At 49.6% G+C, this 67,612-nt stretch overlaps 1 protein-coding gene across 1 annotated transcript; it reads left to right on the top strand.

Annotated features, from left to right (window-relative positions):
- Positions 1-24,056: 24,056 nt before the first annotated feature.
- On the top strand, positions 24,057-61,921 carry LOC135006849 (shootin-1-like; the record flags this gene model as incomplete). The annotated part of the gene is made up of 4 exons (XM_063952061.1): positions 24,057-24,108; positions 35,612-35,706; positions 43,060-43,206; positions 61,768-61,921. Coding segments are annotated over exons 1-4 (448 nt in total), but the record flags the coding sequence as incomplete, so codon positions are not given.
- Between the last annotated feature and the right edge of the window lie 5,691 nt (positions 61,922-67,612).

The raw sequence follows: 67,612 nt of genomic DNA, 5'->3' as shown, positions 1-67,612 counted from the left end.
TGTACGCAGGACGTCTCCTGGATCAGGGGTACAGTCACTATCACCCATCAGTGCCAGTATTATAGCAGTGCTGTGTGACTCCTGTGCCCGTGTGACTGTACGCAGGACGTCTCCTGGATCAGGGGTACAGTCACTATCACCCATCAGTGCCAGTATTATAGCAGTGCTGTGTGACTCCTGTGCCCGTGTGACTGTACGCAGGACGTCTCCTGGATCAGGGGTACAGTCACTATCACCCATCAGTGCCAGTATTATAGCAGTGCTGTGTGACTCCTGTGCCCGTGTGACTGTACGCAGGACGTCTCCTGGATCAGGGGTACAGTCACTATCACCCATCAGTGCCAGTATTATAGCAGTGCTGTGTGACTCCTGTGCCCGTGTGACTGTACGCAGGACGTCTCCTGGATCAGGGGTACAGTCACTATCACCCATCAGTGCCAGTATTATAGCAGTGCTGTGTGACTCCTGTGCCCGTGTGACTGTACGCAGGACGTCTCCTGGATCAGGGGTACAGTCACTATCACCCATCAGTGCCAGTATTATAGCAGCGCTGTGTGACTCCTGTGCCCGTGTGACTGTACGCAGGACGTCCTCCTGGATCAGGGGTACAGTCACTATCACCCATCAGTGCCAGTATTATAGCAGTGCTGTGTGACTCCTGTGCCCGTGTGACTGTACGCAGGACGTCCTCCTGGATCAGGGGTACAGTCACTATCACCCATCAGTGCCAGTATTATAGCAGCGCTGTGTGACTCCTGTGCCCGTGTGACTGTACGCAGGACGTCTCCTGGATCAGGGGTACAGTCACTATCACCCATCAGTGCCAGTATTATAGCAGCGCTGTGTGACTCCTGTGCCCGTGTGACTGTACGCAGGACGTCCTCCTGGATCAGGGGTACAGTCACTATCACCCATCAGTGCCAGTATTATAGCAGCGCTGTGTGACTCCTGTGCCCGTGTGACTGTACGCAGGACGTCTCCTGGATCAGGGGTACAGTCACTATCACCCATCAGTGCCAGTATTATAGCAGCGCTGTGTGACTCCTGTGCCCGTGTGACTGTACGCAGGACGTCTCCTGGATCAGGGGTACAGTCACTATCACCCATCAGTGCCAGTATTATAGCAGCGCTGTGTGACTCCTGTGCCCGTGTGACTGTACGCAGGACGTCTCCTGGATCAGGGGTACAGTCACTATCACCCATCAGTGCCAGTATTATAGCAGTGCTGTGTGACTCCTGTGCCCGTGTGACTGTACGCAGGACGTCTCCTGGATCAGGGGTACAGTCACTATCACCCATCAGTGCCAGTATTATAGCAGCGCTGTGTGACTCCTGTGCCCGTGTGACTGTACGCAGGACTCCTCCTGGATCAGGGGTACAGTCACTATCACCCATCAGTGCCAGTATTATAGCAGTGCTGTGTGACTCCTGTGCCCGTGTGACTGTACGCAGGACGTCTCCTGGATCAGGGGTACAGTCACTATCACCCATCAGTGCCAGTATTATAGCAGTGCTGTGTGACTCCTGTGCCCGTGTGACTGTACGCAGGACGTCTCCTGGATCAGGGGTACAGTCACTATCACCCATCAGTGCCAGTATTATAGCAGCGCTGTGTGACTCCTGTGCCCGTGTGACTGTACGCAGGACTCCTCCTGGATCAGGGGTACAGTCACTATCACCCATCAGTGCCAGTATTATAGCAGTGCTGTGTGACTCCTGTGCCCGTGTGACTGTACGCAGGACGTCTCCTGGATCAGGGGTACAGTCACTATCACCCATCAGTGCCAGTATTATAGCAGCGCTGTGTGACTCCTGTGCCCGTGTGACTGTACGCAGGACGCCTCCTGGATCAGGGGTACAGTCACTATCACCCATCAGTGCCAGTATTATAGCAGTGCTGTGTGACTCCTGTGCCCGTGTGACTGTACGCAGGACGTCTCCTGGATCAGGGGTACAGTCACTATCACCCATCAGTGCCAGTATTATAGCAGCGCTGTGTGACTCCTGTGCCCGTGTGACTGTACGCAGGACGTCTCCTGGATCAGGGGTACAGTCACTATCACCCATCAGTGCCAGTATTATAGCAGCGCTGTGTGACTCCTGTGCCCGTGTGACTGTACGCAGGACGCCTCCTGGATCAGGGGTACAGTCACTATCACCCATCAGTGCCAGTATTATAGCAGTGCTGTGTGACTCCTGTGCCCGTGTGACTGTACGCAGGACGTCTCCTGGATCAGGGGTACAGTCACTATCACCCATCAGTGCCAGTATTATAGCAGCGCTGTGTGACTCCTGTGCCCGTGTGACTGTACGCAGGACTCCTCCTGGATCAGGGGTACAGTCACTATCACCCATCAGTGCCAGTATTATAGCAGTGCTGTGTGACTCCTGTGCCCGTGTGACTGTACGCAGGACGTCTCCTGGATCAGGGGTACAGTCACTATCACCCATCAGTGCCAGTATTATAGCAGCGCTGTGTGACTCCTGTGCCCGTGTGACTGTACGCAGGACGTCCTCCTGGATCAGGGGTACAGTCACTATCACCCATCAGTGCCAGTATTATAGCAGTGCTGTGTGACTCCTGTGCCCGTGTGACTGTACGCAGGACTCCTCCTGGATCAGGGGTACAGTCACTATCACCCATCAGTGCCAGTATTATAGCAGCGCTGTGTGACTCCTGTGCCCGTGTGACTGTACGCAGGACTCCTCCTGGATCAGGGGTACAGTCACTATCACCCATCAGTGCCAGTATTATAGCAGTGCTGTGTGACTCCTGTGCCCGTGTGACTGTACGCAGGACGTCTCCTGGATCAGGGGTACAGTCACTATCACCCATCAGTGCCAGTATTATAGCAGTGCTGTGTGACTCCTGTGCCCGTGTGACTGTACGCAGGACGTCCTCCTGGATCAGGGGTACAGTCACTATCACCCATCAGTGCCAGTATTATAGCAGCGCTGTGTGACTCCTGTGCCCGTGTGACTGTACGCAGGACGTCCTCCTGGATCAGGGGTACAGTCACTATCACCCATCAGTGCCAGTATTATAGCAGTGCTGTGTGACTCCTGTGCCCGTGTGACTGTACGCAGGACGTCTCCTGGATCAGGGGTACAGTCACTATCACCCATCAGTGCCAGTATTATAGCAGTGCTGTGTGACTCCTGTGCCCGTGTGACTGTACGCAGGACGTCCTCCTGGATCAGGGGTACAGTCACTATCACCCATCAGTGCCAGTATTATAGCAGCGCTGTGTGACTCCTGTGCCCGTGTGACTGTACGCAGGACGTCTCCTGGATCAGGGGTACAGTCACTATCACCCATCAGTGCCAGTATTATAGCAGTGCTGTGTGACTCCTGTGCCCGTGTGACTGTACGCAGGACGTCCTCCTGGATCAGGGGTACAGTCACTATCACCCATCAGTGCCAGTATTATAGCAGCGCTGTGTGACTCCTGTGCCCGTGTGACTGTACGCAGGACGTCTCCTGGATCAGGGGTACAGTCACTATCACCCATCAGTGCCAGTATTATAGCAGCGCTGTGTGACTCCTGTGCCCGTGTGACTGTACGCAGGACGTCTCCTGGATCAGGGGTACAGTCACTATCACCCATCAGTGCCAGTATTATAGCAGTGCTGTGTGACTCCTGTGCCCGTGTGACTGTACGCAGGACGTCTCCTGGATCAGGGGTACAGTCACTATCACCCATCAGTGCCAGTATTATAGCAGCGCTGTGTGACTCCTGTGCCCGTGTGACTGTACGCAGGACGTCTCCTGGATCAGGGGTACAGTCACTATCACCCATCAGTGCCAGTATTATAGCAGCGCTGTGTGACTCCTGTGCCCGTGTGACTGTACGCAGGACGTCTCCTGGATCAGGGGTACAGTCACTATCACCCATCAGTGCCAGTATTATAGCAGTGCTGTGTGACTCCTGTGCCCGTGTGACTGTACGCAGGACGTCTCCTGGATCAGGGGTACAGTCACTATCACCCATCAGTGCCAGTATTATAGCAGCGCTGTGTGACTCCTGTGCCCGTGTGACTGTACGCAGGACTCCTCCTGGATCAGGGGTACAGTCACTATCACCCATCAGTGCCAGTATTATAGCAGCGCTGTGTGACTCCTGTGCCCGTGTGACTGTACGCAGGACGTCTCCTGGATCAGGGGTACAGTCACTATCACCCATCAGTGCCAGTATTATAGCAGTGCTGTGTGACTCCTGTGCCCGTGTGACTGTACGCAGGACGTCTCCTGGATCAGGGGTACAGTCACTATCACCCATCAGTGCCAGTATTATAGCAGTGCTGTGTGACTCCTGTGCCCGTGTGACTGTACGCAGGACTCCTCCTGGATCAGGGGTACAGTCACTATCACCCATCAGTGCCAGTATTATAGCAGCGCTGTGTGACTCCTGTGCCCGTGTGACTGTACGCAGGACGTCCTCCTGGATCAGGGGTACAGTCACTATCACCCATCAGTGCCAGTATTATAGCAGTGCTGTGTGACTCCTGTGCCCGTGTGACTGTACGCAGGACGTCTCCTGGATCAGGGGTACAGTCACTATCACCCATCAGTGCCAGTATTATAGCAGCGCTGTGTGACTCCTGTGCCCGTGTGACTGTACGCAGGACTCCTCCTGGATCAGGGTACAGTCACTATCACCCATCAGTGCCAGTATTATAGCAGTGCTGTGTGACTCCTGTGCCCGTGTGACTGTACGCAGGACGTCTCCTGGATCAGGGGTACAGTCACTATCACCCATCAGTGCCAGTATTATAGCAGTGCTGTGTGACTCCTGTGCCCGTGTGACTGTACGCAGGACGTCCTCCTGGATCAGGGGTACAGTCACTATCACCCATCAGTGCCAGTATTATAGCAGCGCTGTGTGACTCCTGTGCCCGTGTGACTGTACGCAGGACGTCTCCTGGATCAGGGGTACAGTCACTATCACCCATCAGTGCCAGTATTATAGCAGCGCTGTGTGACTCCTGTGCCCGTGTGACTGTACGCAGGACGTCTCCTGGATCAGGGGTACAGTCACTATCACCCATCAGTGCCAGTATTATAGCAGCGCTGTGTGACTCCTGTGCCCGTGTGACTGTACGCAGGACGTCTCCTGGATCAGGGGTACAGTCACTATCACCCATCAGTGCCAGTATTATAGCAGCGCTGTGTGACTCCTGTGCCCGTGTGACTGTACGCAGGACGTCTCCTGGATCAGGGGTACAGTCACTATCACCCATCAGTACCAGTATTATAGCAGTGCTGTGTGACTCCTGTGCCCGTGTGACTGTACGCAGGACGTCTCCTGGATCAGGGGTACAGTCACTATCACCCATCAGTACCAGTATTATAGCAGTGCTGTGTGACTCCTGTGCCCGTGTGACTGTACGCAGGACGTCTCCTGGATCAGGGGTACAGTCACTATCACCCATCAGTACCAGTATTATAGCAGTGCTGTGTGACTCCTGTGCCCGTGTGACTGTACGCAGGACGTCTCCTGGATCAGGGGTACAGTCACTATCACCCATCAGTACCAGTATTATAGCAGTGCTGTGTGACTCCTGTGCCCGTGTGACTGTACGCAGGACGTCTCCTGGATCAGGGGTACAGTCACTATCACCCATCAGTGCCAGTATTATAGCAGCGCTGTGTGACTCCTGTGCCCGTGTGACTGTACGCAGGACGTCTCCTGGATCAGGGGTACAGTCACTATCACCCATCAGTACCAGTATTATAGCAGTGCTGTGTGACTCCTGTGCCCGTGTGACTGTACGCAGGACGTCTCCTGGATCAGGGGTACAGTCACTATCACCCATCAGTGCCAGTATTATAGCAGCGCTGTGTGACTCCTGTGCCCGTGTGACTGTACGCAGGACGTCTCCTGGATCAGGGGTACAGTCACTATCACCCATCAGTGCCAGTATTATAGCAGCGCTGTGTGACTCCTGTGCCCGTGTGACTGTACGCAGGACGTCTCCTGGATCAGGGGTACAGTCACTATCACCCATCAGTGCCAGTATTATAGCAGCGCTGTGTGACTCCTGTGCCCGTGTGACTGTACGCAGGACGTCTCCTGGATCAGGGGTACAGTCACTATCACCCATCAGTGCCAGTATTATAGCAGCGCTGTGTGACTCCTGTGCCCGTGTGACTGTACGCAGGACGTCTCCTGGATCAGGGGTACAGTCACTATCACCCATCAGTGCCAGTATTATAGCAGCGCTGTGTGACTCCTGTGCCCGTGTGACTGTACGCAGGACGTCTCCTGGATCAGGGGTACAGTCACTATCACCCATCAGTGCCAGTATTATAGCAGAGCTGTGTGACTCCTGTGCCCGTGTGACTGTACGCAGGACGTCTCCTGGATCAGGGGTACAGTCACTATCACCCATCAGTGCCAGTATTATAGCAGCGCTGTGTGACTCCTGTGCCCGTGTGACTGTACGCAGGACGTCTCCTGGATCAGGGGTACAGTCACTATCACCCATCAGTGCCAGTATTATAGCAGTGCTGTGTGACTCCTGTGCCCGTGTGACTGTACGCAGGACGTCTCCTGGATCAGGGGTACAGTCACTATCACCCATCAGTACCAGTATTATAGCAGTGCTGTGTGACTCCTGTGCCCGTGTGACTGTACGCAGGACGTCTCCTGGATCAGGGGTACAGTCACTATCACCCATCAGTGCCAGTATTATAGCAGCGCTGTGTGACTCCTGTGCCCGTGTGACTGTACGCAGGACGTCTCCTGGATCAGGGGTACAGTCACTATCACCCATCAGTGCCAGTATTATAGCAGCGCTGTGTGACTCCTGTGCCCGTGTGACTGTACGCAGGACGTCTCCTGGATCAGGGGTACAGTCACTATCACCCATCAGTGCCAGTATTATAGCAGTGCTGTGTGACTCCTGTGCCCGTGTGACTGTACGCAGGACGTCTCCTGGATCAGGGGTACAGTCACTATCACCCATCAGTGCCAGTATTATAGCAGTGCTGTGTGACTCCTGTGCCCGTGTGACTGTACGCAGGACGTCCTCCTGGATCAGGGGGTACAGTCACTATCACCCATCAGTGCCAGTATTATAGCAGCGCTGTGTGACTCCTGTGCCCGTGTGACTGTACGCAGGACGTCCTCCTGGATCAGGGGTACAGTCACTATCACCCATCAGTGCCAGTATTATAGCAGCGCTGTGTGACTCCTGTGCCCGTGTGACTGTACGCAGGACGTCCTCCTGGATCAGGGGTACAGTCACTATCACCCATCAGTGCCAGTATTATAGCAGTGCTGTGTGACTCCTGTGCCCGTGTGACTGTACGCAGGACTCCTCCTGGATCAGGGGTACAGTCACTATCACCCATCAGTGCCAGTATTATAGCAGCGCTGTGTGACTCCTGTGCCCGTGTGACTGTACGCAGGACTCCTCCTGGATCAGGGGTACAGTCACTATCACCCATCAGTGCCAGTATTATAGCAGTGCTGTGTGACTCCTGTGCCCGTGTGACTGTACGCAGGACGCCTCCTGGATCAGGGGTACAGTCACTATCACCCATCAGTGCCAGTATTATAGCAGCGCTGTGTGACTCCTGTGCCCGTGTGACTGTACGCAGGACTCCTCCTGGATCAGGGGTACAGTCACTATCACCCATCAGTGCCAGTATTATAGCAGCGCTGTGTGACTCCTGTGCCCGTGTGACTGTACGCAGGACGCCTCCTGGATCAGGGGTACAGTCACTATCACCCATCAGTGCCAGTATTATAGCAGCGCTGTGTGACTCCTGTGCCCGTGTGACTGTACGCAGGACTCCTCCTGGATCAGGGGTACAGTCACTATCACCCATCAGTGCCAGTATTATAGCAGCGCTGTGTGACTCCTGTGCCCGTGTGACTGTACGCAGGACGTCCTCCTGGATCAGGGGTACAGTCACTATCACCCATCAGTGCCAGTATTATAGCAGTGCTGTGTGACTCCTGTGCCCGTGTGACTGTACGCAGGACTCCTCCTGGATCAGGGGTACAGTCACTATCACCCATCAGTGCCAGTATTATAGCAGCGCTGTGTGACTCCTGTGCCCGTGTGACTGTACGCAGGACGTCCTCCTGGATCAGGGGTACAGTCACTATCACCCATCAGTGCCAGTATTATAGCAGCGCTGTGTGACTCCTGTGCCCGTGTGACTGTACGCAGGACGTCTCCTGGATCAGGGGTACAGTCACTATCACCCATCAGTGCCAGTATTATAGCAGCGCTGTGTGACTCCTGTGCCCGTGTGACTGTACGCAGGACGTCTCCTGGATCAGGGGTACAGTCACTATCACCCATCAGTGCCAGTATTATAGCAGTGCTGTGTGACTCCTGTGCCCGTGTGACTGTACGCAGGACTCCTCCTGGATCAGGGGTACAGTCACTATCACCCATCAGTGCCAGTATTATAGCAGCGCTGTGTGACTCCTGTGCCCGTGTGACTGTACGCAGGACGTCTCCTGGATCAGGGGTACAGTCACTATCACCCATCAGTGCCAGTATTATAGCAGCGCTGTGTGACTCCTGTGCCCGTGTGACTGTACGCAGGACGTCTCCTGGATCAGGGGTACAGTCACTATCACCCATCAGTGCCAGTATTATAGCAGCGCTGTGTGACTCCTGTGCCCGTGTGACTGTACGCAGGACGTCTCCTGGATCAGGGGTACAGTCACTATCACCCATCAGTGCCAGTATTATAGCAGCGCTGTGTGACTCCTGTGCCCGTGTGACTGTACGCAGGACGTCTCCTGGATCAGGGGTACAGTCACTATCACCCATCAGTGCCAGTATTATAGCAGTGCTGTGTGACTCCTGTGCCCGTGTGACTGTACGCAGGACTCCTCCTGGATCAGGGGTACAGTCACTATCACCCATCAGTGCCAGTATTATAGCAGCGCTGTGTGACTCCTGTGCCCGTGTGACTGTACGCAGGACGTCTCCTGGATCAGGGGTACAGTCACTATCACCCATCAGTGCCAGTATTATAGCAGCGCTGTGTGACTCCTGTGCCCGTGTGACTGTACGCAGGACGTCTCCTGGATCAGGGGTACAGTCACTATCACCCATCAGTGCCAGTATTATAGCAGCGCTGTGTGACTCCTGTGCCCGTGTGACTGTACGCAGGACGTCTCCTGGATCAGGGGTACAGTCACTATCACCCATCAGTGCCAGTATTATAGCAGCGCTGTGTGACTCCTGTGCCCGTGTGACTGTACGCAGGACGTCTCCTGGATCAGGGGTACAGTCACTATCACCCATCAGTGCCAGTATTATAGCAGTGCTGTGTGACTCCTGTGCCCGTGTGACTGTACGCAGGACTCCTCCTGGATCAGGGGTACAGTCACTATCACCCATCAGTGCCAGTATTATAGCAGCGCTGTGTGACTCCTGTGCCCGTGTGACTGTACGCAGGACGTCTCCTGGATCAGGGGTACAGTCACTATCACCCATCAGTGCCAGTATTATAGCAGCGCTGTGTGACTCCTGTGCCCGTGTGACTGTACGCAGGACTCCTCCTGGATCAGGGGTACAGTCACTATCACCCATCAGTGCCAGTATTATAGCAGCGCTGTGTGACTCCTGTGCCCGTGTGACTGTACGCAGGACGTCCTCCTGGATCAGGGGTACAGTCACTATCACCCATCAGTGCCAGTATTATAGCAGCGCTGTGTGACTCCTGTGCCCGTGTGACTGTACGCAGGACGTCTCCTGGATCAGGGGTACAGTCACTATCACCCATCAGTGCCAGTATTATAGCAGCGCTGTGTGACTCCTGTGCCCGTGTGACTGTACGCAGGACGTCTCCTGGATCAGGGGTACAGTCACTATCACCCATCAGTGCCAGTATTATAGCAGCGCTGTGTGACTCCTGTGCCCGTGTGACTGTACGCAGGACGTCTCCTGGATCAGGGGTACAGTCACTATCACCCATCAGTGCCAGTATTATAGCAGCGCTGTGTGACTCCTGTGCCCGTGTGACTGTACGCAGGACGTCTCCTGGATCAGGGGTACAGTCACTATCACCCATCAGTGCCAGTATTATAGCAGTGCTGTGTGACTCCTGTGCCCGTGTGACTGTACGCAGGACTCCTCCTGGATCAGGGGTACAGTCACTATCACCCATCAGTGCCAGTATTATAGCAGCGCTGTGTGACTCCTGTGCCCGTGTGACTGTACGCAGGACGTCTCCTGGATCAGGGGTACAGTCACTATCACCCATCAGTGCCAGTATTATAGCAGTGCTGTGTGACTCCTGTGCCCGTGTGACTGTACGCAGGACTCCTCCTGGATCAGGGGTACAGTCACTATCACCCATCAGTGCCAGTATTATAGCAGCGCTGTGTGACTCCTGTGCCCGTGTGACTGTACGCAGGACGTCTCCTGGATCAGGGGTACAGTCACTATCACCCATCAGTGCCAGTATTATAGCAGCGCTGTGTGACTCCTGTGCCCGTGTGACTGTACGCAGGACGTCTCCTGGATCAGGGGTACAGTCACTATCACCCATCAGTGCCAGTATTATAGCAGTGCTGTGTGACTCCTGTGCCCGTGTGACTGTACGCAGGACTCCTCCTGGATCAGGGGTACAGTCACTATCACCCATCAGTGCCAGTATTATAGCAGCGCTGTGTGACTCCTGTGCCCGTGTGACTGTACGCAGGACGTCTCCTGGATCAGGGGTACAGTCACTATCACCCATCAGTGCCAGTATTATAGCAGCGCTGTGTGACTCCTGTGCCCGTGTGACTGTACGCAGGACGTCTCCTGGATCAGGGGTACAGTCACTATCACCCATCAGTGCCAGTATTATAGCAGTGCTGTGTGACTCCTGTGCCCGTGTGACTGTACGCAGGACGTCTCCTGGATCAGGGGTACAGTCACTATCACCCATCAGTGCCAGTATTATAGCAGTGCTGTGTGACTCCTGTGCCCGTGTGACTGTACGCAGGACGTCTCCTGGATCAGGGGTACAGTCACTATCACCCATCAGTGCCAGTATTATAGCAGTGCTGTGTGACTCCTGTGCCCGTGTGACTGTACGCAGGACGTCTCCTGGATCAGGGGTACAGTCACTATCACCCATCAGTGCCAGTATTATAGCAGTGCTGTGTGACTCCTGTGCCCGTGTGACTGTACGCAGGACGCCTCCTGGATCAGGGGTACAGTCACTATCACCCATCAGTGCCAGTATTATAGCAGCGCTGTGTGACTCCTGTGCCCGTGTGACTGTACGCAGGACGTCTCCTGGATCAGGGGTACAGTCACTATCACCCATCAGTGCCAGTATTATAGCAGCGCTGTGTGACTCCTGTGCCCGTGTGACTGTACGCAGGACGCCTCCTGGATCAGGGGTACAGTCACTATCACCCATCAGTGCCAGTATTATAGCAGTGCTGTGTGACTCCTGTGCCCGTGTGACTGTACGCAGGACGTCTCCTGGATCAGGGGTACAGTCACTATCACCCATCAGTGCCAGTATTATAGCAGTGCTGTGTGACTCCTGTGCCCGTGTGACTGTACGCAGGACTCCTCCTGGATCAGGGGTACAGTCACTATCACCCATCAGTGCCAGTATTATAGCAGCGCTGTGTGACTCCTGTGCCCGTGTGACTGTACGCAGGACGTCTCCTGGATCAGGGGTACAGTCACTATCACCCATCAGTGCCAGTATTATAGCAGCGCTGTGTGACTCCTGTGCCCGTGTGACTGTACGCAGGACGTCTCCTGGATCAGGGGTACAGTCACTATCACCCATCAGTGCCAGTATTATAGCAGCGCTGTGTGACTCCTGTGCCCGTGTGACTGTACGCAGGACGTCTCCTGGATCAGGGGTACAGTCACTATCACCCATCAGTGCCAGTATTATAGCAGCGCTGTGTGACTCCTGTGCCCGTGTGACTGTACGCAGGACGTCTCCTGGATCAGGGGTACAGTCACTATCACCCATCAGTGCCAGTATTATAGCAGCGCTGTGTGACTCCTGTGCCCGTGTGACTGTACGCAGGACGTCTCCTGGATCAGGGGTACAGTCACTATCACCCATCAGTGCCAGTATTATAGCAGCGCTGTGTGACTCCTGTGCCCGTGTGACTGTACGCAGGACTCCTCCTGGATCAGGGGTACAGTCACTATCACCCATCAGTGCCAGTATTATAGCAGCGCTGTGTGACTCCTGTGCCCGTGTGACTGTACGCAGGACTCCTCCTGGATCAGGGGTACAGTCACTATCACCCATCAGTGCCAGTATTATAGCAGTGCTGTGTGACTCCTGTGCCCGTGTGACTGTACGCAGGACTCCTCCTGGATCAGGGGTACAGTCACTATCACCCATCAGTGCCAGTATTATAGCAGCGCTGTGTGACTCCTGTGCCCGTGTGACTGTACGCAGGACGCCTCCTGGATCAGGGGTACAGTCACTATCACCCATCAGTGCCAGTATTATAGCAGTGCTGTGTGACTCCTGTGCCCGTGTGACTGTACGCAGGACGCCTCCTGGATCAGGGGTACAGTCACTATCACCCATCAGTGCCAGTATTATAGCAGTGCTGTGTGACTCCTGTGCCCGTGTGACTGTACGCAGGACGTCTCCTGGATCAGGGTACAGTCACTATCACCCATCAGTGCCAGTATTATAGCAGTGCTGTGTGACTCCTGTGCCCGTGTGACTGTACGCAGGACGTCTCCTGGATCAGGGGTACAGTCACTATCACCCATCAGTGCCAGTATTATAGCAGCGCTGTGTGACTCCTGTGCCCGTGTGACTGTACGCAGGACGTCTCCTGGATCAGGGGTACAGTCACTATCACCCATCAGTGCCAGTATTATAGCAGTGCTGTGTGACTCCTGTGCCCGTGTGACTGTACGCAGGACTCCTCCTGGATCAGGGGTACAGTCACTATCACCCATCAGTGCCAGTATTATAGCAGTGCTGTGTGACTCCTGTGCCCGTGTGACTGTACGCAGGACGCCTCCTGGATCAGGGGTACAGTCACTATCACCCATCAGTGCCAGTATTATAGCAGCGCTGTGTGACTCCTGTGCCCGTGTGACTGTACGCAGGACGTCTCCTGGATCAGGGGTACAGTCACTATCACCCATCAGTGCCAGTATTATAGCAGCGCTGTGTGACTCCTGTGCCCGTGTGACTGTACGCAGGACGCCTCCTGGATCAGGGGTACAGTCACTATCACCCATCAGTGCCAGTATTATAGCAGCGCTGTGTGACTCCTGTGCCCGTGTGACTGTACGCAGGACGTCTCCTGGATCAGGGTACAGTCACTATCACCCATCAGTGCCAGTATTATAGCAGTGCTGTGTGACTCCTGTGCCCGTGTGACTGTACGCAGGACTCCTCCTGGATCAGGGGTACAGTCACTATCACCCATCAGTGCCAGTATTATAGCAGCGCTGTGTGACTCCTGTGCCCGTGTGACTGTACGCAGGACGTCTCCTGGATCAGGGGTACAGTCACTATCACCCATCAGTGCCAGTATTATAGCAGCGCTGTGTGACTCCTGTGCCCGTGTGACTGTACGCAGGACGTCTCCTGGATCAGGGGTACAGTCACTATCACCCATCAGTGCCAGTATTATAGCAGTGCTGTGTGACTCCTGTGCCCGTGTGACTGTACGCAGGACGCCTCCTGGATCAGGGGTACAGTCACTATCACCCATCAGTGCCAGTATTATAGCAGTGCTGTGTGACTCCTGTGCCCGTGTGACTGTACGCAGGACGTCTCCTGGATCAGGGTACAGTCACTATCACCCATCAGTGCCAGTATTATAGCAGCGCTGTGTGACTCCTGTGCCCGTGTGACTGTACGCAGGACGTCTCCTGGATCAGGGGTACAGTCACTATCACCCATCAGTGCCAGTATTATAGCAGCGCTGTGTGACTCCTGTGCCCGTGTGACTGTACGCAGGACGTCTCCTGGATCAGGGGTACAGTCACTATCACCCATCAGTGCCAGTATTATAGCAGTGCTGTGTGACTCCTGTGCCCGTGTGACTGTACGCAGGACTCCTCCTGGATCAGGGGTACAGTCACTATCACCCATCAGTGCCAGTATTATAGCAGTGCTGTGTGACTCCTGTGCCCGTGTGACTGTACGCAGGACGCCTCCTGGATCAGGGGTACAGTCACTATCACCCATCAGTACCAGTATTATAGCAGTGCTGTGTGACTCCTGTGCCCGTGTGACTGTACGCAGGACGTCTCCTGGATCAGGGGTACAGTCACTATCACCCATCAGTGCCAGTATTATAGCAGTGCTGTGTGACTCCTGTGCCCGTGTGACTGTACGCAGGACGTCTCCTGGATCAGGGGTACAGTCACTATCACCCATCAGTGCCAGTATTATAGCAGTGCTGTGTGACTCCTGTGCCCGTGTGACTGTACGCAGGACTCCTCCTGGATCAGGGGTACAGTCACTATCACCCATCAGTGCCAGTATTATAGCAGCGCTGTGTGACTCCTGTGCCCGTGTGACTGTACGCAGGACTCCTCCTGGATCAGGGGTACAGTCACTATCACCCATCAGTGCCAGTATTATAGCAGTGCTGTGTGACTCCTGTGCCCGTGTGACTGTACGCAGGACGCCTCCTGGATCAGGGGTACAGTCACTATCACCCATCAGTGCCAGTATTATAGCAGCGCTGTGTGACTCCTGTGCCCGTGTGACTGTACGCAGGACTCCTCCTGGATCAGGGGTACAGTCACTATCACCCATCAGTGCCAGTATTATAGCAGCGCTGTGTGACTCCTGTGCCCGTGTGACTGTACGCAGGACGTCTCCTGGATCAGGGGTACAGTCACTATCACCCATCAGTGCCAGTATTATAGCAGCGCTGTGTGACTCCTGTGCCCGTGTGACTGTACGCAGGACGTCTCCTGGATCAGGGGTACAGTCACTATCACCCATCAGTGCCAGTATTATAGCAGTGCTGTGTGACTCCTGTGCCCGTGTGACTGTACGCAGGACGTCTCCTGGATCAGGGGTACAGTCACTATCACCCATCAGTGCCAGTATTATAGCAGCGCTGTGTGACTCCTGTGCCCGTGTGACTGTACGCAGGACGTCTCCTGGATCAGGGTACAGTCACTATCACCCATCAGTGCCAGTATTATAGCAGCGCTGTGTGACTCCTGTGCCCGTGTGACTGTACGCAGGACTCCTCCTGGATCAGGGGTACAGTCACTATCACCCATCAGTGCCAGTATTATAGCAGCGCTGTGTGACTCCTGTGCCCGTGTGACTGTACGCAGGACTCCTCCTGGATCAGGGTACAGTCACTATCACCCATCAGTGCAGTATTATAGCAGCGCTGTGTGACTCCTGTGCCCGTGTGACTGTACGCAGGACGTCTCCTGGATCAGGGGTACAGTCACTATCACCCATCAGTGCCAGTATTATAGCAGTGCTGTGTGACTCCTGTGCCCGTGTGACTGTACGCAGGACGTCTCCTGGATCAGGGGTACAGTCACTATCACCCATCAGTGCCAGTATTATAGCAGCGCTGTGTGACTCCTGTGCCCGTGTGACTGTACGCAGGACGTCTCCTGGATCAGGGGTACAGTCACTATCACCCATCAGTGCCAGTATTATAGCAGCGCTGTGTGACTCCTGTGCCCGTGTGACTGTACGCAGGACGTCTCCTGGATCAGGGGTACAGTCACTATCACCCATCAGTGCCAGTATTATAGCAGTGCTGTGTGACTCCTGTGCCCGTGTGACTGTACGCAGGACGTCTCCTGGATCAGGGGTACAGTCACTATCACCCATCAGTGCCAGTATTATAGCAGCGCTGTGTGACTCCTGTGCCCGTGTGACTGTACGCAGGACTCCTCCTGGATCAGGGGTACAGTCACTATCACCCATCAGTGCCAGTATTATAGCAGCGCTGTGTGACTCCTGTGCCCGTGTGACTGTACGCAGGACGTCTCCTGGATCAGGGTACAGTCACTATCACCCATCAGTGCCAGTATTATAGCAGCGCTGTGTGACTCCTGTGCCCGTGTGACTGTACGCAGGACGTCTCCTGGATCAGGGGTACAGTCACTATCACCCATCAGTGCCAGTATTATAGCAGCGCTGTGTGACTCCTGTGCCCGTGTGACTGTACGCAGGACGTCTCCTGGATCAGGGGTACAGTCACTATCACCCATCAGTGCCAGTATTATAGCAGTGCTGTGTGACTCCTGTGCCCGTGTGACTGTACGCAGGACGCCTCCTGGATCAGGGGTACAGTCACTATCACCCATCAGTGCCAGTATTATAGCAGCGCTGTGTGACTCCTGTGCCCGTGTGACTGTACGCAGGACGTCTCCTGGATCAGGGGTACAGTCACTATCACCCATCAGTGCCAGTATTATAGCAGTGCTGTGTGACTCCTGTGCCCGTGTGACTGTACGCAGGACGCCTCCTGGATCAGGGGTACAGTCACTATCACCCATCAGTGCCAGTATTATAGCAGCGCTGTGTGACTCCTGTGCCCGTGTGACTGTACGCAGGACGTCTCCTGGATCAGGGGTACAGTCACTATCACCCATCAGTGCCAGTATTATAGCAGCGCTGTGTGACTCCTGTGCCCGTGTGACTGTACGCAGGACGTCTCCTGGATCAGGGTACAGTCACTATCACCCATCAGTGCCAGTATTATAGCAGTGCTGTGTGACTCCTGTGCCCGTGTGACTGTACGCAGGACTCCTCCTGGATCAGGGTACAGTCACTATCACCCATCAGTGCCAGTATTATAGCAGTGCTGTGTGACTCCTGTGCCCGTGTGACTGTACGCAGGACGTCTCCTGGATCAGGGGTACAGTCACTATCACCCATCAGTGCCAGTATTATAGCAGCGCTGTGTGACTCCTGTGCCCGTGTGACTGTACGCAGGACATCTCCTGGATCAGGGGTACAGTCACTATCACCCATCAGTGCCAGTATTATAGCAGCGCTGTGTGACTCCTGTGCCCGTGTGACTGTACGCAGGACTCCTCCTGGATCAGGGGTACAGTCACTATCACCCATCAGTGCCAGTATTATAGCAGTGCTGTGTGACTCCTGTGCCCGTGTGACTGTACGCAGGACTCCTCCTGGATCAGGGTACAGTCACTATCACCCATCAGTGCCAGTATTATAGCAGCATCATCACGACTTGTTTGTCATCACCTTCTCCCAGGAATGTTCCTAATCACTTGTCTCTTGATTAGTAATTAAGGTCCATTGAAGAAGAAACATGAATATTAATGTAGTTCTCGGAGGAGAATGGCGCCGGCTCCCTGATTATAATCACTGTGTTGGCTGTGCAGAGAAAGGGGGGGGGAGCAGAATATAAAGTAGTTCATTGGTTAATGGGATTAGAAACTTATGCTAATTATAGTCATTTACACTAACAATCAGCTAAATGTGCAGAACAAATAGTGCTGCCTCTCATTAGTGCTCTGCGTGGCTCTGCTGGCAGATGGGAGGTAACGGAGCGCTCGGCCTGCACCGGGAAATCTCTTCACATATTGACCTGTGTCTCTCAGTGCTGACACGAGCTCTACCTTACGCAGAATTCTGATGACCTGTGTAATTGCCGTTCCCTTTATCCTCGTCACCCATCCCCCTCTCGTCTATGCCTCTAATCAGCGTCTTCCCATTATCCTCTTCACCTATCCTCCTCTCCTCTGTGCCTCTAACCAGCGTCTTCCCATTATCCTCGTCACCTGTCCTCCTCTCCTCTGTGCCTCTAACCAGCGTCTTCCCATTATCCTAGTCACCTGTCCTCCTCTCCTCTGTGCCTCTAACTAGCGTCTTCCCATTATCCTCTTCACCTATCCTCCTCTCCTCTGTGCCTCTAACCAACATCTTCCCATTATCCTCGTCACCTGTCCTCCTCTCCTCTGTGCCTCTAACCAACATCTTCCCATTATCCTCGTCACCTGTCCTCCTCTCCTCTGTGCCTCTAACCAGCGTCTTCCCATTATCCTCTTCACCTGTCCTCCTCTCCTCTGTGCCTCTAACCAGCATCTTCCCATTATCCTCTTCACCTGTCCTCCTCTCCTCTGTGCCTCTAACCAACATCTTCCCATTATCCTCGTCACCTATCCCCCACTCCTCTGTGCCTCTAACCAACATCTTCCCATTATCCTCTTCACCTGTCCTCCTCTGCCTCTAACCAGCGTCTTCCCATTATCCTCTTCACCTATCCTCCTCTCTATGCCTCTAACCAGCGTCTTCCCATTATCCTCTTCACCTATCCTCCTCTCCTCTGTGACTCTAACTGGCGTCTTCCCATTATCCTCTTCACCTATCCTCCTCTCCTCTGTGCCTCTAACCAGCATCTTCCCATTATCCTCTTCACCTATCCCCCTCTCCTCTGTGACTCTAACTGGCGTCTTCCCATTATCCTCCTCTCCTCTGTGCCTCTAACCAGCATCTTCCCATTATCCTCTTGACCTATCCCCCACTCCTCTGTGCCTCTAACTTACATCTTTCCATTATCCTCGTCACCCATCCTAGTGTTCACTCTAGGAGTGAAAAGGGGCAGGGCGCCGGACTACGGGGGCACATGTGCGCGCGCGGCCGAAATGGGGGCGCGGCCACGCAAATTAGGGGGCTTGGCCACGCCTCCGTCATTTTAGGGGGCGGTGCGGCCCACAGACGCTACTATAGAGAGCGTCTGTGGCCGGCGACGTCACCGATGGAGGTGCTGGGCTTCCCCCAGCCCTCTCCCAATGCGTGAATGGATGCCGCGCGCATGCGCACGGCATCTATACACGCCGGGAGGGCAGGGAGCGGGCGGCTGTTCTAGCAGGGCGCCGCAAAAGGGGCAGGGCGGGTTTTGCCTGTTAAAAAATGGGCAGGGCGCGGCGCCCTGCTAAAACAGCCTAGAGTGGACACTACCATCCCCCTCTCCGCCTCTAACCAGCATCTTCCCATTATCCTCTTCACCTGTCCCCCACTCCTCTGTGCCTCTATCCAGCGTCTTCCCATTATCCTCTTCACCTATCCTTCTCTCCTCTGTGCCTCTAACCAGCGTCTTCCCATTATCCTCTTCACCTGTCCCCCACTCCTCTGTGCCTCTATCCAGCGTCTTCCCATTATCCTCTTCACCTATCCTCCTCTCCTCTGTGCCTCTAACCAACATCTTCCCATTATCCTCTTCACCTGTCCTCCTCTCCTCTGTGCCTCTAACCAACATCTTCCCATTATCCTCTTCACCTGTCCTCCTCTGTGACTCTAACTGGCGTCTTCCCATTATCCTCTTCACCTATCCTCCTCTCCTCTGTGCCTCTAACCAGCGTCTTCCCATTATCCTCTTCACCTATCCTTCTCTCCTCTGTGCCTCTAACCAGCGTCTTCCCATTATCCTCTTCACCTATCCTCCTCTCCTCTGTGCCTCTAACCAACATCTTCCCATTATCCTCTTCACCTGTCCCCCTCTCCTCTGTGCCTCTAACCAACATCTTCCCATTATCCTCTTCACCTATCCCTCTCTCCTCTGTGCCTCTAACCAACATCTTCCCATTATCCTCTTCACCTATCCCTCTCTCCTCTGTGCCTCTAACCAACATCTTCCCATTATCCTCTTCACCTGTCCTCCTCTCCTCTGTGCCTCTAACTGGCGTCTTCCCATTATTCTCTTCACCTATCCTCTCCTCTGTGCCTCTAACCAGCGTCTTTCCATTATCCTCGTCACCTTTCCCCCTCTCCTCTGTGCCTCTAACCAGCGTCTTCCCATTATCCTCGTCACCTTTCCCCCTCTCCTCTGTGCCTCTTACCATCATCTTCCTATTATCCTCTTCAACTGTGCTCCTCTCCTCTGTGACTCTAACTGGCGTCTTCCCATTATTCTCTTCACCTGTCCTCTCCTCTGTGCCTCTAACCAGCGTCTTCCCATTATCCTCGTCACCTTTCCCCCTCTCCTCTGTGCCTCTAACCAGCGTCTTCCCATTATCATCGTCACCTTTCTCCCTCTCCTCTGTGCCTCTAACCAGCATCTTCCCATTATCCTCGTCACCTTTACCCCTCTCCTCTGTGCCTCTAACCAGCATCTTCCCATTATCCTCTTCACCTATCCCCTACTCCTCTGTGCCTCTAACTTACATCTTCCCATTATCCTCGTCACCCATCCCCCTCTCCGCCTCTAACCAGCATCTTCCCATTATCCTCTTCACCTATCCCCCACTCCTCTGTGCCTCTAACCAGCGTCTTCCCATTATCCTCTTCACCTGTCCCCCACTCCTCTGTGCCTCTAACCAGCGTCTTCCCATTATCCTCTTCACCTATCCTCCTCTCCTCTGTGCCTCTAATAACCAGCGTCTTCCCATTATCCTCTTCACCTATCCTCCTCTCCTCTGTGCCTCTAACCAGCGTCTTCCCATTATCCTCTTCACCTATCCTCCTCTCCTCTGTGCCTCTAACCAGCATCTTCCCATTATCCTCTTCACCTATCCTCCTCTCCTCTGTGCCTCTAACCAACATCTTCCCATTATCCTCGTTACCTATCCTCCTCTCCTCTGTGCCTCTAACCAACATCTTCCCATTATCCTCGTCACCTATTCCCCACTCCTCTGTGCCTCTAACCAACATCTTCCCATTATCCTCTTCACCTGTCCTCCTCTGCCTCTAACCAGCGTCTTCCCATTATCCTCTTCACCTATCCTCCTCTCCTCTATGCCTCTAACCAGCATCTTCCCATTATCCTCTTCACCTATCCTCCTCTCCTTATGCCTCTAACCAGCGTCTTCCCATTATCCTCTTCACCTGTCCTCCTCTTTTCTATGCCTCTAACCAACATCTTCCCATTATCCTCTTCACCTATCCTCCTCTCCTCTGTGACTCTAACTGGCGTCTTCCCATTATCCTCTTCACCTATCCTCCTCTCCTCTGTGCCTCTAACCAACATCTTCCCATTATCCTCGTCACCTATCCTCCTCTCCTCTGTGCCTCTAACCAACATCTTCCCATTATCCTCTTCACCTCTGTGCCTCTAACTTACATCTTCCCATTATCCTCGTCACCCATCCTAGTGTTCACTCTAGGAGTGAAAAGGGGCAGGGCGCCGGACTACGGGGGCACATGTGCGCGCGCGGCCGAAATGGGGGCGCGGCCACGCAAATTAGGGGGCTTGGCCACGCCTCCGTCATTTTAGGGGGCGGTGCGGCCCACAGACGCTACTGTAGAGAGCGTCTGTGGCCGGCGACGTCACAGTTGGGGGTGTGCCCAGCACCTCCGTCGGTGCTGGGCTTCCCCCAGCCCTCTCCCAATGCGTGAATGGATGCCGCGCGCATGCGCACGGCATCTATACACGCCGGGAGGGCAGGGAGCGGGCGGCTGTTCTAGCAGGGCGCCGCAAAAGGGGCAGGGCGGGTTTTGCCTGTTAAAAAAACGGGCAGGGCGCGGCGCCCTACTAAAACAGCCTAGAGTGAACACTACCATCCCCCTCTCCGCCTCTAACCAGCATCTTCCCATTATCCTCTTCACCTATCCTTCTCTCCTCTGTGCCTCTAACCAGCGTCTTCCCATTATCCTCTTCACCTGTCCCCCACTCCTCTGTGCCTCTAACCAGCGTCTTCCCATTATCCTCTTCACCTATCCTCCTCTCCTCTGTGCCTCTAACCAACATCTTCCCATTATCCTCTTTACCTGTCCTCCTCTCCTCTGTGACTCTAACTGGCGTCTGCCCATTATCCTCTTCACCTATCCTACTCTCCTCTGTGCCTCTAACCAGCGTCTTCCCATTATCCTCTTCACCTATCCTCTGTGCCTCTAACCAACATCTTCCCATTATCCTCTTCACCTGTCCTCCTCTCCTCTGTGCCTCTAACCAACATCTTCCCATTATCCTCTTCACCTGTCCTCCTCTGTGACTCTAACTGGCGTCTTCCCATTATCCTCTTCACCTATCCTCCTCTCCTCTGTGCCTCTAACCAGCGTCTTCCCATTATCCTCTTCACCTATCCCCCTCTCCTCTGTGCCTCTAACCAGCGTCTTCCCATTATCCTCTTCACCTATCCTCCTCTCCTCTGTGCCTCTAACTTACATCTTCCAATTATCCTCGTCACCTGTCCTCCTCTCCTCTGTGCCTCTAACTGGTGTCTTCCCATTATCCTCTTCACCTATCCTCCTCTCCTCTGTGCCTCTAACCAGCATATTCCCATTATCCTCTTCACCTATCCTCCTCATCTCTGTTCCTCTAACCAACATCTTCCTATTATCCTCTTCATCTGTCCTCCTCTCCTCTGTGCCTCTAACTGGCGTCTTCCCATTATTCTCTTCACCTGTCCTCCTCTCCTCTGTGCCTCTAACTGGCGTCTTCCCATTATTCTCTTCACCTGTCATCTCCTCTGTGCCTCTAACCAGCGTCTTCCCATTATCCTCGTCACCTTTCCCCCTCTCCTCTGTGCCTCTAACCAGCGTCTTCCCATTATCCTCGTCACCTTTCTCCCTCTCCTCTGTGCCTCTAACCAGCATCTTCCCTTTATCCTCGTCACCTTTCCCCCTCTCCTCTGTGCCTCTAACCATCATCTTCCTATTATCCTCTTCACCTGTCCTCCTCTCCTCTGTGCCTCTAACTGGCGTCTTCCCATTATTCTCTTCACCTGTCCTCTCCTCTGTGCCTCTAACCAGTGTCTTCCCATTATCCTCGTCACCTTTCCCCCTCTCCTCTGTGCCTCTAACCAGCGTCTACCCATTATCATCGTCACCTTTCTCCCTCTCCTCTGTGCCTCTAACCAGCATCTTCCCATTATCCTCGTCACCTTTCCCCCTCTCCTCTGTGCCTCTAACCAGCGTCTTCCCATTATCCTCTTCACCTATCCCCCTCTCCTCTGTGCCTCTAACTTACATCTTCCAATTATCCTCGTCACCTGTCCTCCTCTCCTCTGTGCCTCTAACTGGCGTCTTCCCATTATCCTCTTCACCTATCCTCCTCTCCTCTGTGCCTCTAACCAGCATATTCCCATTATCCTCTTCACCTATCCTCCTCATCTCTGTGCCTCTAACCAACATCTTCCTATTATCCTCTTCATCTGTCCTCCTCTCCTCTGTGCCTCTAACTGGCGTCTTCCCATTATTCTCTTCACCTGTCCTCCTCTCCTCTGTGCCTCTAACTGGCGTCTTCCCATTATTCTCTTCACCTGTCCTCTCCTCTGTGCCTCTAACCAGCGTCTTCCCATTATCCTCGTCACCTTTCCCCCTCTCCTCTGTGCCTCTAACCAGCGTCTTCCCATTATCCTCGTCACCTTTCTCCCTCTCCTCTGTGCCTCTAACCAGCATCTTCCCATTATCCTCGTCACCTTTCCCCCTCTCCTCTGTGCCTCTAACCATCATCTTCCTATTATCCTCTTCACCTGTCCTCCTCTCCTCTGTGCCTCTAACTGGCGTCTTCCCATTATTCTCTTCACCTGTCCTCTCCTCTGTGCCTCTAACCAGTGTCTTCCCATTATCCTCGTCACCTTTCCCCCTCTCCTCTGTGCCTTTAACCAGCGTCTTCCCATTATCATCGTCACCTTTCTCCCTCTCCTCTGTGCCTCTAACCAGCATCTTCCCATTATCCTCGTCACCTTTCCCCCTCATCTCTGTGCCTCTAACCAGCGTCTTCCCATTATCCTCTTCACCTATCCCCCACTCCTCTGTGCCTCTAACTTACATCTTCCCATTGTCCTCGTCACCTATCCCCTCTCCTCTCTGCCTCTAACCAACATCTTCCCATTGTCCTCGTCACCTATCCCCTGTCCTCTGTGCCTCTAACCAACATCTTCCCATTGTCCTCGTCACCTATCCCCTGTCCTCTGTGCCTCTAACCAACATCTTCCCATTGTCCTCGTCACCTATCCCCTGTCCTCTGTGCCTCTAACCAACATCTTCCCATTGTCCTCGTCACCTATCCTCTGTGCCTCTCCTCCAGACCTCATTATTGGAACTGTGCCCAGGGAGACAGACATTTCGAGAAAAGGATTTACTTTTAAGTTAATGGTGAGATTCATACCAGCTCACACTTCAACCATGCAGCACAACATGGCATTTAACAAAACACACGCCAACGAGCATGAACATTACAGCAACCGTGCTGAAACAACTTAACAAAATAATAACTGCAGGTAAAGAACGCACTGGGTCGGGTGCCCAGCATCCTCTACGGACTAGGAGAAAAGGATTTACCGGTAGGTATTAAAATCCTGTTTTCTCATACGTCCTAGAGGATGCTGGGGTCCACTTCATTTACCATGGGGTTATACCAAAGCTCCAGTGCGGGCGGGAGAGTGAGGATGACCCTGCAGCACCGATTGACCAAACTTGAAGTCCTCATCGGCCAAGGTGTAAAACTTGTAAAACTTAGCAAACGTGTTTGCCCCTGACCAAGTAGCTGCTCGACAAAGTTGTAACGCCAAAACCCCCCAGGCAGCCGCCCAGGATGAGCCCACCTTTCTATTAGAATGGGCATTCACCGAATTCGGTATCGGCAATCCTGCCGTGGAATGAGCATGCTGAATCGTACCTCTGATCCAGCGCGCAATCGTCTGCTTAGTAGCAGGACACCCAATCTTGTTGCGAGCATACAGGACAAACAGAGCCTCTGTTTTCCGCATCCGAGCTGTTCTTGCAATATAAATTTTCAAAGCTCTGACCACATCCAGAGACTTTGATGCAGCGAAGGTGTCAGTAGCCACTGGCACCACGATAGGTTGGTTTATATGGAAAGATGAAACCACCTTCGGAAGAAATTGCTGATGAGTCCTTAACTCAGCCCTGTCTTCATGGAAGATCAGGTAAGGGCTCTTGTGTGACAAGGCCCCTAACTCAGACACCCTCCTTGCGGATGCCAAGGCCAACAGCATGACCACTTTCCAAGTGAGAAACTTCAACACTATCTCCTGGGGAGGTTCAAACCAATCCGATTGAAGGAACTGCAACACCATGTTAAGATTCCATGGTGCAACTGGAGGCACAAAAGGAGGTTGTATGTGCAGAACCCCTTTCACGAACGTCTGAACTTCTGGAAGGGAGGCCAATTGTTTCTGAAAGAAAACGGACAAGGCTGAAATCTGGACCTTGATTGAACCCAATCTTAGGCCCGCATTCACACCTGCCTGCAGAAAATGGAGAAAACGTCCAAACTGAAACTCTTCCGTAGGAGCCTTCTTGGATTCACACCAAGACACACATTTTCTCCAAATATGGTGGTAATGTTTAGACGTTACTCCTTTCCTGGCCTGAATCAGAGTGGGAATTACTTCTTTGGGAATACCCTTTCGTGCTAGGATCCGGCGCTCAACAATCATGCCGTCAAACGTAGCCGCGGTAAGTCTTGATACACGCATGGCCCCTGCTGCAGCAGGTCCTCGCGAAGAGGAAGAGGCCGAGGATCTTCTATGAGCAACTCCTGAAGATCTGGATACCAAGCTCTCCTTGGCCATTCTGGGACAATGAGGATCGCTCGAACCCTTGTTCTTCTTATGATCTTGAGCACTTTTGGTATTAGTGGAAGTGGAGGAAAGTGCATCCACTGCTATTGCTTGAGGGTCTCTCGACCTGGAACAATATCTCTGAAGCTTCTTGTTGAGACGAGATGCCATCATGTCTACTTGAGGAACTCCCCAAAGACCTGACACCTCTGCGAAGACTTCTTGGTGGAGGCCCCATTCTCCTGGGTGGAATTCGTGTCTGCTGAGGAAGTCTGCTTCCCAGTTGTCCAGTCCGGAATGAAAATTGCCGACAGAGCTCTTGCATGTCTTTCTGCCCAGAGGAGGATCTTTGTCACCTCTGCCATTGCCCCTCTGCTTTTCGTTCCGCCCTGACGGTTTATGTACGCAACCGCTGTTACATTGTCCGACTGGATCTGTACGGGTTGATCTTGAACAAGATGGACCGCTTGTAGAAGGCCGTTGTAAATGGCTCTCAATTCCAGAACGTTTACGTGAAGACAAGTTTCTTGACTTGACCACCTTCCTTGAAGCTTTCCCCCTGTGTGACTGCTCCCCAGCCTCGGAGACTTGCATCCGTGGTCACCAGGATTCAGTCTTGAATCCCGAACTTGCGTCCCTCTAAGAGGTGAGAATTGTGTAGCCACCACAGGAGTGAAATCCTGGCTTTGGTTGACAGGATTATCCTCTGATGCATGTGTAGATGGGATTCGGACCACTTGTCCAATAGGTCCCACTGGAATACTCTGGCATGGAATTAGCCAAACTGTATGGCCTCGTAGGCCGCTACCATCTTCCCCAACAACCGAATGCATTGATGAATTGACACCCTTGTTGGCTTCAGAATTTATTTGACCATTCTCTGTATTCCCAGAGCCTTTTCCACTGGAAGAAATACCCTCTGTACTTCTGTGTCCAGTATCATCCCCAGAAAGGACAATCTTGTCGTCGGTTCCAACTGTGACTTTGGAAAATTTATGATCCAACCGTGTTGTTGAAGTAACCTTTCCCTGGACCTCGCTTTTATCAGGAGATTGTGCAGGTAAGGAATTATATTGACTCCTTGCTGTCGAAGGAGGACCATCATCTCCGCCATCAACTTGGAGAATACCCTCGGTGCCGTGGAGAGTCCGAACCGCAACGTCTGAATTTGGTAATGACAATCCTGCACTGCGAATCTCAGATTAGCTTGATGCGGAAGATAGATAGGGACATGTAAGTAAGCATCCTTTATGTCTACCAAGACCATGAAGTCCCCCTCCTCCAGACTGGAAATCACTGCCCTCAGAGATCCCATCTTGAACCTTTGCAGGTAGAGATTCAGTGTTTCCAGATTTAGAATAGGTCTGACCGAGCCGTCCGGCTTCGGAACCACGAAAAGGCTCGAATAAGACCCTTCTCTTTTGTCACGATCCGGGTATCTGGACGCCATTACTTACCCTTCAGATGCCTCCTAAGGCGGGCTCAGCGTTCCAGGACCGGATTCCGCTGTTCCTGAGTTTCCACATACAGAGTGGTCTTTTCATCAGCCGCGGCCTCCGCTGTGCCCGCGTGGTTAAATGTGCATCTATCAGCCTGGCGTCTCCTGTCTCCGGTGGCCGGCGCCGCCATTACTGTTTCCCAGACCACATGGATTACAAACCAAACTTCCCTCCAAGTGTCTGCATGGGCGCAGCCATCTTGGATTCTGTCATCTGATCATTTCCACCAATCTGCTGTCTGTGTTGTTGATTTGCATAATTGCCTAGCCAACCCCTTCCTTGCTGCAGGTATAAGTAAGCTGTACCTGAGCAAGGAAGACGTCAGTGCTTTGGTTGTCAAACCTAGTTCCTGTTTGTCTCTCTTCTATGATTGTCTTCCAGGTTCCAGCTCCTGTCTCAAGACTTCCACCATAGAGACCCGCACCAGCATTCCACCTGCGGTGTAGCCTGACTCTCCAATCCATTGTGGATTCATCTGTTTCCAGCTACAACACTACCTGCTTCCAGCCTCAGCTTCCAGCAGAGTACAGCTTCCCTTAAAGGGCCGGTGTCCTTTCTACACTTTACCACTCTCCACCGGAATTATTATTTCTCCGCTCTCAAGTTCTACATTTCAGTTCACATTTCATCGCTCCCAAAGTTCATTTATTATTTAACTGGTTCCAGCCAGTATCCACTCCGTGCTAACAACAGTCTGGTTCCAGCCAGTATCCACAGCAGCTGTTTTACCTTCAGCAACCCAGCTCTTCCTGGAACACCAGCTGGTATAATCCTTGGTTATCTCCATTGCTACAGCCGGGCCTGGTAAGGACTTTCCATCTAGAAGATCATAAGAACTATCTCACACTACCAGTGCCCTGTGGCTCCTGCCATGCTGTAGTACTCAGGAACTGTATTTATTCTTTGCTGACTTTTACGTTTTCTTTTATTGCTGCTGTGATGCGGAGTTGTCATAATAAACATCATTGACTTTTATCTAAGTTGTCGTGGTCACGCCTTCGGGCAGTTATTATTCATGTTACTTACATGTCCAGGGGTCTGATACAACCTCCCAGGTTCCGGTACATCTCAGCCCCTACAACTGAGGCTGCCTCCCGTCAGCTCAGGCCCTCAGTTGTGACAGTAAGCACTGACCTAATGAATCCAGCCGGAGACCAGGATCAAGCGGCCAGGCCGATGCAAGAACTGGCAGCCCGACTAGAACATCAGGAGGCTGCACAGGGCCACATCATCCGCTGTCTCCAGGATCTCTCTACTCGGCTGGATGGGATTCAGACAACTCTCCGTGGATCAGGCGCGTCTGGTGCGTCAACCACAGTGACTCCAGCTATAACCCCACCCACCTTACCCATTTCTGCTCCACGTCTTCATCTTCCAACGCCAGCAAAATTTGACGGATCTCCAAGATTCTGCAGGGGATTTCTCAACCAGTGTGAGATTCAGTTTGAGCTACAACCTGGCAATTTTCCCAGTGACCGTACAAAAATTGCCTACATTATTTCTCTTCTCAGTGGCTCAGCTCTTGATTGGGCATCACCGTTATGGGAGAGGTCCGACACCCTGCTATCTTCTTACACTGCATTTGTGTCAACATTCAGGCGCATCTTCGACGAGCCAGGCCGGGTAACTTCAGCTTCGTCTGAGATTCTCCGTTTACGCCAGGAATCACGTACTGTAGGACAATATCTTATACAGTTCCAGATCCTGGCATCCGAACTGGCATGGAACGACGAGGCCCTGTATGCTGCATTCTGGCATGGTTTATCCGAGCGTATTAAAGATGAGTTAGCTACCAGAGACTTACCCTCCAAGTTAGATGAGCTAATCTCACTTTGTACGAAAGTTGACTTGCGTTTCAGAGAGAGAGCAACAGAGCGAGGAAGATCATCTGCTCCAAAATCTTCTACTCCTCCTCCTCGCCAACTGTCACCAACTACAGATGAACCCATGCAAATTGGCCGTTCCCGTTTAACTCCTGCTGAGCGCCGAAGACGTCTCTCCGAGTTTCTCTGTCTGTATTGTGCAGCTCCGTCTCACACCATTAATGCCTGTCCCAAACGTCCGGGAAACTCCAAATCCTAGCTCGCCAAGGAGAGGGCCGGCTAGGAGTAATGATCTCCTCTCCATCTCCTCAAGATTGTAACCTCCCAGTCTCGCTTCAAGTTGCTCAACGTTATCAGAACGTCATTGCCCTCCTGGATTCCAGAGCAGCTGGGAACTTTATTACTGAAGCCTATGTTAAACGGTGGTCCCTACCCACCGAGAGACTTCCTTCGTCCCTTTCCTTAACTGCTGTGGATGGCAGTAAAATTTTTGATACAGTTATTTCTCTAAGGACTCTACCAGTTCGTCTGAGAGTGGGAGTTCTTCATTCCGAACTTATTTCATTTTTAGTGATTCCAAGAGCCACACATCCTGTGGTCCTGGGCCTTCCATGGCTCCGTCTTCACAATCCTACAATTGATTGGACGACTACGCAAATCCTGGCATGGGGTTCCTCCTGTACTAAGACATGTTTGTTTAAAGTGTTGCCTGTCTGTTCTTCCTCCCCCAGGTCGTCTGATGTTCCACCTCCTCCATATCAAGATTTCACGGATGTGTTCAGTAAAGCTTCTGCTGATATCCTTCCTCCTCATAGAGAATGGGACTGCCCGATTGATCTCGTTCCAGGGAAGGTTCCACCTCGAGGCCGAACTTATCCGTTGTCTCTCCCCGAGACACAGTCTATGGAGGAATACATTAAAGAGAACCTAGCAAAGGGGTTCATTCGACCTTCTTCTTCTCCAGCCGGCGCAGGCTTCTTTTTTGTAAAGAAGAAAGATGGTGGTCTGCGGCCGTGCATCGACTACAGAGGTTTGAACGACATTACCATCAAGAACCGCTATCCTTTACCCCTGATTACTGAGCTCTTTGACAGAGTTAGCGGAACTACCATCTTTACAAAGCTGGACCTGAGAGGTGCATACAATCTCATCCGGATCCGTGAGGGTGACGAGTGGAAGACCGCCTTTAACACCCGTGACGGACATTATGAGTACCTCGTCATGCCCTTCGGATTGAGCAATGCTCCAGCTGTCTTCCAGCATTTCGTCATTGAGATCTTCAGAGACATTCTATACCGTCATGTCGTGGTCTATCTAGATGATATCCTCATTTTTGCCAACGATTTAGAGGAACATCGTTTCTGGGTAAAGGAGGTTCTGTCCCGTCTCCGTGTCAATCATCTCTACTGCAAATTAGAGAAATGCGTCTTTGAAGTCAAGTCCATTCCGTTTCTAGGGTACATTGTGTCCGGTTCCGGACTAGAGATGGATCCTGAGAAACTACAAGCAATCCAGAATTGGCCGGTACCCTTAACCCTCAAAGGGGTCCAGAGGTTCTTAGGGTTCGCCAATTATTACCGAAAGTTTATACGAGACTTTTCCACCATTGTGGCGCCTATTACTGCTTTCACCAAGAAGGGTGCTAACCCGTCCAAGTGGTCTGAAGAAGCCATGCAAGCTTTTCATCTTTTAAAACAGAGGTTCATCTCTGCACCTGTCCTGAAACAGCCTGACATCGACTCTCCTTTCATCTTAGAGGTGGATGCCTCCTCCGTTGGAGTAGGAGCGGTGTTATCTCAGAGGGCTAAAGATGGTCATTTACATCCTTGCAGTTTCTTCTCACGGAAGTTCTCCCCAGCGGAGCGCAACTATGCCATTGGCGACCAGGAGTTGCTAGCCATCAAGCTCGCTCTAGAGGAGTGGAGATATCTGTTGGAGGGAGCTTCTCATTCAATCACCATCCTTACAGACCACAAGAACCTTCTATATCTAAAAGGCGCACAATGTCTCAACCCTCGTCAGGCCAGATGGGCACTTTTCTTTTCCAGGTTCGACTTTAAACTCCAGTTCTGTCCGGGCTCTCAGAATCGCAAGGCCGATGCCCTTTCCCGCTCATGGGAGCAAGAAAATGAGTCAGAGTCTTCAGACAAGCATCCTATTATAAATCCGTTGGCATTCTCCACGGTAGGGATGGACTCTACGCCCCCATCAGGGAAAAGTTTTGTGAAGCCGACACTAAGGAAGAAGCTCATGCATTGGGCCCATGCTTCCCGTTTTGCCGGACATACAGGTATCCAAAAAACCCTGGAGTTTATCTCTAGGTCCTATTGGTGGCCAACTCTGAAAAAGGACGTTTTGGAGTTTATTGCATCTTGCCCAAAGTGTGCTCAACATAAAGTATCCCGCCAGTCGCCTGCGGGGCAACTGGTTCCACTATCTGTTCCCCGTCGACCATGGACCCATTTGTCGATGGATTTTATTACAGATTTGCCCATGTGCAACAAGTTCAATACCATCTGGGTGGTAGTTGACCGGTTCACCAAGATGGCGCACTTCATTCCTCTCACCGGTCTTCCGTCAGCTTCCAAGTTGGCTCAAGTATTCATACAAGAGATCTTCCGACTCCACGGTCTTCCAGAAGAAATTATCTCAGATCGAGGAGTTCAATTCACAGCCAAATTCTGGCGAAGTTTATGTCAAGTCCTCCAAGTCAAGTTAAAGTTTTCCACGGCTTACCATCCTCAGACCAATGGTCAAACTGAGAGGGTGAATCAGGACTTGGAGGCCTTCCTCCGCATCTATGTGTCCTCCTCTCAAGATGACTGGGTTCAATTACTTCCCTGGGCCGAGTTCTGTCATAACAACCAGTATCATTCTTCATCTTCTTCAACACCATTCTTCACCAACTTTGGATTCCACCCTAAAGTCCCTGAGTTCCAACCGCTTCCAGCAACTTCTGTTCCCGCAGTGGATATCACCTTGCATCAGTTTGCCAATATCTGGAAGAGCGTACGATCAGCTCTGCTCAAGGCATCGTTCAGGTACAAGAAGTTTGCGGATAAGAAGCGTCGAGCAGTTCCTGCTCTCAAGGTGGGTGATCGGGTATGGTTATCCACGAAGAATTTGAGGTTAAGAGTTCCCAGTATGAAGTTTGCACCTCGCTACATCGGTCCTTTCAAAATTGATCAAGTCATCAATCCTGTTGCTTACAGACTCCAGTTACCTCCCTTCTTAAAAATACCCAGGACATTCCATGTTTCCCTGTTGAAACCGCTAATCTTGAATCGGTTTCATTCCTCACTTCCACCAACTCCGAAAGTCCAAACTCAACGAGGCGTTGAGTATGAAGTGGCCAAGATCCTGGACTCACGTCACCGTTACGGTCAACTTCAGTATCTCATTGACTGGAAGGGCTATGGTCCTGAAGAACGCTCTTGGACCAATGCCTCTGACGTCCATGCTCCTGCCTTGGTCCGAAATTTCCACGCAAAGTTTCCTTTAAAGCCTAAGAAGTGTCCTGGGGCCACTCCTAAAGGGGGGGGTGCTGTCACGATCCGGGTATCTGGACGCCATTACTTACCCTTCAGATGCCTCCTAAGGCGGGCTCAGCGTTCCAGGACCGGATTCCGCTGTTCCTGAGTTTCCACATACAGAGTGGTCTTTTCATCAGCCGCGGCCTCCGCTGTGCCCGCGTGGTTAAATGTGCATCTATCAGCCTGGCGTCTCCTGTCTCCGGTGGCCGGCGCCGCCATTACTGTTTCCCAGACCACATGGATTACAAACCAAACTTCCCTCCAAGTGTCTGCATGGGCGCAGCCATCTTGGATTCTGTCATCTGATCATTTCCACCAATCTGCTGTCTGTGTTGTTGATTTGCATAATTGCCTAGCCAACCCCTTCCTTGCTGCAGGTATAAGTAAGCTGTACCTGAGCAAGGAAGACGTCAGTGCTTTGGTTGTCAAACCTAGTTCCTGTTTGTCTCTCTTCTATGATTGTCTTCCAGGTTCCAGCTCCTGTCTCAAGACTTCCACCATAGAGACCCGCACCAGCATTCCACCTGCGGTGTAGCCTGACTCTCCAATCCATTGTGGATTCATCTGTTTCCAGCTACAACACTACCTGCTTCCAGCCTCAGCTTCCAGCAGAGTACAGCTTCCCTTAAAGGGCCGGTGTCCTTTCTACACTTTACCACTCTCCACCGGAATTATTATTTCTCCGCTCTCAAGTTCTACATTTCAGTTCACATTTCATCGCTCCCAAAGTTCATTTATTATTTAACTGGTTCCAGCCAGTATCCACTCCGTGCTAACAACAGTCTGGTTCCAGCCAGTATCCACAGCAGCTGTTTTACCTTCAGCAACCCAGCTCTTCCTGGAACACCAGCTGGTACAATCCTGGGTTATCTCCATTGCTACAGCCGGGCCTGGTAAGGACTTTCCATCTAGAAGATCATAAGAACTATCTCACACTACCAGTGCCCTGTGGCTCCTGCCATCCTGTAGTACCCAGGAACTGTATTTATTCTTTGCTGACTTTTACGTTTTCTTTTATTGCTGCTGTGATGCGGAGTTGTCATAATAAACATCATTGACTTTTATCTAAGTTGTCGTGGTCACGCCTTCGGGCAGTTATTATTCATGTTAGTTACATGTCCAGGGGTCTGATACAACCTCCCAGGTTCCGGTACATCTCAGCCCCTACAACTGAGGCTGCCTCCCGTCAGCTCAGGCCCTCAGTTGTGACATCTTTGTTGTAACCAGGGAACCAGGACAATCACTTGATCCTGACACAATTTTTGTATTGCTGCTGCCACCACTTCCCTGTCTGAGATAGAAGCTGGCAAGGTTGATTTGAAAAATCGGCATGGGAGAATGTCTTGAAACTCCAGCTTGTACCCGTGGGACACAATTTGTAAAACCCACGGATCCAGACCAGATTGAACCCAAATCTGACTGAAGAGTTACAGACGTGCCCCCAGCTGAGCGGACTCCCGCAAGGGAGCCCCAGCGTCATGCTGAAGATTTGGCAGAATCAGAGGTTGATTTCTGCTCCTGTGATCCTGTAGACGCTGTGGACTTTTTTTCCCTTTCCCCTTCCTTTACCTGCAAAGAAAGTGGAACCTTTACCCTTTTTGTACTTATTGGGCCGAAAGGACTGCATCTGAGAGTGATGTGTCTTTTTAGCCGGCGCAGGAACATTAGGTAAAAATGACGATTTGCCTGCGGTAGCCGCAGAAACTAAAGCATCCAGCTTATCTCCAAACAAGGCTTCACCTTTGTATTCTTTTTGGAATCTGCGTCAGCATTCCATTGGCGAATCCACAACGCCCTCCGTGCTGAGATTGCCATGGTAGCGGCTCTTGATCCCAAGAGACCAATATCCTTCATTGCTTCTAGCATGTACGCAGCAGCGTCTTTGATATGACCTAACGTTAGGAGAATCTCGTCTCTATCTATTGTGTCATTTTCTGATGACAAGTTTTCTGACCACTTTTCAATAGCACTACTCACCCACGCGCAGGAAATGGTAGGTCTGAGTAGTGTCCCATTGGCCACATAAATAGATTTTAACGTAGTCTCCAACTTGCAGTCTGCCGGGTCCTTTAGTGAAGCCGCCCCAGACGCAGGGATAATCACCTTTTCTGTTAATCGTGACAGAGCACTGTCTAAAATGGGGGGTGATTCCCACCTTTTCCTATCCTCTGCAGGGAAAGGGTACGCTGCCTGAATTCTTTTGGGAATCTGAAATTTATTTTCAGGGTTAGTCCAGACTGTTCAGCTCATGAGGTGGAGGGAAAGTTACATTTATTTAGAAACTCATTTTTGGGCATTAAACTGTTATTGCCAGACTCTTTGTCTATTTCTCTAGTCTACCTAGATCCTCAATCATTTGTTTCCCCCTCCTGGTGTGTCTACCCTGTTGCATACCTTTGTGTCATCGGCACTTTCCCTTTAATGCCATTTGCAATGTCACCAATGAAGATATTAGAAAGCCCTGGTCCAAGTACAGATCCCTGGGGTACTCCACTGGTAACCTTTCCCTCGGGTGTATTACGATACACCGTCGCCAGGAACCCAACCACCGGAATGCCGGCAGCGGGGTGCGCGCAAAATAGCCCCTTGCGGTCTTGCTGCGTTCGCCACGCTGTGGGCACAGTGGCGCGCTTTTTAATTTACCTCCATGTTTGTTGTGGACACCTCAAGAGGGAGAATAGTTGTCGGTATCCTGACGGTCGGGATTTTGAGTGCCACCCTTTTCCCTCCTGTGAATGCACTCCATTTACCACAACTCTCTGTTTTCTATCCTGCAACCAAGATCTTATCCATTCAATAATTCTAGTATCCAGTCACAAGCTTTAGAGTGTATTTAGCAGTCTGCGATGTGGAACAGTGTCAGAAGCCTTACTAAAGTCTGGATAAGCTATGGCACCCTGAGTGTCCCCTGTGGAGGCAGAATGTAACCCTAACCCTCACTGGCACGTCCTAATGACACATACACATATACAACACATAACCATAAATGTAACCACATCATATCCTCCGCACAGGGCCGCCATAGTCACCAGGGATGAGGTTTATTACAGATCACTAGTGACTACCGTGCGAGAAGAGATTGGAATGAGGCGGTGTGACTTTAGCTCGTTACACAATTACGGTTTGTTTGCAGTATTGTACCTCAGTGGCTGGTGATGCCATTTATTGTGGATGGCGTGTAATGGATGCTATCACATGTGTACGTGACACATGTATGAAGAATAGAAACTCACATGTTCTGTGTTTATAGAGAAATATCCAGATCTCTACACATGGCGACAGTCCCTGTGTACTGCGGTTCCCTTCCATGTCTGAGCTCTGTGCGTCATCTGTTTCCTCGTAGTCTCCGTACTGGCGGTGGAAGAATATGAAGAGTTACAGACCAGCTTACAGATGGAGAAAGATCTGCGGCACACAGCGGAGTCACTGGCGCAGGAGGTAATGTGATACGTGACACCTGTATACTGTGTGTGACTGAAGCTGTATACAGAGCACAGTGTGACTAGGACGCACCAGGAGACTGTGCTGAGTAATGTGATATATGACACCTGTATACTGTGTGTGACTGAGGCTGTATACGGAGCACAATGTGACTAGAATGCACCAGGAGACTGCGCTGAGTAATGTGATATATGACACCTGTATACTGTGTGTGACTGAGGCTGTATACAGAGAACAATGTGACTAGGACGCACCAGGAGATTGCGCTGCGTAATGTGATATGTGACACCTGTATACTGTGTGTGACTGAGGCTGTATACGTAGCACAATGTGACTAGGATGCACCAGGAGACTGCGCTGAGTAATGTGATATATGACACCTGTATACTGTGTGTGACTGAGGCTGTATACAGAGCACAATGTGACTAGGACGCACCAGGAGACTGCGCTGAGTAATGTGATATATGACACCTGTATACTGTGTGTGACTGAGGCTGTATACAGAGAACAATGTGACTAGGACGCACCAGGAGACTGCGCTGAGTAATGTGATATATGACACCTGTATACTGTGTGTGACTGAAGCTGTATACAGAGCACAGTGTGACTAGGACGCACCAGGAGACTGCGCTGAGTAATGTGATATATGACACCTGTATACTGTGTGTGACTGAGGCTGTATACGGAGCACAATGTGACTAGGACGCACCAGGAGACTGCACTGAGTAATGTGATATGACACCTGTATACTGTGTGTGACTGAGGCTGTATACGGAGCACAATATGACTAGGATGCACCAGGAGACTGTGCTGAGTAATATGATATATGACACCTGTATACTGTGTGTGACTGAGGCTGTATACGGAGCACAATGTGACTAGGACGCACCAGGAGACTGCGCTGAGTAATGTGATATATGACACCTGTATACTGTGTGTGACTGAGGCTGTATACGGAGCACAATGTGACTAGGACGCACCTGGAGACTGCACTGAGTAATGTGATATGACACCTGTATACTGTGTGTGACTGAGGCTGTATACGGAGCACAATATGACTAGGACGCACCAGGAGACTGCGCTGAGTAATGTGATATATGACACCTGTACACTGTGTGTGACTGAGGCTGTATACGGAGCACAATGTGACTAGGACGCACCAGGAGACTGCACTGAGTAATGTGATATGACACCTGTATACTGTGTGTGACTGAGGCTGTATACGGAGCACAATATGACTAGGATGCACCAGGAGACTGTGCTGAGTAATATGATATATGACACCTGTATACTGTGTGTGACTGAGGCTGTATACGGAGCACAATGTGACTAGGACGCACCAGGAGACTGCGCTGAGTAATGTGATATATGACACCTGTATACTGTGTGTGACTGAGGCTGTATACGGAGCACAATGTGACTAGGACGCACCTGGAGACTGCACTGAGTAATGTGATATGTGACACCTGTATACAGTGTGTGACTGAGGCTGTATACGGAGCACAATATGACTAGGATGCACCAGGAGACTGTGCTGAGTAATATGATATATGACACCTGTATACTGTGTGTGACTGAGGCTGTATACGGAGCACAATATGACTAGGATGCACCAGGAGACTGTGCTGAGTAATATGATATATGACACCTGTATACTGTGTGTGACTGAGGCTGTATACAGAGCACAATGTGACTAGGACGCACCAGGAGACTGCGCTGAGTTATGCGATATATGACACCTGTACACTGTGTGTGACTGAGGCTGTATACGGAGCACAATGTGACTAGGACGCACCAGGAGACTGCGCTGAGTAATGTGATATATGACACCTGTATACTGTGTGTGACTGAGGCTGTATACAGAGCACAATGTGACTAGGACGCACCAGGAGACTGCGCTGAGTAATGTGATATATGACACCTGTATACTGTGTGTGACTGAGGCTGCATACGGAGCACAATGTGACTAGGACGCACCAGGAGACTGCGCTGAGTAATGTGATATGACACCTGTATACTGTTTGTGACTGAGGCTGTATACGGAGCACAATGTGACTAGGACGCACCAGGAGACTGCGCTGAGTAATGTGATATATGACACCTGTGTACTGTGACTGCCTGTTGCTAGGCGCCGGGCAGGGGTCAGCGGGAGGTGCGGTGTCCCAGCTCCACGGTAATGGCCGAGATACGCACCTCCCGGCGCTAACAGTACCCTTCCTGAAGAGGGGTTAAGAAACCCATAGATCCAGGCTTCTGGGGATATTTCTTGAAAAATCCTTTCTTTAATTCAGGAGTATGAAGGAATTTCCCAGGCACCCAAGTTATCTCTTCAGGACCGTAGCCTTTCCAATGAACTAAAAAATCTACTTGACCCTGTACAAACTTGGAGTCCAGAATTTTCTCAACAACAAATTCTTGATGTCCTTGAATCAAGACTGGAGAAGGTCTCCTGAAACCTCTTACTTTAAATTTCTTAGAAACAAATGCCAATTTAAATAGAGAACAATGGAAGTTATTATTGATTCTCAAAGACCTGGGTAATTGCAGACGAAAAGCAACTGGATTGATTTTCTGGATGATTTTAAATGGTCCAATGTAATGGGGACCCAATTTTTGAGATCTCTGGCGGAGCTTGATGTTTCGGGCAGCTAACCATACCATGTCTCCTACTTTAACAGAACAAGGTTTCCGAAATCTGTCAGAAAATCTCTTAGACCGGACTGCCGCATCCTCCAAGGCTTGATGTGCTTTCCTGCAAATCCTCCTAAGGCGAGACACGAAAGAAACAGAAGAACTAGACAGTCGTGATGGAGTGAAATACCGGAAACACAGAAGAAAGGAGACATGGAAGTTGAAGAATGTTTAGAATTATTATACGCAAACTCTGCAAAGTGTAGATAGTCCACCCAATCATCCTGGCATTTAGATATATAACATCGTAGATGTTGCTCCAAAGATTGATTAAACTGTTCTGTCTGGCCTTTGGACTGTGGGTGACGAGAGACTGATATTGATTCCTAGTTCCGCACAGAAAGATCTCCAGAAACGGGCTATGAATTGAGAGCCTCTATCCGAGACAATGTCTTGTGGTAGGCCATGAATACGGAATATGTGCTGAACGAATAAAGAAGCAAGATCCTTAGTATTAGGCAATTTAGACAGAGGAATGAAATGAGCCATTTTACTGAAACAGTCAACCACCACCCAGATGACCGAACATTTGGAAGATCTTGGTAAATCTACAATAAAATCCATTGACAAATGGGTCCATGGCTTGGAGGGTACAGACAGAGGAAGTAATTGTCCAGAAGGAAGAACACGAGGAGACTTGTTTTTGGCACAGATATGACAGGCCCTAACAAACTCTTGAACGTCTGCCTTAATAGTTGGCCACCATACAGAGCGTGAGAGAAGATGTAAAATCTTATTAACCCCTGGATGTCCTGAAGTTTTGTTGGCATGGAACTCAGATAACACAGCTGATCTGAGTTTCTCTGGAACAAACAGGAGTCCTGAAGGAGTCTCAGATGGGGCCTGCATCTGTGCTGACTGGACTTGAGAGACAAGATTCATGGTTAGGCCAGCAAGGATACACCCTGGGAAAAAAATCGGCTCCGGATGCTTAGAGACTTCATGACAAGACAGAAAACTTCGGGCTATAGCGTCACATTTGATGTTTTTCGATCCGGGCCTATAGGTAATAATGAAATTGAACCTGGCAAAAAACAGTGCCCATCTGGCTTGTCGAGAATTTAATCTTTTAGCAGATTCAAGGTAGACTAAATTTTTGTGGTCTTTGAAAACGGTTATTGTATGCCTTGCTCCCTCCAGCCAGTGTCTCCATTCTTCCAAAGCACATTTGACTGCTAGAATCTCTCGATTCCCTGCGTCATAGTTGACTTCAGCAGGAGAAAATTTTCGAGAGGAAAACGCACAGGTATAGAGCTTATGACTGAGTGGATCCTCTTGCGAAAGTATAGCTCCAACGCCTACTTCGGAGGCGTCCACTTCTACAATGAAAGGTAGATTTGGATCGAGATGCCGAAGAACAGGAACAGAGATAAACGCTTTATTGATGTCCTCAGAAGCCTTTACCGCCTGTGGTGGCCAATGAGCAGGATATGCACCTTTCTTGGTCAGGCTCACAATTGGAGCAATAATTGAGGAAAAAGAATCAATGAATCTTCTGTAATATTTTGCAAAAACAAGGTAACGTTGAGTAGCTTTTAGATTGGAAGGACAGACCCATTCCACAATTGCCCGAAGTTTCTTAGGATCCATAGAAAACCCCTTTCGGTGATGATATATCCTAGGAAGACCACCTTCTCAACCTCAAATTCACATTTTTCCAATTTTGCATACAGATGATTCTCCCTTAGTTTGGGGAGGATCGCTTTTACATGAGCTCGATGTTCTTTAAGTTAGGCAGAGTAGATCAGAATATCATCGATATAGACGACCACAAATTTTCCAAGGAAATCCTGAAGAACATCATTTATGAGATCCTGGAAGATGGCAGGGGTGTTGGAGAGTCCAAAAGGCATAACCAAGTACTCATAGTGACCCGAATGAGTATTGAATGTGGTCTTCCATTCATCTCCCTGCCGGATCCGAATAAGATTATATGCCCCTCGTAAATCGATCTTGGAAAATATTGTAGCACTTTTGAGCTGATCAAATAAGACAGCGATCAGGTATAATGGGTATGAATTTTTGATTGTAATCTTATCAGTCCCCTGTAGTCAATACGTGGCCGTAAAGAGCTGTCCTTTTTACCGACGAAGAAAAAAACGGCTCCTACCGGTGACTTAGAAGACCTGATGAAGCCTTTTTCTAAGCTCTCCCGGATATATTCCTCCATAGCTTTCGTCTTGGGCAAAGACAGAGCGTAAAGGCGGCCCTTGGGGAGTCTAGCTTCAGGTATGAGATTGATTGCACAATCATAAGGGCGGTGAGGAGGCAGAGATTCAGCTTGTTGTTTGGAGAAAACGTCCGTAAAAGATATGTACTGGGTTGGCAACCCTTCAGGGACAGGAAGTGCTGAGCGAGGCATGGTCAGGAATTTGATTGCATATTCCGTGCCCCAAGAAACCAGATCTCCAGTACTCCAGTTGAATACTGGATTATGAATCTTAAGCCAAGGCAGGCCCAGAACAATTGGAGTTAGGGGACAGTGTACCAGAAAAAAGGATAACTCTTCACAACGGAACATTCTGACAAAAAACTGGAGGACTGGAGTCCGGGTACTGACCTGATCGTTTTGGAGAGGACTACCATCCAATCCACAAACGGAAATTGGTGAGCAAAGTGTTTCCGTAGGAATTCTTCTGGCAAGAGCAAATTCCAAGTCCATAAAAGTTCCGGCAGCCCTGGAATCAACAAAAGCAGTAACCTCACTAGGACCAGAAGGTGTTGTTATCCTCACGGGTAACAACAACAAATTATTTGTGGAGATTGAACAGATACCCGAAAAGACTCCCCAAATTTCTCGAGTCTACTAGTTTTCCGCTTTCTGAGGACAAATGTTCACCAGATGTCCCTTGGTCCCGCAATAGAGACACAGTCCAAGAGTACGACGTCTCGCCTTCTCTTGAGGTGTTAAATGGAAAGCCACGATTTGCATGGGTTCCTCCATATCCCCTACAACCTCTGGCACCGTCCAACGAGACGTAGGTGAGGGGACCTTTTTCTCCATTCTTTGTTCCCGAATCCGCCTATCTCATTTGATGGCTAACTCCATGAGTGCATCCAGGGTGGCCGTAGAAGGATATTGGACGAGAAAATCCTTGATTTGTTCTGTTAATCCTAACCGGAACTGACTCTGAAGTGCTGGGTCATTCCAGCCACAATCATTGGCCCATCTGCGAAATTCGGTACAATACACCTCAGAAGAGTTTCTCCCTTGTTTAAGAGAACGAAGATGGGCCCCTGCGGACGCTGCCCGATCTGGATCATCATAGAGACTGTGGGTCACCTTGTAACAGGGACATTATGATCCCTACTCGCTGGGTCTCAGTGCCCGAAGAGAAAGTCCTGAGCTTGAAATACAGCTTGCAACTTTCCCGGAAGTTCACAAACAGGTTTTCTGGAGGCCGTAAACAATCTGGGAGGTTTAGCTTAGGCTTCCTGGGAGCGGATAATGTGACAATCTGGGTCCTACGAGTTTCCTCCTGAAAGTCCATTCAAAGAGTAAGATCCCGTAGCTGCTGGGTCAAACCTTGGATCTGGCCCGCCAGATTCTGAGCCGGATTTTGTGTTGGACAAACCACCCACGGAGCTACGTTTTTTTGGCTGGTGATACTGTTACGGATGAGTACCTGGAACTCAGGGGAGTATGCGACAACTGGGAAGTTCCAGTACTCACAGGTAAAGCTGCAGCTAGAATTGATGTCTGCAACAACTCGTGCTCTACCCCTGACTCCGTTACCCCTCTTAGTGGTCGGATGGTGCCTGCGATGCTAGAGTTCTTCTGCCCACAGCAGACGCATTTGAATGGACAAATTAGGTACGCCCAAACTCTGATGCCCCCCCCCCCCCCCGGTCTTATTAAGTGACAAGGCACCATCCGAGACTGCGAGTGAGTAAGGGGGAACCTAACTAACCCTGCAACACCAATGCACGAGTGATAATGAGAACAACAATGGTCTTAGATGTTATAAGCAAATAAACAGTGAGAGCAACAATGCTCAGAGATGTTACAGATATAAATATAAACAAAGAACTATTAGCGTGGATACTCCATGAAAACCTGAACACCGGCTGCAAGATCTGGTCAAGACTCCAGGTCCCAGCACAACACAGGCAGGATCTCCAACGAGCTGACAGGTTCACACAGAAGCAGGAACTATCACCAGCGTCTTTGGAGTGACCAGGAAGAGAATATAAATGGTGCTGCACCAATCACAGAAGAAACTCCTTAATTGCAAATATCGTGCAGCTGTCCCGCTACGCGTCCTTGTACACAGCTGGGTACTTAGTTACCCAGCAACGGGGAACGCCGTCTGCCTCCGGCGTCCCCGTTGCTAGGGATCCGTCTGCTTACAGTGCCCGGCACCTGTTGCTAGGCGCCGGGCGGGGACCAGAAAACCTTGCACCTGGCATCCGCCTGTTGCTAGGCACCGAGCGGGGTCAGCGGGAGGTGCGGCGTCCCAGCTCCATAGCAACGGCCGGGACACGTGCCTCCCGCACACTCAGTACCTCTAAGGGGCATAACTACTGGGGGGCAGAGTAATTTTTAAGTTGATCATTTTTGTATGGCCCCCGAAGGATTTTATAAATATCCTGCGGAGTCGCAGCACTCTCACTGACCGTCCTCACAGAGGGTGACGCCATGCTTCTGCTGTCTTCCAGATGTACATTGAACAGAACCAGCTTAAACGCCAAAGCTGCCTCCTGCTCCAGAATAGTGCCCCCGACCAGCGGCTCCTCACAGCTCTAGAGGAGAACGCAAAGTTATCTCATGTTCTGGAAGAGGAGAGAATCCTCCATCAGCTGAAGGTAAGCGTTATTGGTGGGAGGAGCAGTGTCCCCCGCAGCACAGAGTATATCAGCAGCAGGGAGACAGACTGAGAGTTATATAGTGGGAGGAGCAGTGTCCCCAGCAGCACAGAGTATATCAGCAGCGGGAAGCCACAGACTGAGAGTTATATAGTGGGAGGAGCAGTGTCCCCAGCAGTACAGAGTATAAGCAGCGGGAAGCCTCAGACTGAGCGTTTTGTAGTGGGAGGAGCATGGTACCCAGCAGCACAGAGTATATCAGCAGCAGGGAGACGCAGACTGAGAGTTATATAGTGGGAGAAGCAGGGTGCCCAGCAGCACAGAGTATATCAGGAAATGTTTCAGTTATTTAAAACTTGCATCAAAATTTACAATATATACAGAAAACAAATAAATAAATAATACATTATGCAAAAAAAATAAAAAAAAATAATGATTAACAAACAGAACTCAAATTTACGTTCCTTGAATAAATAATATACACTGTATATATAAATATTTAGAAATAATACTCCAAACCAACCACCTCCCTCACCAACACTCCACCCAAACCTACACACTTATGTTTAAGAAAAACTGAGCAAAGCTAGTTAGATGTATGCAAACCTATTCCATAAAAAATGAAAGTACTTAAAATCTATGGGATGTGAAATGAAGAAAAGACCCTAAAGCTAGATTTAGAGAGGACTTCTACCGCCCACTCAAGGGGGTTTCAGGAGCCCCACCAACGGGACCACCTGACAGCATCCATCCTCTCCTTATCCAGAACCATCATCCTTTCCACCTCGTGCAGAATTAAATCCACCACCACTTCACAGGGAAGGACTTTATTTCTTATGGACACCTGACACCGTGCCATCCAAGTGTAATATCTAACTGCTAAACTGACTAAAAAATGGTGGTCAAATTAAATCTACCATATCTTTTGAAAGCTCCATAAGCCCACTCAGGGTAACTAAGCCCCGAAAGGCACGGGATACCCAGAGCTCCTGAAACTCTCTAGTAAACTGTTACATTAAAGGGACACTTGATCAGGAAATGGTCCATTGTCTCCACCTCCCCTAGACATTCCTCCCGTGGACAACCACGATCACTGGCATTTCTCCACATCATGTGCCCCTTTACGTAAAGCTTCCCGTGGAAAGAAAGCCAAGCAATATCTCTGAACTTCAGCTGTATTCTCTCCGAATTAATCAGAGCCAACCCTGCTGAAGCGACATCGCTCGGGCAATCCCTTAGTGACAGCGGAACATGAAATTGGGTTCACAAAATCCTCTCCCCCAACTCCTTCCTGGAAAGACTTTTGACTTCCTCCACTTCCAGACCCCAACGCTTTATCACTTTCAAGCACTGGATAACGTAGATCGGAAGATAACCATGCCGAATTTGAGGACTCTTCACTTGACCTCCTTCTAACCAAAACCAGAGGAAGGGAGACACCCAGATCCCAAAGCCACTTACCCATCGAGGGGGAGTCTCTAACACTAGGCTCCCAAAATAAAGTTTTACAAAAGTAAAGACCACAGGGTTGACAATACTCAAACCCCCGTCTTTCCGTGACTTATAAGTGATGCCCCTCTTGACTATATTTATTCTGTTCCTCCAAAGTAACATAAAGAACAGAGAGTTCAATTTGGTCCATAAAGATTGAGGCAAGAAGCACACATAGCTGACGTACAGAAAGATCGGGATCAGGTAGGTTTTGCACAAGTCAACCTTTTCCCTGTAACAAAATTTCCATCTCTTCCAGCTCTCTACTTTCCGGGCAGCATTTTCCAGTGTTCTCTCCCAATTTAGAGTGGCATAGTCACCATGGTCGAAACAGATGCCTAAAATCTTTATCTGTGAAGTGGCCGGGGGGAGGCTATCCGGAAGGCAAAATTCCTCGCCATCCTCCCCCATCCAGAAAACTTCACACTTCTCATGGTTTATTCTGGAGCACGAAGCTTCAGAGTATTCACAGATGAGATTTTCTACTTCACGTGCATCTGCCACTGATGACAGAAGCACTGTGACATCATCTGCATAAGCCACTACCTTCAGAGGGAACTCCACTCCCAGCTGAACTCCTCCCACTGTACCGTTCTCTACCCTTCTGATGAAGGGATCGATCCCAAATACATATAGAAGGGGGCTCTGGGGGCATCCTTGACGAACACCAGAGCTCACCCCAAAGGTAGGACCCACCCTACCATTAACAAGTGGGAAGCTCTCGGCCTGACTGTATATTGTTCTTAGCCAATTCACCACCCTGACTGGAAATCCATACCTTTCAAGCAAGGCCCACATGTACTCATGATTTACTCGGTCAAAAGCCTTAGACTGATCTAATGCCAGCAAGTACTTTCCCCTTTTCTCAACACGGCACTGCTCTATGGCCTCCCGGACGCCAAGGACTGCACTAAAGGTGCCGCGGCCCTTCACAGTACAGTGGTGAGATGGGGAAAGCAGTTGTTCAGAAAACTCTGACAACCTATTGAAAAGTACTTTTGCCAAATTCTTTCTATTTGTATTGAGAAGGGCGATGGGGCCCCACTTCTCATTGCGAGAAGGATCCTTACCTTTGGACAACAATATGAGAGCAGATAACCTCATAGAAGGAGGGAGAATTCCCTCGTCCAGGCACTCATTATGTACTTCTACAAGGCAGGGAATCAAGAGGTCTGCAAAAGCTATATAAAACTCAGATGTTAACCCATCTGGGCCTGGAGACTTCTTTAAATTTAATCCTTCAATCGCCTTCCTGATTTCCTCTGCGGTCACATTATTTCCCAAAGTTTCAATAGAGGCATCTGGGTTACAAAGACCAGGAGTCTCCCTTAGAAATGTTTCCATCCTTTCTCTGATAAGTGGCTGCTCAGACAAAAGATTGGAGTAATAGGATCCAATAACATTCAGGATGCCTTCCTTGTCCTCTTGAAGGACACCCTGTCTGTCATGCAGACCCCTCACCTCCTTCACCTTGACTGATTTTCCACAGCTTTGGTAGGGATCAGGCGAGTGGTACTTTCTAAAATCCCTCTCCACTACCAAGGAATCCAGTCGTTTATACTGATATTCCTTCATCTGAGCTTTCACCCGGGAGATTTCCCCACTATCTCCACACTCAGAGATTAAGAAATCCATTTTCCTTCTCAGGTTCTGATAGATATTCCTTCTTATCAAGTTCTTTTTTTGCTACCAGCCTATGGAAGAGTCTCCAAATTCTCTTTTTAGTTTCTTCCCACCACTCAGATCTACTCCAACCTGCCTCCAAAATTGTTTCCTGAGATTGAAAGAAGTCTCTAAAGAATTGTCTAACACTTTTTTCCTTTAGGAGCTCAGAGCTCAAGCGCCATAGGCCCCGTCCTTTCTGAGTAGCTTTTGAAGCATTCAAAGTTGTAACGACACAGCCGGCACGTTGTGTCACACAGTGATAAAAGACACGCAATTACTTCTTAGCCCTGGTCCAATCCCATGGACTACTCTAATTGCCGATCTGTATTTGGCTATATACTAGGCAATATTGTATTATATTGTATGATGTTATTGTTACAGTGTACAGTTATGTTTATCTGCTATATTTGGAAGATGTAGGTTATTTAGTTATACTGTGTGCAATGTAACTGGTAGCAGGATAAGTGTAGGCCAGAGTTGTGTAATATAGGTAAGTCAGGCCATTGTAATGTAAGTCCCCTAGCTGCACAATCAGATGGGAGTAAGATGAGCAGGTTAAACAGTAAACGGGTTATGTCTGGGCCTAATCTTATCATGTACACCCCATTGTGTGCAGGAACCCAGACACCTCGTCTCCACTCCTCTGTGACCCCCTCACTCTGCTTGTGTGAGGCATAGATGGGGGGGGGACAAGGGGAGTGACCTCGACTGAGGGACAGGGAGAGTGTGAGCTGGGGTAAGGGGAGAATGTTGTAGGTGACTGGCTAAAGGGGGGTACTCACGGAGCGATCGCAGCTTAAAATCTAAGCAATCTGACTGGATTGCTTAGATTTCAAGCAGCAATCACTCCGTGTGTACCCCCCACAGTGATAGCGATGCGCAGCCCCGCGCATCGCTATCGCTGGTGCTAGATTGGTCTGCATGCAGGCCAATCTAGCAGGTCGCTCACTTCACCCACTGAGTGAAATGAGCGGCTCTCCCCGCACGCTCGGCACACAACGCACTGTGCTGAGTGGGGGGAGAGATGTGTGCTGAACGGTTCGCTTAGCACACATCTCTCCCACATCTGCCCATGAATACGGGCCTTAAGAAGTAATGTTCTGTCAGGAGTTCCAAGAGGGAATCATCATGTAGAATTGGATCACAGAAGTGCGCTGAACTGTGTTATAACTTATTCTGTCAATAAACCACTGTTGGTTTTTCATCTACCACCAAACGTCAGTGATTTGGAACCCGATATCTTCACATTAGTAATAGAGAGAAAAGCGTGACCAGAGAACTCTACTAGCTTTACCTCTGGAGGCAAAGTTTTCAAAGTTCCCTTAACAAAAAACCTATCTATCCTAGACCTACGACTACCACTAAAATAGGTGTAACCCGTGCGGTCTGGGAAATGGCGAACATGCACATCCACCAGACCCGCCTGTCTAACCATGCTAACTAAAAAATTGGAATCAGGACCCAGGGATGTCCTTGAACCTCCCCTGTCTTTTGGCCTGATAATGGTATTGAAATCACAACCAAAGACAATCTGCTGGGCCGTAAAAAGGAACGCTTTTATCTCCCTGAAGAGACATTTCCTGTCCCACTTTGACTGTGGCCCATAGATATTAATGAGCCTCAGGTCATGTCCCCTCAGGTTGACATCTAAAATCATACATCTACCTGCCTGTAATTCTATAACCCTGTGCACAGTTACCATACCAGTAAAAAGTACTGCCACCCCACCGTACGGCTCGGCCGCAAGAGACCAGTAGGAAGGCCCACGCCTCCACTCACGCTTCACCTTGTGGAGGATGTCCAACCTACTAATTCTGGTCTCTTGCAAAAATAAAAAGTAAATCTCAATCGTATTGAAAAAATCAAAGGACAGAGGTGGTCATTCCGAGTTGATCGCTAGCTGCATTCGTTCGCTGTGCAGCGATGAGGCAAAAAAAGGCACTTCTGCGCATGCGAATGCGGCGGAATGTGCACTCGCGTCGTACAATTGCAACGAACGATGTAGTTTCACACAAGGTCTAGCTAAGCTTTTTAGTCGCACTGCTGGCCGCAGAGTGATTGACAGGAAGAGGGCGTTTCTGGGTGTCAACTGACTGTTTTCAGGGAGTGTTCGGAAAAACGCAGGCGTGGCTGGGCGAACGCCGGGCGTGTTCGTGACGTCAAAACAGGAACTGAACAGTCTGAAGTGATCGCAAGCGCTGAGTCGGTATTGAGCTACTCTAAAACTGCACACATTTTTTTTGCTGCTGCTCTGCGATCCTTTCGTTTGCACTTCTGCTAAGCTAAAATACACTCCCAGTGGGCGGCGGCATAGCATTTGCACAGCTGCTAAAAACTGCTAGCGAGCGATAAACTCGGAATGACCACCAGAAAACGAGCACGTTCGGAAATTACGGAAGCCACATTAATGGTGGCACATTGTATGGGTTGGGGATCCATGTTTCATTTGGTTAAAGAAGCAGAACCTTGCTCACTTTTCCTTTACATCTTTCCCTGACCCCATATTTGAAGACCTGGATTCTCGTATCTCTTTCCCTTTGGGAGGGGTTTCCCTCTCCCCAATGACACCCAACATGCCATCCCCCTTACCTAACCCTTGGGACAGGTCATCATTACTCTGTGAGGGTCCAGGATCTGGTGGTTTGCGCTCAGATCTAGGTGCCAAGCCTGGAACCCCCAGTGAGTCACATGCAGGTGCTCCGATTGGTTCAATTATTGAACCAGAAGAGTCCATGTAAATCTCTTCTTCCTCCTCCTACCTATTGAGTCTCCCCTATTTCCATTTCATCAATAGGACTATGCCCGTTTCCAACCTCTGAATCCCTGGCCACCTCTTTTTCCACCAACTCTGTGCCCCTGGGGTCCCATTCTAGACCCTCCTGTACCTCCTCCTCTCCGCTTTCTCCACTATCATCTTCTACCAGTACAGGTTGAGTATCCCTTATCCAAAATGCTTGGGACCAGAGGTATTTTGGATATGGGATTTTTCCGTATTTTGGAATAATTGCATACCATAATGAGATTTCTCTAACGTCCTAGTGGATGCTGGGGACTCAGTAAGGACCATGGGGAATAGCGGCTCCGCAGGAGACTGGGCACAGCTAAGAAAGAATTAGGACTACCTGGTGTGCACTGGCTCCTCCCACTATGACCCTCCTCCAGACTTCAGTTAGAATCCTGTGCCCGGCCGAGCTGGATGCACACTAGGGGCTCTCCTGAGCTCCTAGAAAGAAAGTATATTTTAGGTTTTTTATTTTACAGTGAGATCTGCTGGCAACAGACTCACTGCAGCGAGGGACTAAGGGGAGAAGAAGCGAACCTACCTAACTGGTGGTAGCTTGGGCTTCTTAGGCTACTGGACACCATTAGCTCCAGAGGGATCGACCGCATGGAACCGGCCATTGGTGTTCGGTCCCGGAGCCGCGCCGCCGCCCCCCTTACAGAGCCAGAAGCAAGAAGAATCCGGAAAATCGGCGGCAGAAGACATCAGTCTTCACCAAGGTAGCGCACAGCACTGCAGCTGTGCGCCATTGCTCCTCATACACACTTCACACTCCGGTCACTGAGGGTGCAGGGCGCTGGGGGGGGGGGGCGCCCTGAGAAGCAATAAATACACCTTGGCTGGCAAATATATCACAATATATAGCCCCAGAGGCTATATATGTGATGAATACCCCTGCCAGAATCCATAAAAAAAGCGGGAGAAAAGTCCGCGAAAAAGGGGCGGAGCTATCTCCCTCTGCACACTGGCGCCATTTTTCCCTCACAGTTCCGCTGGAAGGACGCTCCCTGGCTCTCCCCTGCAGTCTACACTACAGAAAAGGGTAAAAAAGAGAGGGGGGGCACTAAATTTAGGCGCAAAATACATACATAGCAGCTATAGGGGATATAATTTAGTTAATCCCTGTATTATATAGCACTCTGGTGTGTGCTGGCATACTCTCTCTCTGTCTCCCCAAAGGGCTTTGTGGGGTCCTGTCTTCTGTCAGAGCATTCCCTGTGTGTGTGCGGTGTGTCGGTACGGCTGTGTCGACATGTTTGATGAGGAGACTTATGTGGAGGAGGAGCAGGTGCCTATAAATGTGTTGTCACCCCCTGCGGGGCAGACACCGGAGTGGATGGACTTGTGGAAGGAATTACGCGAAAGTGTCGACTCCTTACATAAAAAATTTGACGACATGCCAAATGTGGGGCAGCCGGCTTCTCAGCCCGTGCCTGCCCAGACGTCTCAAAAGTCATCAGGGGCTCTAAAACGCCCGCTACCTCAGGTGACAGACACAGATGTCGACACGGATACTGATACCAGTGTCGACGACGAAGAGACTAATGTAATGTCCAATAGGGCCACTCGTTATATGATTGAGGCAATGAAAAATGTTTTACACATTTCTGAGGTGACCCCAGGTACCACAAAAAAGGGTATTATGTTTGGGGAGAAAAAACTACCAGTAGTTTTTCCCCCTTCTGAAGAATTAAATGACGTGTGTGAACTAGCGTGGGCTTCCCCTGATAAAAAATTTGTAATTTCAAAAAAATTGCTAAAGGCGTTCCCTTTCCCGTCAGAGGATAGGTCACGTTGGGAAACACCCCCTAAAGTGGATAAAGCACTTACGCGCTTATCAAAAAAGGTGGCACTGCCGTCCCAAGATACGGCCGCCCTAAAGGAACCTGCTGACAGAAAGCAGGAGGCTCTCCAAAAAGCTATATATACACACACTGGTATTATACTGAGACCAGCTATTGCCTCAGCATGGATGTGCAGTGCGGCAGCTGCATGGTCAGACTCCCTGTCAGAGAACATTGACACCCTAGACAGGGGCACTATATTGCTAAATGTAGAGCATATTAAAGATGCTGTCTTTTACATAAGAGATGCACAGAGGGATATTTGCCGGCTGGCATCAAAAATAAGTGCACTGTCCATTTGTGCCAGGAGAGGCTTATGGACTCGCCAGTGGACAGGGGATGCAGATTCCAAAAGGCACATGGAAGTTTTGCCTTATAAGGGTGAGGAGTTGTTCGGGGATGGTCTTTCAGACTTAGTTTCCACAGCAACAGCTGGGAAGTCGTCATTTTTGCCACATGTCCCCTCACAACCAAAGGGAGCACCATATTATCAGGTGCAGTCCTTTCGCCCCCAAAAGAGCAGACGGGGTAGAGGAGCGTCCTTTCTGCCCAGAGGCAGAGGTAGGGGGAAAAAGCTGCAGCATACAGCCAGTTCCCAGGAACAAAAGTCCTCCCCCGCTTCTTCTGCTAAGTCCGCCGCATGACGCTGGGGCTCAGCAGGCGGAGCCAGGTACGGTGGGGGGCCGTCTCAAAAACTTCAGCAATCAGTGGGCTCGCTCACAGGTAGATCCCTGGATCCTTCAAGTGGTATCTCAGGGGTACAGGCTGGAATTCGAGACATCCCCCCCCCACCCCCCCGCCGTTTCCTCAAATCTGCCTTACCAACGACTCCTTCAGAAAGGGAGGCTGTGGTAGAGGCAATTCACAAGCTGTATTCCCAGCAGGTGATAGTCAAGGTGCCCCTACTTCAACAAGGCCGGGGTTACTATTCCACACTATTTGTGGTGCCGAAACCGGACGGTTCGGTGAGACCCATTTTAAATTTGAAATCCTTGAACACATATTTGAAAAAATTCAAGTTCAAGATGGAATCGCTCAGGGCGGTTATTGCAAGCCTGGAAGAGGGAGATTACATGGTATCTCTGGACATCAAGGATGCTTACCTGCATGTCCCCATTTACCATCCTCACCAGGAGTACCTCAGATTTGTGGTACAGGATTGTCATTACCAATTCCAGACGTTGCCGTTCGGCCTGTCCAAGGCACCGAGGGTATTTACCAAGGTAATGGCCGAAATGATGATTCTGGACACGGTCCAGAAAAAAGTGTTTCTCCCAGAGGAGGAAGCCGAGGAGCTGTCGTCTCTAGTGAGTGGCCTCCTGAAACCAAAACAGGTGTCGGTGCATCATTGCACGCGGGTCCTGGGAAAGATGGTAGCTTCCTACGAAGCGATTCCATTCGGCAGGTTCCATGCCAGAACTTTTCAGTGGGACCTGTTGGACCAATGGTCCGGATCGCATCTTCAAATGCATCGGTTGATAACCCTGTCTCCGAGGACCAGGGTGTCTCTGCTGTGGTGGCTGCAGAGTGCTCATCTCAGAGAGGGCCGCAGATTCGGCATACAGGACTGGGTCCTGGTGACCACGGATGCCAGCCTTCGGGGCTGGGGGGCAGTCACTCAGGGAAGAAACTTCCAAGGACTTTGGTCGAGTCAGGAGACTTCCCTACACATAAATGTTCTGGAACTGAGGGCCATTTACAATGCCCTAAGTCGAGCAAAGCCCCTGCTTCAAAACCGTCCGGTTCTGATCCAGTCAGACAACATCACGGCGGTCGCCCATGTAAATCGACAGGGCGGCACAAGAAGCAGGGCGGCGATGGAAGAAGCCACAGGGATTCTCCGTTGGGCGGAAAATCACGTGTTAGCACTGTCAGCAGTGTTCATTCCGGGAGTAGACAACTGGGAAGCAGACTTCCTCAGCAGGCACGACCTCCACCCGGGAGAGTGGGGACTTCATCCAGAAGTTTTCCAACTGATTGTAAACCGTTGGGAAAGGCCACAGGTAGACATGATGGCATCCCGCTTAAACAAAAAGCTGGAAAAATATTGCGCCAGGTCAAGAGACCCTCAGGCGATAGCTGTGGACGCTCTAGTGACACCGTAGTGTACCGGTCGGTTTATGTGTTCCCTCCTCTTCCTCTCATACCCAAGGTACTGAGGATAATAAGGAGAAGAGGCGTAAGAACTATACTCATTGTTCCGGATTGGCCAAGAAGAGCTTGGTACCCGGAACTTCAAGAAATGATCTCAGAGGACCCATGGCCTCTGCCGCTCAGACAGGACCTGCTGCTGCAGGGGCCCTGTCTGTTCCAAGACTTACCGCGGCTGCGTTTGACGGCATGGCGGTTGAACGCCGGATCCTAAAAGAAAAGGGTATTCCGGAGGAAGTCATTCCTACGCTTATTAAAGCTAGGAAAGATGTAACCGTACAACATTATCACCGCATATGGCGAAAATATGTTGCGTGGTGTGAGGCCAGGAAGGCCCCAACGGAGGAATTCCAGTTAGGTCGATTTCTGCACTTCCTACAGTCGGGGGTGACTATGGGCCTAAAATTGGGTTCCATTAAGGTCCAGATTTCGGCTCTGTCGATTTTCTTCCAAAAAGAACTGGCTTCACTGCCTGAAGTTCAGACATTTGTCAAGGGAGTGCTGCATATTTAGCCTCCTTTTTTACCCCCAGTGGCACCGTGGGACCTCAACGTGGTGTTGGGTTTCCTAAAGTCACATTGGTTTGAGCCACTCAAAACCGTGGATTTAAAATATCTCACGTGGAAAGTGGTCATGCTTTTTGCCTTGGCTTCGGCAAGGCGGGTGTCAGAATTGGCGGCTTTGTCATGTAAAAGCCCCTATTTGATTTTCCATATGGATAGGGCAGAATTGAGGACTCGTCCCCAATTTCTTCCTAAGGTGGTATCAGCTTTTCACTTGAACCAACCTATCGTGGTGCCTGCGGCTACTAGGGATTTGGAGGACTCCAAGTTACTGGACGTAGTCAGGGCCTTGAAAATTTATGTTTCCAGGACGGCTGGAGTCAGGAAGACTGACTCGCTATTTATCCTGTATGCACCAAACAAGATGGGTGCTCCTGCTTCAAAGCAGACTATTGCTCGCTGGATTTGTAGCACAATTCAGATTGCGCATTCTGTGGCTGGCCTGCCACAGCCTAAATCTGTAAAAGCCCATTCCACGAGGAAAGTGGGCTCTTCTTGGGCGGCTGCCCGAGGGGTCTCGGCTTTACAACTTTGCCGAGCTGCTACTTGGTCAGGGGCAAACACGTTTGCAAAATTCTACAAATTTGATACCCTGGCTGAGGAGGACCTGGAGTTCTCTCATTCGGTGCTGCAGAGTCATCCGCACTCTCCCGCCCGTTTGGGAGCTTTGGTATAATCCCCATGGTCCTTACGGAGTCCCCAGCATCCACTAGGACGTTAGAGAAAATAAGATTTTACTCACCGGTAAATCTATTTCTCGTAGTCCGTAGTGGATGCTGGGCGCCCGTCCCAAGTGCGGACTGTCTGCAATACTTGTATATAGTTATTGTTAACTAAAAGGGTTATTGTTGAGCCATCTGTTGAGAGGCTCTGTTATGTTCATACTGTTAACTGGGTATAATATCACGAGTTATACGGTGTGATTGGTGTGGCTGGTATGAGTCTTACCTGGGATTCAAAATCCTTTCCTTATTGTGTCAGCTCTTCCGGGCACAGTATCCTTACTGAAGTCTGGAGGAGGGTCATAGTGGGAGGAGCCAGTGCACACCAGGTAGTCCTAATTCTTTCTTAGCTGTGCCCAGTCTCCTGCGGAGCCGCTATTCCCCATGGTCCTTACGGAGTCCCCAGCATCCACTACGGACTACGAGAAATAGATTTACCGGTGAGTAAAATCTTATTATCATGGTGATGGGACCTAAGTCTAAGCACACAATTCATTTATGTTTTATATACACCTTATACACACAGCCTGAAGGTCATTTAATACAATATTTTTAATAACTTTGTGTATTAAACAAAGTTTGTGTACATTGAGCCATCAAAAAACAAAGGTTTCACTATCTCACTCTCACTCAAAAAAGTCCGTATTTCGGAATATTTGGACATGGGATACTCAACCTGTACTTGTTCTTTCTATTTCCTTCTTTTACTTTTACCCTTTTCAAGAGTTACCACTTCAGATGTTTTTTTATTCTGTTTTGCTTTTCTTTTGCTGACTCTGGGTACAAAAATGGGTTCTCCACCATTCCTTACCACCTCACCCTCCTCTTCCTCATCAGTGGAAAAGACATCAAATCTGTTAGTAAGGATTACCTGCTCATCATCACCTTTCCTCTTTTTTTTATTGTTACCGTTTTTCACCATTTGAAAGGCATATTCCTTGTCTACAGAACTCCGTGTCCTTACTCCCACAAAAACTGGTCCCTGTTCTTTTCCCTGACCTTCTTTCTCATTCCTAGTTGTTTCCTCCCTCTGCTCTCTCTCACTTTCCATATTGTGACTTGCCCAGGGGCACCTGCTGTAAGGATGGCCATTCTCACCACACAAATTACATTTGACATCATTGCAATCCCTGGAAACATGTCCGATTTTCCCACATAATGTACATTTGGTAACATTACAATCACTGCTCATGTGTCGAAAATCCCCGCATTTGAAGCAGGTGCGGGGTTGCCCTGAATAAAAACATTGAACAAGGTCTCGGCCTATATACGCAGCAGAAGGCACATGTATAAAACCTCTGTCTGTACTTTTTAATTGGACCATAGCTGACCACGCTCCCCCCCAAACTCCCATTGTAAAACCAACCTTGATCAAGTTGGACTGTACAGTACAGAATCTGGATAACCAGAACAATATATCCTGGGCTGGAATTGACTCGTTCCTGACCAAGATTGTCAGTTTAACTTTATCCTGTATAGTAACCAAGTTTGTTTTGTAGCTACTGTAGGGTTCCACGGATCTGCATGCCTGCCACTTCGTCCAAAACGTCTGCAGTCCCTGATAGGACAGGAAGCTCACATCAAAATCTGGCGTCTTAACTGGATGGATGCAGGCATACAGATCCGAGGCATGGAACCCAAGGCTGAAAATCATTTGTAGGAACACATCTTTAGTGGGAACTTCACCTGTTCCTGCCCAATTACACTGTAAAAGATTTCTTCTTTTACTGACCTGACCAGGCCTGACCATTACTGGTGACACATTATTAATAACATTTGGCCTTGCAGCCATGTTAGCATAAGACTTTGTACCGGGAACAGGCTGTTTATTCACATTTCCAATAGCATTTGCATTTTTATTAACCACATTTATATTGCTTAATCCTTTGCACCTGTTTTGTTCCTGGCTAATCAATTCAGCAGCAGCCTTGGCCCTGGCTGGGGCAGCCATCTGTCCATATACAGACTGAATAATGTCTTTACCACCGTCTGACAGAGTACTTCTGTCTAGTGCCGGCATACCCTGTGCTGTACTGCAGTATTGCACAGTGTCCCCACCAGCATTATCCCCCAGATCCTCCCCAGTCATTGGCACATTACTGGCATTTGCTGATTTACTTAGTACACTAGCCTTTAACTTTATTTTCTTTGCATTTGTGCCCAACATTAGTTCTGCTTTAATTACCTCCATGTGCAACTGGAAGTCTGTGCGCTTTACCTCATCCTCACGCTCATCCAACGCAGCCATCACTACAGAAGGAGGCACCACTGCTGGGGGAGCGGGACCAAGCTGAGCTGCTGATGTAGTAGGCACCTCTGACCCCGCATGGACCGGCACACCTGCATTCTCCTGCACACCACTGTCAGTCTCCAGATTAGTCAGTAGGCCGGGGTTTGCACTGCTTTCCGTACTCACTGGAGCCTCTGTGATCATGCTCTGGACACCACTCCCTTCTGCTTCCTGAGAGCTCATCTGCATGGACACTTGCAACACCTGAGCTGCTTCTTGGCCAGGTAACTCTTGCACTGCTGTTTGGCCGGGTAACTCTTGCACTGCTGCTTGGCCGGGTAACTCTTGCACTGCTGCTTGGTCAGGTAACTCTTGCAGTGCTGCTTGGTCAGGTAACCCTTGCACTGCTGTTTCTGCCATTTCTTTGTCTTTTCTCTTACCGCTTTTCATGCAACTTATTTTTTACCTTTTCCAGGTCTTTAGAAAGTGACTGGATGGCCTCTCTCAGCACAGGTCTTTCCCACTTAAAGCAGGAGTTTCCTTTCTTTTTCTTATCAGCGATTCTTGCACTTATTCTTTTTGATTCTTTCTGCAGCTCCTCCACACTGAGGCTGTCAAATGTCTCTTCCTCATCCTCAGTACTTCCAGGAGACTCAGGCACATTCTCTTTGGCATCAAAGGGCTTCATCCCCTCCCCCACTACTTCACTGTCCATAGGGCAGACAGCAGCTGCTGCCATTCCACCCCTTGTTACGGCACATGGGGGTGCACCCTCGGACAGTTTTGGGGGATTTGACGGCTCTAGTTCTTTTACTGGAGCCGCACCGACAGGGCTGGTAGCAGCCGCCACCGCTCGATCCTGTGTTTCCTCACACAGGAGAGCAGCATCCTCCGGTATATTATGGGGAACTGACTGCGGCTCCAGTTGCCTCACTGAATCCGCACCATTAGCACTGCCATTGCTGCCTCTTCTGGATGTCCCCGACTGGCCAGCCGCACAATCTGTCAGGGCACCGGAAGTCTTTAGTCTGGCTGTTGGTTTAGGGCCCGAGCCATGGCCTGCACTCTGGGAGCTCTCTCCCCCAGGAGGATCTACCACCCCCTGGGGAAGCCAGCAGGGAAACCCCCTGCAACACGATATCACAGCTACCACTGATGGAGCTCTCCTGCACACACCTGCTCACAGCACACAGAAGCACAAAGGGGCGGTGACAGGATGTGAGGAGGGGAATGGAGGCAGCAGGAAGCCACAGACTGAGAGTTATATAGTGGGAGGAGCAGGGTCCCCAGCAGCACAGAGTATATCAGGAGATGAGTGATGTGTCAGTGAGGACAGGGCTGCATGTGACAGGAGCAGTGACATGATGTGAGGAGGGGAATGGAGGCAGCAGGAAGCCACAGACTGAGAGTTATATAGTGGGAGGAGCAGGGTCCCCAGCAGCACAGAGTATATCAGGAGATGAGTGATGTGTCAATGAGGACAGGGCTGCATGTGACAGGGGCAGTGACAGGATGTGAGGAGGGGAATGGAGGCAGCAGGAAGCCACAGACTGAGAGTTATATAGTGGGAGGAGCAGGATCCCCAGCAGCACAGAGTATATCAGGAGATGAGTGATGTGTCAGTGAGGACAGGGCTGCATGTGACAGGGGCAGTGACAGGATGTGAGGAGGGGAATGGAGGCAGCAGGAAGCCACAGACTGAGAGTTATATAGTGGGAGGAGCAGGATCCCCAGCAGCACAGAGTATATCAGGAGATGAGTGATGTGTCAGTGAGGACAGGGCTGCATGTGACAGGAGCAGTGACATGCTGTGAGGAGGGGAATGAAGGCAGCAGGAAGCCACAGACTGAGAGTTATATAGTGGGAGGAGCAGGATCCCCAGCAGCACAGAGTATATCAGGAGATGAGTGACGTGTCAGTGAGGACAGGGCTGCATGTGACAGGGGCAGTGACAGGATGTGAGGAGGGGAATGGAGGCAGCAGGAAGCCACAGACTGAGAGTTATATAGTGGGAGGAGCAGGATCCCCAGCAGCACAGAGGATATCAGGAGATGAGTGATGTGTCAGTGAGGACAGGGCTGCATGTGACAGGGGCAGTGACATGATGTGAGGAGGGGAATGGAGGCAGCAGGAAGTCACAGACTGAGAGTTATATAGTGAGAGGAGCAGGGTCCCCAGCAGCACAGAGCATATCAGGAGATGAGTGATGTGTCAGTGAGGACAGGGCTGCATGTGACAGGAGCAGTGACATGATGTGAGGAGGGGAATGGAGGCAGCAGGAAGCCACAGACTGAGAGTTATATGGTGGGAGGAGCAGGGTCCCCAGCAGCACAGAGTATATCAGGAGATGAGTGATGTGTCAGTGAGGACAGGGCTGCATGTGACAGGGGCAGTGACATGATGTGAGGAGGGGAATGGAGGCAGCAGGAAGTCATAGACTGAGAGTTATATAGTGAGAGGAGCAGGGTATCCAGCAGCACAGAGTATATCAGGAGATGAGTGATGTGTCAGTGAGGACAGGGCTGCATGTGACAGGGGCAGTGACATGATGTGAGAAGGGGAATGGAGGCAGCAGGAAGCCACAGACTGAGAGTTATATAGTGGAAAGAGCAGGGTCCCCAGCAGCACAGAGTATATCAGGAGATGAGGGATGTGTCCGTGAGGACAGGGCTGCATGTGACAGGGGCAGTGACAGGATGTGAGGAGGGGAATGGAGGCAGCAGGAAGCCACAGACTGAGTTATATAGTGGAAGGAGCAGGATACCCCAGCAGCACAGAGTATATCAGGAGATGGGTGATGTGACAGTGAGGACAGGGCTGCATGTGACAGAGGCAGTGACATGATGTTAGGAGGGGAATGGAGGCAGCAGGAAGCCACAGACTGAGAGTTATATAGTGGGAGGAGCAGGGTCCCCAGCAGCACAGAGTATATCAGGAGATGAGTGATGTGTCAGTGAGGACAGGGCTGCATGTGACAGAGGCAGTGACATGATGTTAGGAGGGGAATGGAGGCAGCAGGAAGCCACAGACTGAGAGTTATATAGTGGGAGGAGCAGGATCCCCCAGCAGCACAGAGTATATCAGGAGATGAGTGATGTGTCAGTGAGGACAGGGCTGCATGTGACAGGGGCAGTGACATGATGTGAGGAGGGGAATGGAGGCAGCAGGAAGCCACAGACTGAGAGTTATATAGTAGGGGGAGCATGGTCCACCAGCAGCACAGAGTATATCAGGAGATGAGTGATGTGTCAGGGAGGACAGGGCTGCATGTGGCAGGGGCAGTGACATGATGTGAGGAGGAGAATGGAGACAGCAGGAAGCCACAGACTGAGAGTTATATAGTGGGAGGAGCAGGGTCCCCAGCAGCACAGAGTATATCAGGAGATGAGTGATGTGTCATTGAGGACAGGGCTGCATGTGACAGGGGCAGTGACATGATGTGAGGAGGGGAATGGAGGCAGCAGGAAGCCACAGACTGAGAGTTATATAGTGAGATGAGCAGGGTCCCCAGCAGCACAGAGTATATCAGGAGATGAGTGATGTGTCAGTGAGGACAGGGCTGCATGTAACAGGTGCAGTGACATGATGTGAGGAGGGGAATGGAGGCAGCAGGAAGTCATAGACTGAGAGTTATATAGTGAGAGGAGCAGGGTATCCAGCAGCACAGAGTATATCAGGAGATGAGTGATGTGTCAGTGAGGACAGGGCTGCATGTGACAGGGGCAGTGACATGATGTGAGGAGGGGAATGGAGGCTGCAGGAAGCCACAGACTGAGAGTTATATAGTGGAAGGAGCAGGGTCCCCAGCAGCACAGAGTATATCAGGAGATGAGTGATGTGTCAGTGAGGACAGGGCTGCATGTGACAGGGGCAGTGACAGGATGTGAGGAGGGGAATGGAGGCAGCAGGAAGCCACAGACTGAGAGTTATATAGTGGGAGGAGCAGGGTACCCCAGCAGCACAGAGTATATCAGGAGATGAGTGATGTGTCAGTGAGGACAGGGCTGCATGTGACAGGGGCAGTGACATGATGTGAGAAGGGGAATGGAGGCAGCAGGAAGCCACAGACTGAGAGTTATATAGTGGGAAGAGCAGGGTCCCCAGCAGCACAGAGTATATCAGGAGATGAGTGATGTGTCAGTGAGGACAGGGCTGCATGTGACAGGGGCAGTGACATGATGTGAGAAGGGGAATGGAGGCAGCAGGAAGCCACAGACTGAGAGTTATATAGTGGAAAGAGCAGGGTCCCCAGCAGCACAGAGTATATCAGGAGATGAGGGATGTGTCAGTGAGGACAGGGCTGCATGTGACAGGATGTGAGGAGGGGAATGGAGGCAGCAGGAAGCCACAGACTGAGTTATATAGTGGAAGGAGCAGGATACCCCAGCAGCACAGAGTATATCAGGAGATGGGTGATGTGACAGTGAGGACAGGGCTGCATGTGACAGGGGCAGTGACATGATGTGAGGAGGGGAATGGAGGCAGCAGGAAGCCACAGACTGAGTTATATAGTGGAAGGAGCAGGGTCCCCAGCAGCACAGAGTATATCAGGAGATGAGTGATGTGTCAGTGAGGACAGGGCTGCATGTGACAGGGGCAGTGACAGGATGTGAGGAGGGGAATGGAGGCAGCAGGAAGCCACAGACTGAGTTATATAGTGGAAGGAGCAGGATACCCCAGCAGCACAGAGTATATCAGGAGATGGGTGATGTGACAGTGAGGACAGGGCTGCATGTGACAGGGGCAGTGACATGATGTGAGGAGGGGAATGGAGGTAGCAGGAAGCCACAGACTGAGACTTATATAGTGGGAGGAGCAGGATACCCAGCAGCACAGAGTATATCAGGAGATGAGTGATGTGTCAGTGAGGACAGGGCTGCATGTAACAGGGGCAGTGACATGATGTGAGGAGGGGAATGGAGGCAGCAGGAAGTCACAGACTGAGAGTTATATAGTGGGAGGAGCAGTGTCCCCAGCAGCACAGAGTATATCAGGAGATGTCAGTGAGGACAGGGCTGCATGTGACAGGGGCAGTGAAACACCTAAAATGTTTTTATGATAGTTCTATTATCTTTTCTTTGTTTTTTTTAAATTCTTATTTCTCCTAACTCAGAGGAAAGAAATGGACGACCAGCTGGATGAAGCCAAGCTTATAAAGGAGGTCCAGAGCCTGAAGAAACAACTGGAGATCTTTGAAGAAGAGAAGAAAGATCTCGAGACCAAGTTACAGAATTCTGAGTCCATTGTGAGGGATCTAAGACATTCAGGTATCTGGACCTCTCTCTGTGTGATGCTCTGAGACACTAGAGAACACCTCATAATGTGACATTACCGAGACGCCTCTTCCAGGAGGTCACCTGTATGTGTCTTCCTCTGTTACTATTAGAAATTCATCTCTGGAGGTAGCATTACATAGAACGTCAGTACGGTTGGGGTAAGAGGTATCACCAGGGGCAGTGGCAAATCCAGGATTTCTAGAGGGGTTCACATTCTCCCACGCTGCGGACATTGGAGTGTCGGAGTCTGAGGGAGCGGTAGAAGAACCCAGTAACAACCCTGGACATTAATGTAATCACTGGGCTTTTTATACACTGGATACTGTATGGAATACGGTATTAATATATAACACTATAGATGGTCTATATAGGCTGTATCAAACATTTAAATAATATAAATAACATTAGTGGTCAGGAAAAGGTTAAAAATCCCATAATAAATACACAAACATAATAGAACCAGTACTGCAGCACACATTCTCCCACCTCATACTAAGGCCCCTGTCTCTTATTTCTGGTATCTGCTCTCTGGTTCAGTGCACTGATTGAGGACACAGCATGATGTCAACGCAGCCCTAGTAATCGTATTATATACTATTGTCATAATTTGAGCCACTTACCAAGAGGATGGGGGTTTCCGGGCGACTGGAACCCCCCCCCCCCCCCCCCCCCTGCATTTTCCTATGAGAGGCAATGGAGACTCCTGCCTGCGGGCTCCAAGCCCTTAAGGGGTACCTGCATGTAGAACAACACCTCTGTGGTTCATAGCGGGACCCATGTGTCACTGCTGCTCTTCCAGCGTAGCTCTGCTGCGCACCTACAATAGTGGACAGGACGCTCCTGCCTGGTGCTGCGCAGCCTGCACTGTAACATGGGGGAGAACCGAAATCCATCTTTCCTCCAAGCGTCTGGGATGAACTTACGCCCCTGGGTATCATTACTGGCCACTAATGAGGTCACTGAGGCCGGTTAGTGTGGATGAGGTGAGAGGTATCATTACTGGCTACTAATGAGGTTACTGAGGACGGTTAGTGTGGATGAGGTGAGAGGTACCATCGCTGGTTACTGAGGCCGGTTAGTGTGGATGAGGTGAGAGGTATCATTACTGGCTACTAATGAGGTTACTGAGGACGGTTACTGCGGGTGAGGTGAGATGTACCATTGCTGGTTAGTGCGGGTGAGGTGTGAGGTACCATCGCTGGTTAGTGCTAGTGAGGTGAGAGGTACCATCGCTGGTTAGTGCGGGTGAGGTGAGAGGTACCATCTCTGGTTAGTGCGGTTGAGGTGAGAGGTACTATCTCTGCAGAGCGTCCTGTATAAGTAGATCAGGGAGGATGGAAGGTTCCTGGGAATATTGATGAGTGATGTAACGAGGCAGGAAGATGAGGTCAGGTCGGCGTAGTGCCTCCTCTGTTATTTCTGCCCGCTGTAAGAATCAATATGTAATTGTGTGGAAGGAGAAGAGGCCGCTCATTAGCACTAAGTGGCGAGATGGGTGATCAGTAATTAGTGCCGTATTCAGTGTTGTACAACCCAGCCCTAGGAGTCTCGTGTTCCCAGAAGTGGCCAAATAACAAGACCCCTCAGAGCTGCATTATACATGTATTACACACACAGGCAGGTTATTCCATTATACATGTATTACACACACAGGCAGGTTATTACATTATACATGTATTACACACACAGGCAGGTTATTACATTATACATGTATTACACACACAGGCAGGTTATTACATTATACATGTATTACACACACAGGCAGGTTATTACATTATACATGTATTACACACACAGGCAGGTTATTACATTATACATGTATTACACACACAGGCAGGTTATTACATTATACGTGTATTACACACACAGGCAGGTTATTACATTATACGTGTATTACACACACAGGCAGGTTATTACATTATACGTGTATTACACACACAGGCAGGTTATTACATTATACGTGTATTACACACACAGGCAGGTTATTACATTATACATGTATTACACACACAGGCAGGTTATTACATTATACATGTATTACACACACAGGAAGGTTATTACATTATACATGTATTACACACACACAGGAAGGTTATTACATTATACCTGTATTACACACACAGGCAGGTTATTACATTATACGTGTATTACACACAGGTTATTACATTATACATGTATTACACACACAGGAAGGTTATTACATTATACCTGTATTACACACACAGGCAGGTTATTACATTATACGTGTATTACACACACAGGCAGGTTATTACATTATACGTGTATTACACACACAGGCAGGTTATTACATTATACCTGTATTACACACACAGGCAGGTTATTACATTATACATGTATTACACACACAGGCAGGTTATTACATTATACCTGTATTACACACACAGGCAGGTTATTACATTATACGTGTATTACACACAGGTTATTACATTATACCTGTATTACACACACAGGCAGGTTATTACATTATACGTGTATTACACACACAGGCAGGTTATTACATTATACGTGTATTACACACAGGTTATTACATTATACATGTATTACACACACAGGCAGGTTATTACATTATACATGTATTACATACACAGGCAGGTTATTACATTATACATGTATTACACACACAGGCAGGTTATTACATTATACGTGTATTACACACACAGGCAGGTTATTACATTATACATGTATTACACACACAGGCAGGTTATTACATTATACGTGTATTACACACACAGGCAGGTTATTACATTATACATGTATTACACACACAGGCAGGTTATTACATTATACGTGTATTACACACACAGGCAGGTTATTACATTATACGTGTATTACACACAGGTTATTACATTATACATGTATTACACACACAGGCAGGTTATTACATTATACATGTATTACATACACAGGCAGGTTATTACATTATACATGTATTACACACACAGGCAGGTTATTACATTATACGTGTATTACACACACAGGCAGGTTATTACATTATACATGTATTACACACACAGGCAGGTTATTACATTATACGTGTATTACACACACAGGCAGGTTATTACATTATACATGTATTACACACACAGGCAGGTTATTACATTATACATGTATTACACACACAGGCAGGTTATTACATTATACATGTATTACACACACAGGCAGGTTATTACATTATACGTGTATTACATACACAGGCAGGTTATTACATTATACGTGTATTACACACAGGTTATTACATTATACATGTATTACACACACAGGCAGGTTATTACATTATACATGTATTACACACACAGGCAGGTTATTACATTATACATGTATTACACACACAGGCAGGTTATTACATTATACGTGTATTACACACACAGGCAGGTTATTACATTATACGTGTATTACACACACAGGCAGGTTATTACATTATACATGTATTACACACACAGCCAGGTTATTACATTATACCTGTATTACACACACAGCCAGGTTATTACATTATACATGTATTACACACACAGGCAGGTTATTACATTATACGTGTGTTACACACACAGGCAGGTTATTACATTATACATGTATTACACACACAGGCAGGTTATTACATTATACCTGTATTACACACAGGTTATTACATTATACGTGTATTACACACACAGGCAGGTTATTACATTATACATGTATTACACACACAGGCAGGTTATTACATTATACGTGTATTACACACAGGTTATTACATTATACATGTATTACACACACAGGCAGGTTATTACATTATACATGTATTACACACACAGCCAGGTTATTACATTATACGTGTGTTACACACACAGGCAGGTTATTACATTATACATGTATTACACACACAGGCAGGTTATTACATTATACCTGTATTACACACAGGTTATTACATTATACGTGTATTACACACACAGGCAGGTTATTACATTATACATGTATTACACACACAGGCAGGTTATTACATTATACGTGTATTACACACACAGGCAGGTTATTACATTATACGTGTATTACACACAGGTTATTACATTATACATGTATTACACACACAGGCAGGTTATTACATTATACATGTATTACACACACAGGCAGGTTATTACATTATACATGTATTACACACACAGGCAGGTTATTACATTATACATGTATTACACACACAGGCAGGTTATTACATTATACATGTATTACACACACAGGCAGGTTATTACATTATACATGTATTACACACACAGGCAGGTTATTACATTATACGTGTATTACACACACAGGCAGGTTATTACATTATACGTGTATTACACACACAGGCAGGTTATTACATTATACATGTATTACACACACAGGCAGGTTATTACATTATACGTGTATTACACACACAGCCAGGTTATTACATTATACATGTATTACACACACAGGCAGGTTATTACATTATACATGTATTACACACACAGGCAGGTTATTACATTATACGTGTATTACACACACAGGCAGGTTATTACATTATACATGTATTACACACACAGGCAGGTTATTACATTATACATGTATTACACACACAGGCAGGTTATTACATTATACGTGTATTACACACACAGGCAGGTTATTACATTATACATGTATTACACACACAGGCAGGTTATTACATTATACATGTATTACACACACAGGCAGGTTATTACATTATACGTGTATTACACACACAGGCAGGTTATTACATTATACGTGTATTACACACACAGGCAGGTTATTACATTATACATGTATTACACAGGCAGGTTATTACATTATACATGTATTACACACACAGGCAGGTTATTACATTATACATGTATTACACACACAGGCAGGTTATTCCATTATACATGTATTACACACACAGGCAGGTTATTCCATTATACATGTATTACACACACAGGCAGGTTATTACATTATACATGTATTACACACACAGGCAGGTTATTACATTATACATGTATTATCCATGTATTATCCATTTCTTTACCAAACCCAGCCAAATCTCATCCTAACCCCCTGTTCCATGCTTTCTATGTACCCCATCTGTGTCACCCCTGTCTGTCTACCCCTACCCCTAGAATGTAAGCTCTCACGAGTAGGGCCCTCTTCCCTCATGTGCTCACCCTTTTCTTCTTTAATAATTCTCAACTGCCCAAATCACAGTTTTTGGGCCACCTGGAACTTATCTAGGTTATTACATTATACATGTATTACACACACAGGCAGGTTATTACATTATACGTGTATTACACACACAGGCAGGTTATTACATTATACCTGTATTACACACACAGGCAGGTTATTACATTATACGTGTATTACACACAGGTTATTACATTATACATGTATTACACACACAGGCAGGTTATTACATTATACGTGTATTACACACACAGGCAGGTTATTACATTATACGTGTATTACACACAGGTTATTACATTATACGTGTATTACACACACAGGCAGGTTATTACATTATACATGTATTACACACACAGGAAGGTTATTACATTATACGTGTATTACACACAGGCAGGTTATTACATTATACGTGTATTACACACAGGCAGGTTATTACATTATACGTGTATTACACACACAGGCAGGTTATTACATTATACCTGTATTACACACACA

Source organism: Pseudophryne corroboree, unplaced genomic scaffold (genome assembly GCF_028390025.1).
Source record: "Pseudophryne corroboree isolate aPseCor3 unplaced genomic scaffold, aPseCor3.hap2 scaffold_2176, whole genome shotgun sequence".
In the NCBI taxonomy this organism is placed as follows: domain Eukaryota; kingdom Metazoa; phylum Chordata; class Amphibia; order Anura; family Myobatrachidae; genus Pseudophryne; species Pseudophryne corroboree.
Note: the sequence above shows the minus strand (reverse complement) of the source record. Positions and strands in the feature narration are given on the sequence as shown.